This window comes from Euleptes europaea, chromosome 14 (genome assembly GCF_029931775.1).
Source record: "Euleptes europaea isolate rEulEur1 chromosome 14, rEulEur1.hap1, whole genome shotgun sequence".
NCBI classification, from domain to species: Eukaryota; Metazoa; Chordata; class Lepidosauria; order Squamata; family Sphaerodactylidae; genus Euleptes; species Euleptes europaea.
In genome coordinates this window covers 54,791,450-54,862,941 of record NC_079325.1, presented here as the reverse complement: position 1 = coordinate 54,862,941, position 71,492 = coordinate 54,791,450, and the positions used below count along the sequence as shown (strand labels likewise).

Here is a 71,492-nt window from a genome sequence, read left to right as displayed (position 1 = left end):
ATAAAGACACTAGGAGCCCCACTTAACCCGAAGGGCATAACCAGGTACTCGAACATTCCAAAACAACTGGAGAAGGCAGTTTTCCATTCGTCACATTCTCTTATTCGAACACGGGAATAAGCTTTGACCAAATCCAATTTGGTGAAAATGTGACCTTCTTTTAGTTGGTTGAGCAGGTCTGGAATCAAAGGGAGGGGGTAGGCATTAGTTGGTGTGACTGCACTGAGTCTGCGAAAATCAATACACAAGCGTAGGTCACCGGTCTTTTTACGCACAAAAAAATGAGGGAGTGGAGCATGGGGCAGAAGAGGGCCGAATGAACTCAAGGGCTAAATTCTTATCCAAGAATTCCCGCAGCACCAACTTCTCCTTAGGACTCATGGGATAAATCTTTACCTTTCGTAACTTGCCCTCCCCCACCAGTTCAATAGCACAGTCCGTCTTACGGTGAGGCGGCAGCACATCACACTCCTTCTCATTGAACACATCTGCAAACGCAGGGTACACCTCAGGTAGGATGGGTGTGAGGTACTGTCTTGCATTTCTTTCGGTTTTGCCCGTACAAGCGGCTAAGGTCTGGCCCGAAGGCTCTTGACATGAGTCAGGCCTCTGCCAGGATGTTCTCACTCCCAGTGATTCCCTCCCCCCCCCCCGTGTCCTTGACTGCTAACAAGCAACTGCTAACGAGCAAGCCCAAGTCTATGTTTTGATGTCTGCTTCGCCTTCCTGCTTTAGACGCTGTTATCAATTCCTTTCCCAAAGCACTGGGCTGGGCACCTGCACTGTAGACATGTTTATAACTATGCAATATTCTCTAAGTAATCACTTGCAGCTTTGCCTCTGCGAGGGCCTAGCTGAACCTGTTGCTTCTTCAATAAAGTTTACCTGCTTCTGACCTGATCGTCTGAGTGAGTGGCTTTTTGGGAATAGCCCAGGGTGGCTGGAGAGCCTCATAACAGGGGAAACAGACTTCTGAGGCCCCGCAGCCATGGCCGCACACTCTAAGCTAAGATTTACTGCAGAGGTAAATTGGGTTGCCACTAGAGACAGGGCTTTCTCTTTGGCGTCCCCCTCCACATAACACACATACTCTTATTTGCTGTGTGCCAGGTCTGTTTTGATTTTGCGTAGGCATATGCATATTAACTTTGGGCTTGCTTAACTTTTTGTTAATGTTGCTCCTAAGTAGCTTTGCCTTGGTTCCCCCCCCCCCCCGCTTTTAAAACAATTAACTCTGGTGGTAGTTTATGTCTTATTGTCTGTTATCATGGACTAGTTACTATGGTTTTAAAGATGATTGGCACCTCAGAGACCATTTGTCTCAGAGGTATCTTGTGGGAGATAAATATGTGTGTAGATATTTATACTTAGTGAATCACCCACTTCTCAGGAAAAAACACATGATGCCTTTTGAAGTAGGCCTTATTTACACAGTGCTGTCAATTTTGCATCAGTTTCTAATTCAGCTTCTCCACAAAATAATCCTTGGAACTGTAATTTGGTGAAGAGTCTGAGGGGTATTTTTCACAGAGATTTGCTGCTGTTTTGACGCTGATTTGCGTCAGAGTCAAATTTTGGTTATTCACTGCAGATCCATATTTTCCCCCACTGAGCAAAATAAGCTGCGTTAAAAGAGGCAATCCAAACCACTTTTGAGACGATCTTTCCTGTGGACTCGTGTTTTGTTGCTCGGATGCCCATGAAAAAATGTTTGCTTCGCTCCCCGGGACGTCTCCTTTCTCCTCCCCCAAGAACGGTGATTGGCTGGGGGAGTTTCGCCCTCGGACAAGAATACCGCCCCTTTTGCTGCCTGCCTGCCTGCCTAGAATCCTGGCACTTCTCTCCCTCCGTCCCCGCACGCCTTCCCCGCCCCTCGCCCGGGATGGGCCTTGGAGCTGGGCCCACACCTCCAAGCCCAGGGGGATGTCGGACAGACAGCTCCAGGGGGAGACCGGCGGAGCCACGCATTGTACTCCTCACGCGCTGGGGGTGGTGGTGGCAGCTCAGTCTAGGGCAGTTGGACCCATGGGGGGATGTTCAAGGGAAGGGGCTGTTGGCCCCTCTGCCCCAGAGGGGAGGGGGGATTTTTGAGAATTCGGATGGGAAAAATGTGCATCCTGAGAGCGGAAAACCCAAGGCAAAACTCCCTCCCGTCACTCTTCTGAAGAGGGGTGGCCAGCCTGCTCTTATCTCCCTCCTCTCTCTCGATGCAATGTGGCCGGATCATGGCCGGCATGCAATCCAGGGGCCTTCTTTCCTCTCCCCCCCCCCCCGCCATGCACACTGGCTGGATCGGGGCTGGCGCACAAGCTAGGAGCCCTCCTGTCTCTCACGATGCAATGTGGCCAGATCATGGCCGGTGCGCAATCCAGGGGCCTTCTTTCCTCTCCCCCACGCCATGCCCCTCTACCCCAGCGGGGAGGGGGGATTTTTGAGAATTCGGATGGGAAAAATGTGCATCCTGAGAGCGGAAAACCCAAGGCAAAACTCCCTCCCATCACTCTTCTGAAGAGGGGTAGCCAGCCTGCTCTTATCTCCCTCCTTTCTCTTGATGCACTGTGGCCGGATCATGGCCGGCACGCAATCCAGGGGCCTTCTTTCCTCTCCCCCCCCCCGCCATGCACACTGGCTGGATCGGGGTTGGTGCGCAAGCTGGGAGCTCTCCTGTCTCTCACGATGCAATGTGGCCGTATCATGGCCGGCGCGCAATCCAGGGGCCTTCTTTCCTCTCCCCCCCCCCGCCATGCACACTGGCTGGATCGGGGCTGGTGCGCAAGCTGGGAGCTCTCCTGTCTCTCACGATGCAATGTGGCTGGATCATGGCTGGCGCACAATCCAGGGGCCTTCTTTCCTCTCCCCCCCCCCGCCATGCACACTGGCTGGATCCGGGCTGGTGCGCAAGCTAGAAGCCCTCCTGTCTCTCACAATGCAGTGTGGCCGGATCATGGCGGCGCGCAATCCAGGGGCCTTCTTTCCTCTCCCACCCCCCCGCCATGCACACTGGCTGGATCGGGGCTGGTGCGCAAGCTGGGAGCTCTCCTGTCTCTCATGATGCAATGTAGCCGGATCATGGCCGGCACACAATCCAGGGGCCTTCTTTCCTCTCCCCCCCCCGCCATGCACACTGGCTGGATCGGGGCTGGTGCGCAAGCTAGAAGCCCTCCTGTCTCTCACAATGCAGTGTGGCCGGATCATGGCCGGCGTGCAATCCAGGGGGCTTCTTTCCTCTCCCCCCACGCCATGCACACTGGCTGGATCGGGGCTGGTGCGCAAGCTGGGAGCCCTCCTGTCTCTCACGATGCAATGTGGCCAGATCATGGCCGGCGCGCAATCCAGGGGCCTTCTTTCATCTCCCCCCCCCCCCCGCCATGCACACTGGCTGGATCGGGGCTGGTGCGCAAGCTAGGAGCCCTCCTGTCTCTCATGATGCAATGTGGCCGGATCATGGCCGGCGCGCAATCCAGGGGCCTTCTTTCCTCCCCCCCCCCCGCCATTCCTACTTTCAGCTAAACACTTCTCTGGGCACATGGATTCCCTGCCCCCCCCCCAATCCTGTCTATCATTAAAGGGCAATGGGGTCCACACCTATAGAAAATAGAGGGAAGCTTTGAGGAAAGCGCTGCCTTGCCTCCCCCCCCCCCAATTTGGAATCTGACTCCTCCAAAAGCAGAACAGAGCGAGGGTGGAAGAAAAATGGAGGAGACCAGAGGGACTGGTGGTTGTTTTTTTGCGCTGGGGCTGGTGAACCGCACGAGGTAATCTGCTGGGCGGAGCTGGGGGCAGGCATAAACAATGAGCCTGTTGGAAGGGGAGGCCTCCTGCAAAAGGGACAGACCAAACCGTTGTCAAATACAGCGTGCTTTGTTCCCATGAAAAACCAAAACTACAGATAATTGATGGGGATAAATCGCCGCCATGAAAAAAAACATTTAAATCGGGGTTTTTTTTAGTCCGTGGCAAAACAGAAGTAAAATCTACCGTGAAAAATGCCCCTGAGAATTCTGTTACAGGCCTTTTATGCATGGGCTGTTTCCATTGCGAATGCATCCTACAGGGTCACTATAAGTCAGCTGTGATTTGACAGCATTTTCTACTACCACCTGCATTTTTACTTCTGTGCCCCTCTCAAACACTAGTTCGATATATATATTTGCAAGTAAACAGACTATTAGAACACCAATAGCTTTAGGAGAGGGGTGGTAAGTTGGTGATAGAGTATCTGTTTTGTATGGAGAAAGTCCTTGGTGGTGTAGTGTGGTGCAGTGGTTTGGAGCGGTGGAGTCTTATCTGGAGAACCGGGTTTGATTCCCCCCTCCTCCACATGACCGGTGGAGGCTAATCTGGTGAACTGGATTGGTTTCCCTACTCCTACACACAAAGCCAGCTGGGTGACCTTGGGCAAGTCATTCTCTCACAGCCTCATCTACCTCACAGGGTGTCTGTTGTGGGGAAGGGAAGGTGATTGTAAGCCAGTTTGATTCTTCCTTAAGTGGTAGAAAAAGTCGGCATATAAAAACCAACTCTTCCTCCTCCTCCTCCTCTTCCCTAGCCAGAGATGGAAGAGAGGTGGTTTACCATTGCCTGCCTCTTCATATTTATTTATTAGCCACCTTTCTCCCTTGAGGAACTCAAGGCAGCTTGGTGGAAAGTTCTGTTAAGTCACAGTTGACTTACGGTGACCCCGTAGGGTTTCCAAAGCAAGAGATGTTCAGAGGTGATTTGCCATTGCCTGCCTCTGCATGGGCTGAGAGAGTTCTCAGAGAACTGTGACTGGCCCAAGGTCACTTAGCAGGCTGCATGTGAAGGAGGCAGATTACAATATAAATTATAAAAACAATTTAAAAAGTCCATAAAATAAAGTTTAAATTGCATAGCTCCTCTGAACTCAGTAGCCTCCCATCTAAGCACTAACCAGGGCCAACCCTGCTTAGCTTCTGAGGTTTGATGAGATCAGGCTAGCCTGGGCCACCCAGGTTAGTCTGATCTCACAAAACAAACATGCTAACCCCAAATCCGCTTTTATTCCAGCACTCTGAATTTCTAAGCCAGTTTTATCCAGTCAATTCCAAAAGCAGCTCTTTTTGCTTGGTACCATAACAGGCAAAATTAGTTTCTGCCATACCTGGGAAGCTGGGAATGATTAAATGTACATTTTAGATATCTGAGTTGCATCCAGCAGTCAGTTTCCCATGAGGAGGCCACTCTTCCCAACCATCAACATGTGAGAGAAGGCTGTTGTCAAGCCTGAGGTCCTCTCCAGGAACCCCAGAGCTTGTTGTAACGAAAACCAAACATAGGTCAGTCTACTCAATAGAACACCACAGCTTTAAAAGGAAAGCTGAAAAAGGTTTTATTTAAAAGAAAATTCAAAATGCAAATTAAAATACAAGTTACAGATATGGCACACTGGCAATAAAATAAGAAAATAATCTGTCTGGTAAGAACGCTCACTAGCTGACAGCAGATGTTCTTACGTGCTGCTCTGAGCTGGTTCTGGTCACAGCTTTGCGGCTGGGCATAAATCTTGCGTAGCAAACTTGCAGAATAACGGAGTTCCAAGCAAAATAAAGCATAGAGGTAGCAAGGCGTTGTAGAGGATCAAAGCAAAGAAGAATAGATAACCACCATAGTGCCTAACTGCAATTATGGATCGTTAGGCTGGGGTCAGATGATTCCTCTGGGCCAATCAGGGCACTAGCCCGGGAGAACCTTCTAGTTGGATCTAACCAGTCCTAACCAGTATTTTTCACACACCGGAGAAGGATCTCATCCCCCCTCCCAATTTCTCACAGATGCACTATATTCCCCAATTAAACTAAACTTAAGTGTCCTTGAGTAACTATCTCATTGGCCTAACAAGCTGCAGGTGCAGGCCGTTAAGTCTCTGAAGACCGACTCTGGAAAATAACTGTAGCTAACACTTAGCATCTTGAGATGGAAAATAAAATGAACCTTTCTGGCTTGACAGCTATAATGAGAATAAAACCAGAAAAAGTCATCGTTGAGTCCTTGGAATAGAACAAAACAAATCACAGATTTGGTGGAGAGTGGATATCCAGCAGGTGGCAGCATCACCCACTACCATTTTAAAAGAAAAAGATCCTTGTGCATAGATCACTTGCATTTCTCTCTTGCCTTGAAAATCCTAGGGGTGGTCATAAGTTGGCTGTGACTTGACAGCATTTTCCACCATCACATTGCTGGGCTCTCCCTCCTTCCCCAAGTGGTAAAAAATTCCAGGGGCAGTGAAGCTGGGGCTGGCTTCCTTTTGGTAAAAAAGCTGCAGAGAATAACATAATCCCTTAAATATTTGCTTTATTTACAAACATACTAGTAGTGCACGGACAAGGAAGCACCTGTGGGGCAGCAGCTACCCCACATCAGATCCCGGAAAGATAGATCCTGCACCTTCAAAGGTGTTTCATAGGGTTGCCAACTGCCTGGAGGGGAAAAAATGCTGTCCCTTTAAGAGCAGCTTAGTAGGGTGTTATTCACCGGGGATGTTATTTACCTCCTTGCCATGAAAAGCTTCTGCCCATTTCCAGCCTCTGTTAAAGAGGCAAGACACTTTTGGCTACCCCATTTGTAGGGTTGCCAGCCAGGTCCCTCTTCGCCACTGGGGGAAGGTTTTTGGGGTGGAGCCTGAGAAGGGCGGGGTTTGGGGAGGGACTTCAATGCCATAGAGTCCAATTGGCAAAGCGGCCATTTTCTCCAGGAGAACTGATCTTTGTCAGCTGGAGAACAGTTGTAATAGCAGGAGATCTCCAGCTAGTACCTGGAGGTTGGCAACCCTACCCATTTGTTAGAGTGGATTGTTCTACTTCAGACAGATTCTTGGCCTTAGACCAAGTCACACCAGTGGTCAGCATTGACCAACTGATGCTCAGGTAGAGAAAGATCTTTCCTGACAGCTGCTTCCTGAAAACTTGTAACTGGAGATGCCAGGGACTGAAAACTGGGACATTCTGAATGCAAAATAGGTGTATGACTGCTGAGCCACAGCCCGTCCCCAAATTTTATAATGGACTTTATTGTTTGGTTTGGTTTTGCGACTCACTCTGGGAGCTTCTGTTGAAAAGAGTGTTGGGAAATTACAGCAGTACTTTGATATACTTGAGGAACCCCTTCAACGGAGGGCATTTATGCTCTCCAGGCTGATTGCCCTCCCTTCGGCGGTACTAAATGGCAGGTTTAAAAATATTTCTTTTGAGAAAATATTATGTGTATGTGGCTTGAATCAACACGATACGCTAGAGCATATCATCATAAATTGTCACCTGCACAACGGTCCTCGTAAAAAAACAATTCTACCCTTGAGTGATAAAATGAAATCTAGCCAAGAATTCTCTGTGTGCTGGTTTTTGTTGAATGATACTATCCCTGAAGTCACTTTAAATGTGGTGGAATTTTTGATGGAAGTTGTCAATATTAGGACTAAAGTCTAATTCATATTTCGATCAAAAATATATGGACAGTGAATTTTGTGTACTGCTTACGTCATGCTTCTGAGTATATGCCAATAAAGGTCAATTGATTGATTGTTGAAAAGAGTGTCACAAATTTTCTAAATAAATACAAACATATCTGCATTTTTGCAAAAGACAAACTGTGCTGACACCTACATCTGAAAATGGCTTACTTTAAGATTCCCCCTAGCTTGGGGTCGCCATAAGACAGCTGTGACTTGAGGTTACATACATTCAGCCTTGTAATTCCTTATCTAGATGTTGCCAGGCCCACACCACAGGAGAGCTTTGAAAGTGTGCACAGGACCTCAGCCTACTTGGAAGTAGGACATATTGAACTCCATGGGACATACTTCTGAGGAAGCACATTTAGCCTTAGGCCATTTTTTTTTTAAAAAGGAGAGGGATCAGGAGCCGTTGGTTTGTTTGCTAAAGTAGGATAGGGTTTCCAGTGTACCAAGAAAAACAGCCGGGGTTTGCTCTTGTGCTTTCAGCAGCAACTTTTCTTTCCTCCCTGTAGAAATTAGCAAATTTGCTTTCACAGCCTGAACACAAGGGTTATCACCTGCTCAGGTCTCCAGATCAAGCAGCTGTTAAAGGCACAGTAGCAGGAGGTGGGGAAAAAGTTTGCAGCACTAGAGCAGGGTTGTGGGCTTGGGCGCCCCCACCTGTGAACGGCCAAGGGCAAGAGCTGCAGAGGGGAGGTGCACATCAAGGCCTCTCCCTCTGCTTCTGATTGGCTGGTAAAGATGGTTATGTGACCACTTTCCAGCCTTATAAAGAGCTCATTGAACGTTGCTTGATTCTTTTGTCCAAGCAGATTGGAAAGAATGCTGTTTAGCCCTGTGTGAGACTGATGCTTGCACACTGAATTTGTGTTTGTATCGAGAATTTCTTGTGTTTGCCCTGAAGCTGCTTTTCTTGGCACCTACTTTGGGTTTTGTATTGGTAAGTTTGGCCTAAGGTGTGCAGCACCTTTGTAAGATCTGGCGAGATTTGGGGGCTGCTCATTCATTTGTGTAGAAAACGTCTTCTGTTGTCGTCCCCCCCCCCCATAGTTAGAGGGGGAGTGATTTTTGTTTTAAAGATTCAATTTAATACTGGAGCTTAATGCAGGACTTTTATAAGGCTTAATGTTTAGAAATTGGTAGGCCAGAAAGAATTTATGGGACTAACTAGCATCTGTTGCCGTCTTCTGCCAGAGGGTGAAGACTTTTTTTGTTTGGTTTGGTGATCCCTCCTTCCTGCCCGATGTTTTAATGTTTTTTATGGTTTTTCTATGTATTTTAGCTCTTGTTTTAATTGTTTCAATGATGGGGGGGGGAGTTTTTTTGGTTGGTATTAATGATTTTCTAAATGTGATTGTATCGTGTGTTTTAATTTGTTAGCTGCCTAGGGTTGCCAACCTCCAGGTAGTGGAGATCTCCTGCTATTACAACTGATCTCCAGGCGACAGAGTTCAGCTCCCCTGGGGAAAACGGCCACCTTGGAAGGTGGACTCGATGGCATTATTCCTCGTTGAAGACCCTCCCCTCCCCAAACCCTGTGCTTCTCAGGCTCCACCTCCAAAGTATCCAGGTGTTTTCCAGCCTGGAGCTGGCAATCCTATAGCTGCCTTATAAGGGCAGAAAGGTGAGGTATAAATATTTGTAAAAGTGATAGCAAGGTTTGGGGTACCTTTTGTGAAGTGGTCATTGCTTTGCATTTTGGACTTCTAGTTAGCGGAATTCTGAAAGGACAGTTAGCAAGACTGTGTATTGGTCCCTTGAGCCCACCCTTCTGCTCTGGCCTGGGCTGATAGCCTGGCTGGTGGGTGCAGTAGTTTTACCATGAATATGGTTGCCTTCTTGGCTAGAATAAATGCTTTACCACTTGCCACCATGGTGTAGTAGTTAAGAGTGGCGGACTCTAATCTGGTAAATTGGGTCGGTTTCCCCACTCCAACACATGAAGCCTGCTGGGTGACCTTGGGCTAGTCACAGTTCTCTCCGAACTCTCTCAGCCCCATCTACCTCACAAGGTGCCTGTTATAGGGAAAGGAAGGGAAGGTGCTTCTAAGCCGGTTTTAGACTCCTTAAAAAGGTAGAGAAAGTCAGCATATACAAACCAGCTCCTCTTCCTCTTCCTCCTTCTCTTCTTTCTCTTCTTCCTCCTTCTCCTCCTCCAGAATTGTCAGGTCACTGCAAGGGTGTTAGCCACCCCTAGAGACTTTGCCCTTGTGGCAGAGTTGTAATTGAAACTTTATGTTGTATTTAGCTTAGGGCTGTTGAATTAAAAAAAATTCGGTATAGTTCGGATTCGGCTGAATTCGGCCCGTTTAGATTCGGGATATACCGAAGCCCGAACTCCCCCACTTCGGGTCCATGCAATTCGGCAGGAATTCAAAGTTCGGGAAAAAATTTCGGCCGAATAAAGCCATTAAAAACACAACCACGCCTTTCTGCGGCTCTGGGGGGGTATTTTTGGGGGTAGAGGTCCCAAACTTTCAGCGGAGCTTCAAAGGACCCTTTTTGCCAGACCCCCCAAGTTTTGTAAAGATTGGGTCAGGGGGGGCTGAGATATGGGCCCCGAAAGGGGTCCCCCCACCCTTAATGTGCATCTCTGAGCAGAGCTTGCTGCCTATGCACAAAGCTCCCAGCCCCGACAAACAGCTGATGAGAGCAAGGGCGGGGCAGGTGCTAAGAAGTTTGCAAAGCAACACAACTGCAAAGCAACACTGCAAAGAAACACCTTTGCAAACATGCAAAGGGCGGGGCAGGTGCTAAGAAGTTTGCAAAGCAACACAACTGCAAAGCAACACTGCAAAGCAACACAACTGCAAAGCAACACCTTTGCAAACATGCAAAGGGCGGGGCAGGTGCTAAGAAGTTTGCAAAGCAACACAACTGCAAAGCAGCACAACCCTGCAAAGCAACACCTTTGCAACCGTGCAAAGCATGGAAAGGGACAGAGGCTGCTAGCTATGCATAAGGAGCAGGAGGGGGTGGAATTTCCCCTTTTGCATCGGACTGGGACCAGGCAAATGCGTTCTTTAAGTCACCCTTTGAAAACCAGTTTTGAGTAAGTATCAAAATAGACCTAACCGATATTATGAATGAGGGAAAACCTGAGGACACACTGAAGCCCCCCCTCAAACCAGGGAGAGAGAGACTCGAGAGGGCACACCCCCCCAGGCAGAACGGGCGAAAGCCCCCTTTGGCTTCCCCCACCCACCCACAGAAACTGCTCCCTCCCCACACACACACAGACTCTGCTTTCCCCCCACACACACACACACAGGAGAAAAAGTATAGATTAAAGCCCCCAAAGGGGTCTTACTGTGGCTGTCTTCTGTTCCATCAGGAGGGGTGGGAGGAGGATTGGGTAATCCAAGACAATTCCATTTAAGCACAGGACGTTTTGCTCTGGAGAAGCATACAGGATCCCATTCATCCCAATAGGGAAAAGGGGAAAGCCCATATCTCGGGGGCCCCTGACCCAATGTTTACAAAACTTGGGGGGTCTCTTAAGAAGGCTTGTCTGAAGCTCCACTGAAAGTTTGGGGTCTGTACCCCCAAAAATGCGCCCCCTGCAGCCACAGAAAGAGAAAAGGGGGGAGCCGATATTTCTGCCCCCACTGAACCCATCTTTACAAAACTTGGGGGGCCTCTTAAGAAGGCTCATCTGAAGATATCCTGAAGGTTTGGGGGCTGCACCTCCAAAAAAGCGCCCCCTGCAGCCACGGAAATGGAAAAGGGGGGAGGAAAAAAGGAGGGAGCCCATATCTCGGGACCCCCTGACCCAAAGTCTACAAAACTTGGGGGTCTCTTAAGAAGGCTCATCTAAAGCTCCGCTGAAAGTTTGGGGTCTGTACCCCCAAAAATGCGCCCCCTGCAGCCACAGAAAGAGAAAAGGGGGGAGCCCATATCTCGGGACCCCCTGACCCAATGTTTAGAGAACTTGGGGGGGTCTCTTAAGAAGGCTTGTCTGAAGCTCCACTGAAAGTTTGGGGTCTTTATCCCCCAAAATGCGCCCCCTGCAGCCACGGAAAGGAGCGAATGTGCACAAGCACCCCCCCACACACACACGAGGATTTCGCTCGCTCTCTCGCTCTCCCCGGCCGGGCCGCGCATCAGCTGATTCCTCCAGTACTCAATCCTGACTGATTGGCCAGAAGAAGACCCAGCTTGGCCACCGATTGGCCGGGGGAGGAGACTGCTGCTTACTGACGGTTATGCTGCTTACTGACGGCCCCGAATTTGCCGGATTTATTCATGAACTCCCGAACTCGCTGAATTCGGCTCCCCCGGTTTCCCGCCATTTTTGAGTTTGGTTCGTCCCGAACTAAAAACCACCGAATCAGGGGAAATTCGGCTGTTTTTCAGTTCGGGCCGAACCGAATCGACAGCCCTAATTTAGCTGTTATTTGTATTCATCTGTAAGAGCTACATATATATTGCCGTTATTGAGCAGTTTCCCTGGCTGTTCACATGATTTTCATCTGTTATGTATCTTCGCTGCCAATGACAGGCATATTACTTTGTCCATGATAACATTTATATTTTGTGCCCTCAGAATTAGACAGGCATATGTTAAAAATTTCCCTGGGGTTAAGTGTTAGTGGGGCTGTTGTTTATTAGTTTCGGCAAGGTGCTTTGGGGTACTCAGGTGCTCTGGTTTTGGAACAGAATGTGGTTGCCAACCTCCAGGTAGGGGCCTGGAGGACTCTCAGAATTATAACTGATCTCCAGGGGACAGAGCTCAGTTCCCTTGGAGAAAATGGCTGCTTTGGGGGATGGAGGAGATGGCTATTCATGGTTACTAGGAAAACTGGATGCTGGTCATGATGCAGACCTATTCTTTCCAGGATCCAAGGAGCAGGCCTATGACTGCTGCAGTTGTCTTGTTTGTGGGCTTCCTAGAGGCACCTGGTTGGCCACCGTGTGAACAGACTGCTGGACTTGATAGATCTTGGTCTGATCCAGCAGGGCCTTTCTTATGTTCTTATGTATGGCATTATACCTTGCTAAAGTGCCTCTCTTCCCCAAGCCTGGCTTCACCCCCAAATCTCCAGGGATTTCCCAACCCAGAGCTGATATTCTCAACCATTGGACCAGTCACTGGTCTGCCAGGGAGGGAATGGAAAGGAGTTGACCGGGTACTTGTTGGCTAACTGGCCGGTATGGGTGGGGGTCCACTGAATTCTGTATCTCAATAAACAAACTATGGGCAACCCCAAAGCACTGGGAGGTTACATTGTCCTTCTCTGTGGCTCAAAAAGAGAAAGCTCTTAACATTCTGAACTCGGAAGCCCCGGTTTCAAAAGTGACCTGGCTTCCCTTCAGGGGTGGAGAGCTTGAAGAGGTCTGCTGGAAAAATGTGTGCTTTTCTGAAGACGACTGAAGCAGAGGGTTGCCAACTCCACATTGGGAAATTCCTGGAGATTTGGGGTTAGAGCCTGGGGAGGAGTCTCAGTATGTTCTTATGCTGTATAGTCCACCCTCCAAAGCAGCCGTTTTCTCCAGGGGAACTGATCTGTATCATCTGGAGAGGAGTAGTAATTCCAGGCAATCTCTAGGCCCCACCTAGAGGTTGGTAACCCTATGTGATAACATCTGGATGTAAACATGCTGTCAGATTGGTTAGTTTGAAATAAATGTTTCTGCGCAGAGGCTTTTAATGTGATATTTTTAGCTGCGCTTTGCAAATTGGAAGAGTGAAAATGGCTTAAAATAATGAATGAAATGGACCCTCCCCCTAGAATGCCAGCCAGGTTGGAATCCAAGGAATGCAAAGGCCACACCTGTGTGTCCTCAGATGGGAGCCCACGTTTCTCTGGGAACTGAGCCAGAGACATCTCTGTGCTTTGGAATATCCCCTCAGGAAATCATTGGGGAAGCAAATGAGCGTTGCATTCCAAGACATGCTGAGGAATGACATCCCCCCCCCCAATTGCTGCCATTGTTGGCTTCCAGAAAACTTTCCTCTAAAGGTGCTAAGTGATCTTCACCTCCACGTCTCTTGCCCAGCGGCGATGAGCTACAGTGAAGCCATTTTCCTCCTGTGGAGTTGCTGTAGGAACAAAATAAGCCTCGTTGGGTCAGGCTCAAGATCCATCTGGTTCAGCATCCTGGCTGCAGCTCTGACCAGTCAAATGCCTCAGCAAGATCACAAGCAGCAGGGCCTGATAGTGCCATCCCCTGCTCTGTTTACCTTTGGTAATTGATATTAATTGGTATACTGCTTCTGATACTGGAGGCTCCATTTGTTTGTTGTAGTTAATAGGTGCTGATGGGCTTCTCCATGGTCTGATCCTCTATTAAAGTCATGGCCCAGGCTAGCCTGATCTCATCAGATCTCAGAAGCTAAGCAGGGTCAGCCCTGGTTAGTATTTGGATGGGAGACCACCAAGGAATAGCAGGGTTGCTGTGCAGAGGAAGGCATTGGCAAACCACCTCTGTTAGTCTCTTGCCATGAAAACCCCCAAAAGGGGTCGCCATAAATCGGCTGCGACTTGACGGCACTTTACACACACACACAAGCTAGTGGTGCCCTGAGTATTTGGATGGGAGACCACGGAGGAAGTCTGGGGTCAATGTGCAGAGGAAGGCAATGGCAAACGACCTCTGAACGCCTCTTGTCTGGAAAACCCTACAGGGTCGCCATAAGTCAGCTGTGACATGATGGCAAAAAAAAAAAAAAGCTAGTGGCACTAATAACAGGCACTTGGTTCAGTTTTTGCTTGCTTCATGGGAGGGTTAAAGCTGGAGTTGGCAACACTGTTGGCTATTTATGCATGGTCAGTTTTGATGCTTGCTCAAAGCTCTTTTTTTAAATGTGACCTTTAAAATACCTATTCACGGTCCTGCCGTGGTGGTTCTGGAGCAATAGCAGCCATATAGCTCTGGGCTTGCCTTCAAGCCTATCTGTGGTGCCAGATGTTTCTGTTTACATGCCAAAAGTTCCTGTTGTCTGACGTCTTGGAAACTCCTATTGGGATTTGGGAGAAGGAAGGGGATGGCTAGCTTTCTGATGTACATTCCACATGTTGCAAAGCAATTGGCTGTCTTCAGTCTGGCACGTATATATTATTCCTCTGGGCCGCGGGCGTGCATTTTTGTTCGTAAAGCAAGAACGCATGCTAGGCATCTTCTGCATGCGGCTTATGAGATTTTCTGGCTCTGGAGGGGATCAGACAGATTGATGTATATGTTAAGTGATCTTGACTCTGCACTCCAACAGAGGTTAATGCCCTTGTGTGTTAGATTCTTGTGCTCTGAAACTGGCACAATAGAGCCAATCCCAAAAATTCCGGTAAAACCTTAGGCTTGAATCCTCCACCTTCTTTCCGCTTCATCCATTTCAGAGTCAGTCTTCTTCTGAGGCGCATTTTTTCCCCTTGTACTTTATACTTTTTGGATCCTTGGAAGATGTTGGTCTTGCTTGAGTGGAAGGGCTTAGGACACACTTACCTCTGTCTAGCTTGCTCCAGATCACACAAACACCTGAAGTTGCAAGTCTGCAGAGCTAGACTCTGGTGAAATGCAGTAAGAAGGAATACCAAACCATCCTCTTTTTGCAGGGATTAAATTAGCTGGTGCTAGGTTTATGTTCTTGGCTTTATGGAACACCCTGCAACTGGATGAAGCCATTGTCTTAGACATTAAAGGGGGTAGACTAATCATGGTTGTTAGCTAGGATAGCTAAATGGAGCCTCCGTATTCAAGGCAGTATACCTCTGAATAGTGATTGCAGAGGGTGGGGAAACACAGCAAGACTCTGGCCCCTTTGCCCCTGCCTGTTGACTTTCTGAGGATGTGGCCATTTTAGGGATCAGTGCGCTAGACTAAGTGGAAAGTTGGTCTGATCCAGAAGGGATCTTCATGTGTCCTAAGGAATTTGGTTCCCTAGGAGACACCCCCTGTGGCATTAAATGAGCACCTGTGAGTAAAAATGGCAACTGCTTATAACTGTGCCTCCCGGGCACAATTCAGGGCTACTTATTGGGTCCTGTGCTCACGCTGCTCACCAGGCCCCTCTGCCCAAGGTAGCTGGTCAGAGCTAGTTGAAGGTATTTTGTCAGCTCCCAAGCAAGGCTTACCTCTCACCTTTCAGGTGCTGCCCAGGTTCTGGCCCAGACCGGAAGGCGAAGGCGTTCATCTCCCGTACCAACAGCAGCTCTGCAGAGCTGCTTCTTCATCCTCCTCCACTCCCCTTGGGTAGCTTGACCCAAGAACCAGATGTGCAACCAGATGTGGGCAAACTGCTCTGCAATTCATGTAATTTTAGCGTTGGTGGCTCTGCAAGTCTTGAGCTGCTGCTGCTGAGCCCAGGGAAGGAGGGAGCGGAGGGGAACTTTTTGCCTACGGGGTGGTGACTCTCCTTTTGGTGCCTTTGCTGTTATTCCCCCATGTGGTTGTTGTGGCTGACTTCTGGAAAGCAGTGGTGTTCCTTGATCAATGGCTCCAGGACTCCGGTGCCCTTCAGGTGAACCTTGAAAAGATGCTTATCTATGTGGGGAAAGGTGTTTTCTTCTCAGAAAACAAGAACATTTCTAGATGAGCCGGCCGATTAAAAGACACGCTGCTGCCTTTTGAGATTTCAATGCTGAACTTCTGGGGTGATTTGATCTTTATTTGAAACTCTGGCAGGTAACATGGTGTTGATTTTTCTCCTTCTCTAAATATTATAGTACAAATACCAGTAAAGTAGATTCAAGGCAGACAACAGGAAGGGTTTCACCCGATGGATAATTAACTTGTGAAACTGACAGAGTTCAGTGGCAGTCAGTTCCACAGAGTGGCGTAGTTGTTTTCCAGGTATGGACTAGCTTGTATGGTTTCCCCACTGCTATTGCAGCTGCTGATACAATAGCAGAAGCCCTGGCCCTTGGGATTCCACATGGCAGGTTTCTTTGACTTTTCCCTGCACAGTCCCTTGGCAGTGACCACCCCCCCTCCCATGCCACTGAGGGCTTTTTCAGAGTTTTTTTTAAACTGGCAGTTGAATACTGTTATAACTGTCTCCGAGTCTCTGAATTCCCTGCTTTGGTTTTTTTTAATGTAAGTCTCTAGCCATTTTCATTGTAGGGATATAAGGGGAAAGGCATATCTACAGGAAAAGAAGAAGAGTTGGTTTTTATATGCCGACTTTCTCTACCACTTAAGGGAGAATCAAACTGGCTTACAATCACCTTCGCTTCTCCTCCCCACAATAGACACCCTGTGAGGTAGGTGGAAAAGGGGCTAGAGATTTTTTTGTTGCTTTAAATCAGTGGTTCCCAACCTTTTTTTGACCAGGGACCACTAGGACTTTTTTGTTCGGTGCAGGGACCCCAAGGTTCAAAATAAAAATTCCGGAGAATTTGAAAATAAACTTTAATCATAACTGTTAGTTAAACATTAAACTTAGAATAATATTTGAATATATATATTTTATAATAGAGAACTTTTAATTGAAAATATTAATTTATTATGGGTTTATAACTTTGTTTCGCGGACCTTAATTTAGTTCTCGCGGACCCCTGGGGGTCCACGGACCCCTGGTTGGGAACCAGTGCTTTAAATGAAAGCCAGGAATTCAGAAGACTTGATTATTACAATGTTACAATAACACCATATGGTCGAAAGTGCTGTCAAGGCACAGCCAACTTATGGTGACTCTGTAGTTCGCAAGGCAAGAGACTTTGAGTGGTGGTTGGCCATTGCCTGCCTCTACCTAGCAACCCTGGACTTTTTTGGTGGTCTCCCATCCAAATACTAACCAGGGCTTAGCTTCTGAGATCTGGGACATCGAGGTCAGGGCTATAACACTATACTGATATTCAACAGCTAATGAAAAGAACAAGTGCAAGGGGGAAAATGGCTAATGCAGGGCACTGGACTAGGGGAAATTATGTCAACATGGGTGGGACCAGGGAGACTTTGATATATTTGATATATTTACTGGACTTGCACAAGTGTGCTATGGGACCACTCTTGAAGACTTGAATATCTGTATGTAGTGTATATAATCGTTTGGGATTTGTCTTGTTCAGCACCAGTTTTTGTGTTTTGTATATACTTTTTGCATGCTCTTAGTTAGTTAGGTATATCCGATATTCTTGTTACTTCTATGCCAATATACTTTGTGTTTGATAAAAAATAGTCGTGTGCGGTTATTGATTATCTCTCAGTACAGCACCGGGTGATTGTTGTTTTGGTATCTCATGCAATAGCAAAATTCTGCTTCTTAGCCATTAAGAGGAGAAACACGCTCACAAGTAAGGAGGTGGACTAATGGTCTTAGTTACACAGTACTAATTTATATTGTAGCTGAGGTTCGCATAATTCACTTTTGACAGCTTTATAGTTATCCTTAGCTTATTTATTAGGGTTACAACTTTCAGGTACTAGCTGGAGATCTCCTGCTATTACAACTGATCTCCAAGTGATCTCACTTGGAGAAAGTGGCAACTTTGGCAATTGGACTCTATGGCATTGAAGTCCCTCCCCTCCCTAAACCCCGCCCTCCTCAGGCTCCACCCCAAAAACCTCCTGCCGGTGGTGAAGAGGAAACTGGCAACCCTACTTATTTATGCAATCAGTGTTTTTAGCGTTTGATTTTATACAGTTTTTCTCTTTTTGTAGCAGTTGATCGTAATTTGTATATATGCTGGTCTTTGACTGTAACAATCAAGATTGGAGGGGAAAGGTATAGAAGGAGAGGAATCGCCAGCTGGGGAGGAGACGGAGACCTGTTCCAGCTGAAGGCTCTGCTAGACGGGGGAGAGAGAGAAGGCAGAACCAGAAGGTGGCACGCTGCGGCGAGGAGCCGCTGGAGGGTGGCTCGAAGCTCCCACTCCATCTCCGAGGCTGGCGGAGGGAAGAGACAAGGGACCCCAGGCTAAGAGCGAGAAGCACATCGACTGCCTCTATTTATTTATTTTATCCTGTTGCTAGGCTTGCATCGCTTGATGTAAACCACACGGTGATGCCTTAACGCTTGGTATACTTTATGGGTACATTGTTAGGCCAGGGTTTGTACACTCAGGTAGTCATTTTTCCATGTGCATGCCCATGTTTGTTGGAGATACACTGTGTGTGTGTGTGTGTGTGTGTGTGTGTTGGTGATGAATTGATGGTAAAATGAACATTGAATGGCAGGAATGACAGCAGAATTACTTCACTGTGATTGAAGATTTCAGGTAGGGTAGTGTAAGCCTTACAAAATACAGTATGCAGATATCTGTTTGTGCATCAAATCCTCTATGGTCTTGATATGAAGTGATACACACACACACACACTTGAAAGTCTCCTGACAAGAGGCTTAAACACAGGGTTGCTGTCCTTCAGCTGGGGACTACCGTTTTTCCTGGTGCCTGACACCTTTCCTGGCACCTGCAAGTGTTTTTGGAAAGGGCATGGGGCCAGGTGGTGCTTTTGCCCAGCGAGGTTTCTTATCAGCCATTGGAGGTTGGATTGACTGCAAATTTTAAGAAACGTTGCTTGGGCAGCAACTGACACCGCAGCACAAGGGTCTTTGCTGTGTGACTGAAGAGGAGCTGTGGTGGCCGCCATTTTGTGGCTGGGCCCACTTATGATATACGAGAGTTCCTGAGGTGCCCATGGCCTGAAAAGGGCCGGGAACCGCTGCTCTGTGACATCACACCCTCTCTGAGCTCTCTCCTCCTATTTTGCCTTCCCCAGGCGTCATAGAATCATAGAGTTGGAAGGGACCACCAGGGCCATCAAGTCCAACCCCCTGCACAATGCAGGAAATTCACAACTACCTCCCCCCCCCACATCCCCAGTGACCAGAAGATGGCCAAGATGCCCTCCCTCTCATCTGCCTAAGGTCACAGAATCAGCATTGCTGACAGATGGCCATCTAACCTCTTCTTAAAAACCTCCAGGGAAGGAGAGCCCACCACCTCCCGAGGAAGCCTGTTCCACTGAGGAACCGCTCTGTTAGAAAATTCTTCCTAATGTCTAGACCAGTGATTCCCAACCTTTTTTTGACCAGGGACCACTAGGACTTTTTTGTTCGGTGCAGGGACCCCAAGGTTCAAAATAAAAATTCCGAGGATTTGAAAATAAACTTTAATCATAACTGTTAGTTAAACATTAAACTTAGAATAATATTTGAATATATATTTTTATAATAGAGAACTTTTAATTGAAAATATTAATTTATTATGGGTTTATAACTTTGTTTCATGGACCTTAATTTAGTTCTCGCGGACCCCTGGGGGTCCACGGACCCCCGGTTGGGAACCAGTGGTCTAGACGGAAACTCTTCTGATTTAATTTCAACCCTTTGGTTCTGGTCCGACCTTCTTGAGCAACAGAAAACAACTCGGCACCCTCCTCTATATGACACCCCTTCAAGTACTTGAACATGGTTATCATATCCCCTCTCAGTCGTCTCCTCTTCAGGCTAAACATACCCAGCTCCTTCAACCTTTCCTCATAGGACTTGGTCTCCAGACCCCTCACCATCTTTGTTGCCCTTCTCTGGACCCGTTCCAGCTTGTCTACATCTTTCTTAAAATTGTGGTGCCCAAAACTGAACACAGTACTCTAGTTGAGGTCTAACCAGAGCAGAGTAAAGCGATACCATCACTTCGCGTGATCTGGACACTATACTTCTGTTGATGCAGCCCAAGACTGCGTTTGCCTTTTTAGTTACAGCATCACACTGCTGACTCATGTTCAGTGTTTAGTCTACTAAGACCCCAAGATCCTTTTCACACACACTACTGCTCAAACAAGTCTCCCCCATCCTATAATTATGCATTTGATTTTTCCTACCTAAATGCAAAACTTTACATTTGTCTTTGTTGAAGTGCATTTTATTAGTTCTAGCCCATTTCTCCAGCCTGTCAAGATCATCCTGCATCTTGGCTCTGTCTTCTACCGTATTTGCTACCCCTCCCAATTTAGTATCATCTGCAAATTTAATAAGCATCCCCTCTGTTCCTTCATCCAAATCATTTATAAAGATGTTGAACAACACAGGGCCCAGCACAGATCCCTGAGGAACTCCACTAGTCACTTCTCTCCAAGTGGGCGAGGAACCATTAACTAGCACTCTTTGGGTACGATCTGTCAACCAGTTGCAGATCCATCTAACAATAGTAGGATCTAACCCACATTTTCCCAATTTGTCAACCAGAATACTATGTGGAACCTTATCAAAAGCCTTACTGAAATCTAGATAAACTATGTCTACAGCATTCCTCGATCCAGCAAGGTAGTAACTTTCTCAAAAAAGGAGATAAGATTAGTCTGGCATGACTTATTCTTGAGGAACCCATGCTGGCTCTTAGCGATCAGATCCATCCTTTCTAAATGCTCAAGGACAGACTGTTTGATGATTTGTTCGAACACTTTTCCTGGTATAGCAGTTAAGCTGATGGGTCTACTTGGATCCTCCTTTTTCCCCTTCTTGAAGATGGGGACAACATTTGCCCGCCTCCAATCTTCTGGCACCTTACCTGTTTGCCAAGACTTTTCAAAAAGTCATCCCCAACTCCCCAGGAATTTCCCAAGCAGCAGTTGGTAACCCTAATGGAAGAGACAAATTGTGGTTGTAATTATAACTTCCTTTGCAAGGCAGAATAAAAATTAAATTTAAAATGATTTAAGAAAATAGCAACAACTTCAGGGCATATCTTGGCTTGCGAGGCAAAAATATACTTCCTTGGTACAGCTAAATACAGAAAGTGGCCATGCCTTCCCTGCCTTAGTGGAACAGCTGGAGAGACTTTTCCGTATTTTGCTCTTAGCAGTGACCTCTGTAAAGCCACAAGGGCAGCCACTTGACAGGAGCCAGATTTTGGATGCTTTTAGGAGGCGCGTAAGGAGATGTACATGCAAGCCTGCCACACAAGCCCTAATTGAAATGGATGTAACTGCAATAAGAAAGATCACAGTAAAGCAGGGTAGATAAAAATCATGATTAATTTTTTTTAAATCAGATTTTAAAAATTTAAATCAGTTTTATTTAAATCAGATATTAAAAAATAACATGCTTTTTGAGGAAAAAGCTATCTTAGTTTTCTATTTAACATACATTATAGTCCAAAGGTTATTCATCATGAAATAAGGATTAGTTTTTAATTATGTAGCATGAAGCTGTATATTGATGCCATGTTTGTATTTTCTGGTAAATGAATTCCGTTAATCCATTCACAATGTCATGCTCTTCCAGAGGTTTCTGTAATATCTAGAAGATATTATCACAAATGCTTCGTTTTGTAGTTCTCAAAGCTGTGAATTTGTGTCTGCAGAGATAACATGCCTCTTCTTCACGGCCAAAATGTTATAGAATAAACATACAGAGTTGAGAAAAATATCTTAATCACATTGCTGCTTTACAAATCTATGTACACAGAATCAATCCCTTACCTCTTAAGGCAGGGGTGGGGAACCTTTTTTCCGCCAAGGGCCATTTGAATATTTATAACATCATTCGCGGGCCATACAAAATTATCAACTTAAAAATTAGCCAACCAAGCCCCAAGCAGGCAGCTGACCCAGATGACTCCCCCCTCCAAGAGGGCAGGCAGGCATCCAACCGGTGGTGCACTTGCCCACCTGGTGGCACAGGATGGCTGGCATAGCCGTCCAGCCGCACACCGGAGTTGCTCCTGCACTGCATGGTTGGGGCCGGGTTGTACAGCCGGCTCCTGCTACTTCCGCCTGCAGGGATGAAATGAGGACACACTGGCTAAGAACTCCCCCCCGCCCCACACGCATTCTGGCCCTGCCCCCTTTAACCCCTCCATTGTCCCCACTTCCGCCCCCAGCCCTCTTGTAGTACAGAGGGAATATGTTTCTCCACGGCCCGGGTGGGAAAGGGTTAACACAGTTAATTGGGCGGTCCTAGCAGCTCCATAGCTAACGACTCTTCTGCAAGGGGGGGAAAGGTTCCCTTTCTCAGCAAAACAAACTCACATCCGTTTTGAATAGAGGGTATTCCTGTCCGCAGGAGGGGGCGGATCGCCAATCTTAAATCCTTCTGAGCTAGAGATCTGCCAGGACCCATGAAGGGCCAGACCAGATGATTTTGTGAGCCTTAAATGGCCCCCGGGCCTGACGTTCCCCACCTCTGTCTTAAGGACTAAGTTTCAAGAAGTTCATTGAATAGACGATTGTTTGGAGTGGAACAGATCTGCACAAGGAGCTAAGTGTGAGAAGGGAGGGGCAAGCAGTGAAAATGAAAGTGAAACCTTTGCACAGAATACTCCACCAGTCCTGGGATCTTTGAGTGTATAGCCTGAGGTTTATCATGCTATTCTCTCCCTGGAGGAGAAAACCTACAATGGCAGCCGGCTGTAAAAGAGACCCAGTTTGGGAATGTTTTAATGAAGTTCCTCTGCCTATGGGTAAGGCAGACATGTGTGCAAAATGCAAAAACTGCAACAAAGAAATGCAGTTTGGTGGCCCAAATGAAACAACATAATGAGAAGTGCTGTTTATGTAGAAAACTGTGATTTAAATATAGTCTTACTAGTGATTTAAATCATGATTTAAATCAAATCCAACCTGCAGTAAGGTCAGAGACCCTTACAAAGGAAAACATCACAGTGCCTTGTGGCCTATTGTAATGAGCCCAGGGTTCAAATGTTGTTCCCCTCCCCTGGTAACCCTACCCTTACATTCCTAATTTGTCTGTTATCAACATCCGTACTCCATAGGAGTTTTGAAAACGTGAAAGTATGAACTTTTTTGAGAAATTTTTATCACTTAGATTACATTACCTTTTTCTTATTTTAACACCCCCCCCACTAACAGCATTGTTTTCCCACACAAATAAGTGACATTCTATAATCATCCCATTTGCACCCAAACCAAGTTAATTTCCTCCTGTGCCAGCTCCATTGCAACATGTGCTCCCATTTTATGAATGGAAAATGTTGCATCACAAATGTGAGCCTGTTTATGTTTTTAATTCATTGGAGTGGGTGAAACTGTTCCCGAAGGGCTGGTTTTCCCGCTAGTCCCACCCAGCTGTGAGGAGGGATAGCACCTTAGCCAAGAGCTCATTCAAGGACAGAGCGGCCTCCTGGCAACGAGCTCTGGAAAATTCTTTTGTCAAGAAAAATCCCAGCATTTGCCACTTCAGGCAAACCCAGAGCAAGAGACCCATTTTCAGTACTTATTGCAGAAATCTTGCAATCAGCTACCCAAATAAAAGGGCATCCTTCCAGGTCCAACTGGTGGCAAAAATATTCTAGTCTTGGGTTTTCTTTGTGCCTGCTATCCAAGACCCTTCCCCTAGAACTGCTGGGAACAGATCCTGGATCCTTTGAATGAAATGCATGCATGGAAGTGTTGCCAACTCTGGGTTGGAAATTTCTGGAAATTGGGGGGTGGAGCCTGGGGGGGTTGGAGAGGGGAGGGACCTTAGAGGGATATAAACTGATAAAGCCCATTCTTCAAATCAGCCATTTCCTCTAAGGGAACATCTCTGTTGCCTGGTGATCAGTTTTAATTCCAGGAGATCTCCAGGCCCCATCAGGGGGTTGGTTAGGGTTGCCAGGTCCCTCTTTGCTATCGGCGGGAGGATTGTGGGGCGGAGCCTGAGGAGGGCGTGGTTCGTGGAGGGGAGGGGCTTTGATGCCATAGAGTCCAATTGCCAAAGCAGCCATTTTCTCCAGGTGAACTGATCTCTATTGGCTGGAGATCAGTTGTAACAGCAGGAGATCTCCAGCTAATACCTGGAGATTGGCAACCCTAGGGTTTGTAAAACTAGTGTCTGTTGATCTAAAGCAGGGGTGTCAAACTCAATTGTCACGAGGGCCAAATATGACATAAATGTCATTTGCTCGGGCCAGGCCTTGCCAGCCCAGATTGAGAGTGTGGGGGTGGGGGTGGCTGGCTCGCGGGCTGGATCTGGCCCTTGGCTCTTAAGTTTGACACCCCTGATCTAAAGTTTGTGTATGGAAAGCAGAATTCTTTTATAGCAGTTGTTTCTTAGCTTTCTTGCCTCTGGGCAGCCTTTTCCTCCTCCAGCTTGTTTGGTTAAAGCACACTTGCGCATCTGGATTGGGAAATACCAACTCCGGATTGGAAAATACCTGGAGATTTTGGGGGTGGAGCCTGAGGAGGGCAGGGTTTGGGTAGGGGAGGGATGTTAATGGAGTATAATTCCATAGTATCCACCCACTTTCTCTAGGGGAACTGATCCGTTGCCTGGAGATCAGTTCTAATCCCAGGAGATCTCCATCCACTACCTGGAGATTGGCAACCGTAGTGGTGCAACCTGCGACTCATTCTGATCTTTTCTGTGGCTGTGCACTGCAAGTTCAAGCAGCCTCCCCGGGAAGCTCGTTCACCATATCAATTTCCAAATTGAGTACTCCCTGATAGTACCCCCCAAGCTAGTAGAAAAGCAGTTTTGCAAAATACTGCTTTGTGTCGGCTCTCCTTATTCTGCGTCAGTAGGCAAATACCGGTACTGCTTTGCAATAGCTGAAACATGAGCATGCAGTGGCTCTGCTGGCCAGACCAGGGGTCCATCTAACCCACCATACCTTTTCTCTGTGGTCAGCAGGCCACAGAGACTCTACCCATTGCTGTTCATAACCGGGGTTCACAGGTACACTGCTTCTGGAAATGGAGGTTCCATTTGGCCATCAGGCCTAATAGCCATTGATAGACTGCTCCGACATGAATTTGTCCCTTTATAAAAGCCATTGAAGACAGAGTCAATAACTGCATCCTTTCGTGCTGAATTCCTGTGTTATTTATGATTGCATGTGAAGTGCATTGTTTTGTCTGGCCACTTCAAATCTCCATGCAGACTATCTTGAGCCTGTATTTTTTTTGCTCTGGTAGGCTCTGGGTTTAGGGTTGCCAGCCTCCAGGTGGTGCCTGGAGATCTCCCAGAATTACAACTGATCCCAAAACTAAAGAGAACAGTTCCCCTGGAGAAAAACAGCAGGGTTTGGAGGGTGGACTTTATGGCATCGTGGTCCCTCCCCTCCCGAAACCCTGCCCTCCCCACCCTCCACTTCCAATTTTCCAGGAATTTCCAAGACAGAAGCTGGCAACCTTATAAACTGGGTTCCTGGCTCCTAAGCGATCACTGCATCTCGAAAGTCAGCGCTTGTGGATGATTAACATTGACCCACCCCCTTGTTTTCTTGCCAGATTCTTACTATCCACCAGAACTCACAAACCACCAGCTGCCTCAGCTCTCGTAAGGAAATTCCTTCTCTCCCAGCAATGATGGAGAACGAAGTCTTTGCATCTTTTATTTTCTTCAGCACTTTACTGATCCTGAAAATGTACGCCCTGGCCATCATTACCGGGCAAGTCAGGCTCCGGAAGAAGGTAGGTGCCTGGTGCTTTTCTTTTAATTACATACCACAGTTGGAGTTTCCCCCTCTTGGCCCATTCATGGGGAGAAGGTGTAAAATCCCTTTAAAAATACTAGCTTGGCTTTTAAAAAATTGGGTGTTGCACCAGTTTGGAAACTAAATACACATTCTGTCAGTTCCCAAGGCTGGGTCTCCTGCCTGCCACTTATTTTCGTTGTGTTTTAAGCTGAATTTGTGCACCTGCAGCTGGGCAGGTGAAAACTCCTGCTGGAAAGATGGTCCAGAGCCTCACCTGAGAAGCTGTTCTTTCCTCATCTCTTTGTTGGATGCAAGAAGTTGATTTTTATTTAAATGCTCCCATGCTCTAGCAAAGAAGTGACGTGTAATCTTTCTGAAGATGGAATGTCAAATGGACTTGTAGGAATGCCTCTGGAAACAGCTCTGGAGTGGAAGAATATGGGAATATTCAGCACAAAGCAGAAGTAATCTTCCAAATAATCTGGGTTGATGTGGCTGATGTTAAAGCACATGAAATAGTGTTTGCACACACACACACACACACACACACACACACACACGGGTACCTTGTGTTCTCTTCCCTTCTTCTGTCTCCTGGTTTGGGAGGGAGGGAAGCAAGCATCTGTCCGGTTGTTTATTCTGTTCTGTCAAGAGCTTCATACCTTAATGGAGCAATTACTAACAGCAGTTCTTTCTCCCTAACTGAGCTGCGTTGAGCTCCTTGAACTCAAGACCCGGACGAGTGGCGAAATTCTTTGTAAAAGTTCACATGAGGTTGGCTCAATCAGGTCGCAGTCCTATGCACACTAGTTTGGGAGGGAGTCCCACTGAAATCGGAGGGACTTGCTTCCAAGTAAACATGGCTGGGATTGAACATGGGTGTGTGGGATGACTCTCTAGTGTCTCCTGACAAACTAACTCTTGTGACTTCAGGGTTTGCTTTTAGTATTCTTGCCATAAGTTGGTTGTGATTAAGCTGTGATCTTTTTTTTCTTAAGGAAGTGGTTGACTGTGAATGTGTTCTACCGAAATCAGAAGGGTTTGCTAAGTAGAAGAGGCATGTGACTTAAAAAATATGAGCTTTCGTGCACATAAAAGCAAATCCCTGCAGGCTGAAGCTTGTCTGCCAAAGGAAAAAAACACATCATTTTGTCCTCTGGAAAAGCACCAGTTTCCTTTTTTTAAAAAAATTGCTGAACATGCTGGTTTTGGCCATTGTGTTTAGTGAACAATCAAAACACAGCTCAGAGGGCATCCCTTTTATTGGACTAACCTGATGGCGTGTAGGTATGCAGGGTTTTTTTTAGTTACACAAGACTCTTCACTCAGGTAAAAAAGTAGCCGGACTTGTTGCAAGAAAGACTGAGTTTATGCTGGTGTTTCCTGAATATCTGATATAGCAAAGATACACTTACGTTAAAACCGGTGGCCCTCTTCGCTCAGTGCTGCTGGAAGGGTTTACTCGTAGTATGGGAAAACCATTAAACTCCGTTTCTGCATGAGGCCGGGTTCTGAGCAGGCCTCCTTATTGGAAAGAGGCAAGACCAGAGCCGTAATCCATGCAGTTCTAAAGGGCAACAAGATTTTTGCGCAGTGGCGGATTGGCCACGACAGCCACCGGGAAAATCCCAGTGGGTTGATAGCCTGGGGATGCTGCCACTGCTGAGTTGGGTCGCCAACCTCCTGGTGGGGCCCTGGAGATCTGGAATTACAGCTGATCTCCAGATGAAAGAGATCAGTCCCTCTGGAGAAAATGGCTGTTTTGGAGGGTGGACTCTATGGAATTATACCCCAATGAGGTCTTTGCCCTCCCCAAACCCCGCCCTCCCAAGGCTCCACCCCCTAAATCTCCAGGTATTTCCCAACCTGGAGATGGCAACCCTACTGCTGAGATAGGGTTGCCAACCTCCAGGTACTGTCTAGAGAAAATATGCACAAGTACTACAGGGATAATTATGGAAGTATGGTACTAAGCTCAAACAAAAAGATACAATAATACTCAAGCATAAACTATGCAAACATATATTGTGAAAGAAGTGTAACATCTACAAACAGGTGAAAACAACTATAAATATATATACAAGTGAGATCAAAGTAGAAAGTCTTTTTTCTTTTTTCAAGGTAAGTGAATGTCTTCAGGTTGTTTTCAACACGAGGAAAGCTGGATGAGGATGGAACAGTAACGCGGTCCGGATGCTCTTCAAGCGTTTTCACTTTGTAGATGCAATAGTAGCTTTACTACTGCTCTCCAGCCGATAGATATCAGTTCACCTGGAGAAAATGGCCACTTTGGCAATGGTACTTTATGGCATTGAAGTCCCTCCCCTCCCCAAACCCCGCCCTCCTCAGGCTCTGCCCTAAAACTTCCCACCGGTGGCGAAGAGGGACCTGGCAACCCTAGGCGGAAAGTAGGATATACTGTATATGATTTAGTTTTTAAAAATCCAAGCATAATCCCAAAGAGGAAAAAGTGTACCTGTTCTGAAGGTGGTAGAAGCACTCCCAAACGATCCCCACAATTCACCCAAAGGGATATCAGTATACACCATTTTAAACAATAGTATAATCATAAAGGGCCTTGTTGGTTGTGGCACTGAAATTATGGAGTTCTGTCTCTCTTTATCATTGTCTTCTGCCAGGATGCAGACTTCTCTGTTTTGTCTGGCGTTCTCTCACTGACCTGCCTTCTGTTTTATGTGTTTTGTTTAATTGATGTGTGTAATTTTTTATAACACATTTTAAAAGCTTGTTTTAATGGCTTTGTTCTCTTCCTTGGGGACTGTAAGTTGGATGGCAAAGGTGGGATAAAACTGTTTTAAATAATGACAGGAAATCTATTTTTTTTTTTAAATGAGAACTAAATTGTCGCAGAGCCAAACTCTGTGCTGACCTGCAATCCAGGCATGCATAAGCACTGACAATTATGTAAAACCAGAATCTGAGAGGAAAAAACCCTTTCCTGCTCCAATCAAATCAGGAATTTGGTTTTTGTGTGCATCAGAGCAATTGATGCAATGGAATTCCCAGCAGGGTAACTTCCTGTACTTGGGGTTGTACGCTTCTTGGGGTCATGGTAAAACGGCTACTAATTATAAAGTATGCCTTTTGGAATGTTTTAAAGTGGATGACTTGCATAAATCTTTCACAAACTGGGATTTTTCAGGAGGATCTGACGTCTTGCATAGCGTTAGATGGTAATGAGTTTCAAAATCAGACAACCGTGGAAAATGGCCAGGAGCGGTCACACCGTGGGTTGCGATAGAGTGGAATGTCTGGGGCTATGCGCACACCCAAGGACTGCCTCCAGTGCATAGTTATGCTTTCTTTCATGTTTACAGTAGACATCTTTTTCTTCTGCCTCTGGGATTTCTTTATCAAATGCAGCCCCAAGGAATTACCGGTGTTGTACTCCACAATGTAGCAATCCTGGAAGCAGCATTTGACCTCCAAAAGTCACTAAAAATGAAACCCTAGCAGGCAGTTTTATCTTAAGGCTGCAATGCCCTCCCATGCACTGGCGGTTTCCACATGGATGTTTGGCGCTGTCGTGGTCCCGAATAGCAGAGCTGGTTTTGAGAACACACACATAATGTTCTCCTCTATTTCTAGGGTTGCCAGGTCCCTCTTTGCCACCGGTGGGAGGTTTTTGGGGCGGAGCCTGAGGAGGTCGGGGTTTGGAGAGGGGGAGACTTCAATGGCATAGAGTCCAATTGCCAAAGCGGCCATTTTCTTCAGGTGCACTGATCTCTATCGGCTGGAGATCAGATGTACTAGCAGGAGATCTCCAGCTAGTACCTGGAGGTTGGCAACCCTACCCTGGCCACGAGCGGGAGATGGGGGGAAGGGTTGCCAGATCCAGGTTGGGAAAGTACTGGGGGGTGGAGTCTGGGGAGGACAGGGACCTCAACGGGGTACAATGCCAAACTAAGAAAAAAGCAATTCCACCTAAACATTAGGAAGAACTTTCTGACGGTAAGGGCGGTTCGACGGTGCGGGTGGAGTCCCCATCTTTGGAGGTCTTTAAGCAGAGGTTGGATGGCCATCTGTTGGGAGCTCTTTGATTGTGGGATCCTGCATGGCAGGGGGTTGGACTGGAGGGCCCTTGTGGCCTCTTCCAACCTTTTGTGATTTTGGGTGTTGTTATCTCCCTGAATTACTATCTTTCTAGGTGAGGGGAGTTTATGTAAGGGTGCATTCAAACGTGCTGATTCTCCCTGCTGCAGTCTGCTGTAGTACTATTCTAGGACGGCAGGTCCTTATGACACATTTTGATTTGCTGGGACTAGTTTGCATGTGCTCAATTTAAGCGTTTCTGCATCGCCGGCCACTTCCTGGCAGGTGCTCAAGCGTGCAGAGGCAGCAATTAAGTTGCTTACAGTGGAGCTCACATTTTTTATGAGCTTTGAGTTGCTTCCATATGGGGCTGACTTTCACGTTTGAATAGAGAAACGAAATGCAAACCCTCTACCTGCGGTCTGCAGCAGAGCTTGCTTTTCTTTACAACTGCACGCAATACAGACACCATGGGGCTGGCTGCCAAAGGAGAGTTTGGCATGCCAGAGTCTCCTAGGGTTGCCAGGTCCCCACTGGCAGGGGATGGGGGGGGGGCTTAGGGTTGCCAGATCCAAGTTGAGAAACGTCTGGAGATCTGGGGACGGAGCCTGGAGAGGACCAAGGCCTTAGTGGGGTGCAAGTGCCACAGAGTCCACCCTCCAAAGCATCCATTTTCTCCTGGGAACTCTTCTCTGTAGTCTGGAGATGAGGTGTAATTCCGGGGGATCCCCAGGCCCCACCTGGAGGCGGGCAACCCTAGAGCGCCCCCTGGGAGTTCTGCCCTTCTGCTTTGGCTTACATGCCACTTCTGTTTTCCTTCTGTGGCTTAAGATGGTCACAGATCAGTAATACTTGAAATGGGATTACTCACTTCTACGTTGGCTCACATCTTCTATGCACAGCCTTCCTATGTAGGGGTGTGCATGCAGCATACAGATAATGCTTGTCTATGCAGTCAATGCACAAAACCCAATCAGCCCCTGGAAACGGGAGCAGAGCTAGTGGCCAGAATCATGCTTCTCCATCTCTGATCTGGTACAGTGTGTGAAGTCCTGGTTCACTATGGGGCCAGAGCGGGGCTTTGCCTGTTGAAATTGCCCTCCCCACACTGCTGTTAAAAGAAGAAGAAGAGGGGTGAATGCCTGTTTTTCATGAAGAAGATCCCAGGTTCCATCTTCAGCAATGACAAGATTGTCTGTTAGCAGAGCTGGGGGAAAGTCTTTGGAGAACCATTGTGTGTCAGACAGAAAACAGATAGATGATTTCTAATACTTCATATGAATAGAAGGACAGTGAGAGTATAAAAGAGATTTGCCAGGGACTGCCACTGTTTCTAGCCCGCCCCGTCACAGACTGATGCCCTAATTTTATCCCCATCTTTGCCTTTTGGGAACCTCTAGGAGTTGTATTCTTCATCAGAAAAAAAATTAACCTGTTTCCGGTGCACATTTACGAAAATGCATGCACCGTCACGCTAAGGCATTTTGTGGTACACAGCCTACCATTTTTAGCTGCTGGTATGCTTTGAACTGGGAAGAATATCCCAGGACAATCTATTTTACCCCTAGCAGTGTTTGACTCTTTGACTATCAAGTAGCTTACATGAGGGACTGTTGCAGAGTAAATGTAACAAGCCAGAGGGAGGAGAGTATTTAGCAATAGGAAAGGGTGCTTTGAGCAGTGATCCTGGTATTATAAGCATGTCCCTGTACATATATGAAGTGCAGGGATCATCTGACACCTGGTATGGAACTCCTTTAATTCTCATACAAATATTCCCTCAAATTTGGCTCCCTTGCTAGAATTGGGCAGGTGAGGTTCTATAGCGGCAAAGGTGACCAATCACACAGTGAGAGGGATGCAGCAAAGTTGAGAGAAGTGAGACTTCTCGGCCGCGGAAACACTGGTAGGTCAGTATAGGGTTGCCAACCCCCAGGTGGGGCCTGGAGATCTCCTGGAATTACAACTAATCTCCAGACTACAGAGCTCAGTTCCCCCGGAGAAAATGGCTGCTTTGGAAGGTGGACTCCATGGCATTATACCCTGTTGAGGTCCCTCCTCAAACTCCATCCCCCACAGGTTCCGCCCTCAAAATCTCCAGAAATTCCCCAACCACGAGGTGGCAACCCTAGGTTGGAGTCAATGGTCTCTGTGGAAGAGGAGCACCTGCTGAAGTCCAGGAGATGATCCTTTGCTCTATTGAAAGGTTTGGTCCATCTGCTCCCACTAGCAATGACAGGTTGTCCCAGTGGCTCCTGTAATATCCTTTTCATTCCAGGAGGGGTACCCAGAGAGAACAGAGCAACTTGTTGGCTACTCCTTTTAGCTTTACCTATAGTACTTAAGCCCTGACCTGGATGGCCCAGGCTAACCTGATCTTGTCAGATCTCAGAAGCTAAGCAGGGTCAGCCCTGGTTAGTATTTGGATGGGAGACCACCAAGGAAGTCCAGGGTTGCTGTGCAGAGGAAGGCACCGGCAAACCACCTCTGTTAGTCTCTTGCCTTGAATACCCCAAAAGGGGGTCGCCATAAGTCGGCTGCAACTTGACAGCACTTTACACACACATAGTACTTAAAGGAGCATGCTTACTATCCTTCCCCCAGGAGTGTGTGTGCTTAGGAGGGAGACAATGAAAGGCATCTTGTACACACGCACCCACAGACCTGGAACCAGTCGTAATGGCAAAAGAGGCATAGTTGCCAAAGGAATGAGTCCAGCTTGGACCAAGACTCTGGTTGAAGGCATTCTGTAGCCTTAGTTTCTGGCTGATCATTTCTTTCCGAATGGCGTGGCTGCCATTTTGGCTGTTGCCGGGATTTTCTTCTGCCATTTCTTTGGGGAAAGTGCCCAGAGAGGCTGAGGTGCATTCTTTTCCCCACTTGTTGGAAGGGGAGTACCTCCTGCATCCTCTAGGCCTCTCCCTAGGGACCATGTATTCCAGTTGCCCAAATCTAGAAGGCCTATTTTGCATATCATGCAAATAAAGCACTTTAATTGTAGCCTTGCCGGCCAGCCGCTCTGTGTTTTGGTTCTGGCAACTACCCCCAAGAAGTTGGGGAAAGATGAAAGGGATCTTTTTTGGGGTTGTGGTTGTTTGTTAACTTGACCGTTTCCTCATGCCAAGATTTGTCCAGGCTTCCTTTGAAGAACGTGTGAGTTCCCTCATCGGCTTGGACAACAGAAGGCGAGAGCAAGCTTGTTTCTTGCTAAACAACTGGAAGGAATAAGAGTTGTTTTTCTGGAACCAGAAGGATGGGAAATGTGGGTTGCTTCCACACAGAGGCTTGGTTCCTGTTTCCATCCCCCCGCCAAGGTGGCATTTGGGGGGTTTCCACATAACGGCATCATTACACAATTGTCCACCTTCTGGAACTCCCCCCAGCTCGACTGCATAGTTTCCCAAACCTGCTTTGAGACAATATCTCATGAAAGGTCTTTCTGAAAGCAGGGTTGGTTGTAGTGTGGACAGTAGGGTTGCCAGATCCAGGCCTGGGGAGGACAGGGACCGCAGAAAGGTACAATGCCACAGAGCCCCACCCTCCAAAGCATCCGTTTTCTCCAGGGGAACTGATGTCTGTAGATGAGCTTTACGTCCGGGGGATCCCCAGGTCCCACCTGGAGGCAGGCATCCCTCGTGGGCAGGAAGGTACAAATTTCCAAGACAATTTCTTTGTTTCCTTCTGCCACTGGGTTTTAAAAGCAGGAGTAGGCATATGGCTATAGCATCTTGACACCAACAGCTCATAATGAGCCTTTAGGCAGTCGGGGACGGCGTGGCCGAAGCACCACCACAACACCTCCAAAGCGGTGCCTCGGCCTCCAAAAGCCTTAAAAAAGAATTTTAAAATTTAAAAGGCAAAAATGGGGCATTTTCCCCCCATTGAGGCTGGAAAAAATGGCGCTGCAACACTGTTGCTGGAGGGGGTGTTCCTGGCCTGAAAGGGGTCAGGAAGCTGCCTACTGGCAGCTCCACCCCCCAGAATGCCCTGGGAACGCCCCCCGGGACGATGGCACAGGGACTTGCAGCGTCGGGAGGCTTCACCGCCCTCCCAGGGCTGCGCTGCTGCACTACCATAGGGAGGCCAGCGTGAGCGCCCCAATGCCAGTGTGGCTGCCTCTCTCGCCGGCGCAAGCAGCTTGGACGCCAGCATGGCCACTAGCACGCCTCCTGAGCTCTTTCGGCCCCAGAGCTCAGGAATGGTCTGCCCAGCAACATATAATGGTACAAAAATAGACACTTCTGTGTATATTACAAAATTCACCAAAAAACCAAAATTCACATAGAAAACCTATATTCCAAGCAATTTCAATATAATTCAAAGATTACCATCATAATGCAAAAGTCATATCAAAGCACGGGTCATAAATTACAAAGTCACAAGTATTGTTCACACTTCCGGGTCGGACGGCCCCCCCGCCGCAAGCGCGGAGCCGCGCTCTTGCTGCCTCGCTGCCGCGGGGCGATTAATCGACCCCTTAAAGATCCGGCAAGCGGCACCTCTCGGTGTAAGAGGGGATGCAGACTCGGGTGCCGGTGGCAGAACCTCTCCTGCCACTGGGAATACCCCTGGGAAGCAATCTGGAGAAAAGTGTTCCGAACAAATGCTGCTATATTTTGTTAGCTTGAAATTTTTTCTTCTAACAGCAGCTTCCCATTTCTTGCAGAGATCAGGTCTTGCAAGAGGAAATTTGTGGAAGGAGATGGGCTTCTCTTTGTCATGTCGATTCTGGCAACGGTAGGCAGAGCAGGACTGCACCATCCTCTCGCCACTGCTGTAATTTTTTAGGAGCCTGAAAACCCTCTTATAAGGCCATGCAGCTCCCAGTACCACAATGAAGACTTCTCATCTCTTTTCTGTTGTTATAAAAAAACCAAAAATAAAAATGAAGAATGACATAAACTGGATGTGGCCCTCTCCCTACTTCCATATGGCGGAATACCCCTGCGTTTGCAGGAGCAAATAAAACGGGGAATTGCCTCCATGGGCAAGGGTTTTAAAAGGAGAGCTGGAAACATGGAGCAGCTACTGAACTCAGCTATTCCTCTTTTTCCTCCAGGCGTTTGCCAACCCTGAGGATGCCCTCCGGCACGGAGGGGTGCTGTACCACCGAGAAGATCCGGATGTGGAGCGTTGCCTCAGGTCAGCCTGAAATCTGGTTTGAAGGGGCCGAGGTCTCTTTTGTATATTTGAGCCAACTGGTCAGACTGGGCTCCCGCCTATGTTGAACCTACCCAGGATGGGACGTCCGCACAATTGGCTTCACAAGTACTCCTGCTAGGCTCACCAACCTCCAGGTGGGTCAGGAGATCTCCTGGAATTACGACTGATGTCCATTACAGGAATCAACCCCCCTGGAGAAAATGGCAGCTTTGGAGGGGGGGGACGCTCGGGTATGATACACTGTTGAAATCTTTCCCCAAATCTGGCCTTCCCCAGGCTCCACCCCCAAAATCTCCAGGGATTTCCTAACCCAGAGTTGGCAACCCTACACACATTCCTGTTTGCCTTCTGCAGCATGGGGTTGTTGGTCAAAAATGTAAAAGCAAGGGGAACAGATATTTTTCGTTTGCAAAAACACAGCAAGCCTGCCTGCTGCAGCAGCCACAGAGATTGCCCAAACTGAGACTGTCAGTTTCTCAGTAGAAAAGAGCAAGAATCCAGCAGCACCTTGAAGACTTAACAAAATTTCTGGCAGGGTATGAGCTTTCGTGAGCCACAGATCATTTCGTCAAATACCTGAAGGTATCTGAAGAAGTGAGCTGTGACTCACGAAAGCTCCTACCCTGCCAGAAACGTTGATAGTCTTCAAGGTGATGCTGGACTCTTGCTGTTTTCTCCTGCTACTGACAGACTAACATGGCTACCTATTGTGATCTGTCAGTTTCTCAGAAATGGAAATCCTTTTTTCCTTAAGAACCCATTTCTTCCTGGTCTGAGTTTTGTGGTTAATTTGGTAATTTTAATCCATGTATGCCTGATCAGCTGAAGTCCGGAGGCTCTAGATTCCCATAAACTATGGTTGTTGTGGTTAGTGCATGCCTTTCCCGACCATCAGAGGTCACCTCGCTCTCCCTGCGTGTTTCCATGCATTTTGCCCGTGTTTTCCAGATGCTGTCTTAGCCAGAATCTATAAAACACGGGCAAAATGTGCGGGGAGCACAAGGAGACCTCTGACAGTCGGGAAAGGCAAGCGTAATCAAAAGGAAGCCCCGAAGCAGCTGGTAGGAGTGACTGTGGGGAAACAGAATTAATGGCCCCAGAAAGTCTACATTTGAGTCTGATGGGGCCATAAGGGTGGGCGGCGGTGGCGGGGTGGTGGTGGTAATTGGTATTTCCTTGGAAATCCACTTTCAGTGGATGAAAGTGTTCAAAGGAGAGGAAACATTTAAGCTGTCTCCCTCCTGAGTTGCAGGGAGGCCCCAACCATCATTTATTAGCATTTCAAAAATGCTGGAAGGATCCAGTTTCAGATTTCCCTGCTTCTCCTTTGTTTTGACCCTTAAGAGAAGGAAAGGTTGCATAACCAGTATGGGAAGGGGTGGGAAGACAACCCGTCTATAAAAGTTCCAACTTTGAAATAAAACAAATGGCGAGTTTAAATTGCCAGAGCCTTAGAGCACAGCCTCCGGCTCTGTTTCTTGGACACTTCTCTCCCCCCACCTTCCCTAGGCTTTTCCCCAGCACAGAATCCTGGGCCTTTTATGCGTGGCTGTTTCCCACGCGATCACCCCTCTGGCGACTTTGGGTCTTTGTAATGATTATGCATGCCATCCCCGACCATCAGAGGTCACCTTGCTCTCCCCCTGCGTTTCCCCTCAATGGTCCTTTATGCGTGGGAGTTTGACCTGAGGTTTGTTGCTCCCTGGACCCACACTTTCCTGCACCAGCAGTCTCCAAGCTCAAATGCTGCTTTGTAATTGGCTTAATTCGCAATGCTCACTGTGAGAGAAAATTCCCCCCAACCCCAAGTGCCCCATAAAAAAGCATTTTGAAACAAAAAACGGAGCAATCTGAAAGGATGGGGGGGAGAGAAATCCAAGCCTCGGTTTTGAAAAGCCTTTCTTCTGCTCGGAAAGAGCTCCCAGGAAGCAGGAAGCATTTGAATCCCCGTCTCTTTACATGCTGCTTTGTGATTGGCTGTGAGAGAAACTTGGCTTCTGTTTCCCCTGCTTTGCCTTCTACATGGAGATTTCAGCCAGGCTGAGCTCAGGGGAGAGGGAAGAGTTGGGTTAACAGAGGAATGGGAAGACCCGGACAGCTGGCAGCGAGATCATCTCTAGTGGACAGAAAACTCATGCAGAACTCCAAGGAACAACCGAGTCAGACAGGGGGTGAACGTGAGTCCAAGTAACCGTGCATAACTGACCAATGTGGACAGGACCTTGCCTTTTGCTATCCCCATCCCCCCACACCATTTCTCCTCTGTATCCCCGGGTGCCTGCCATTCTCCTCCTCCTCCCCCTCCTCCCCCCTTCAGTCACACAGTGAGGATCCTTGTGCTGTGATGGCAGCTGCTGTCGAAGCAGTGTTTGTTTGTTTTAAATCTGCACAATCAGATGCCTTGCTGGGTAAAAGCCCCACCTGGCCCTGCCCACTTTCTAAAAAGACTTGGCAGACTCCAGGAATGTGTTGGCAGGCACCACATTGGGGACCCTTAGCATAGAGAAATACCCAATTTGGATCCTCCATGGGCAATGCCTTTGCATTTGCAGCACCTGTGAGTGCACAGTGGGAAATAGTCCCCCATGGAAGCAGTCTCAGCTTAGCCTACCTCACAGGGTTGTTGTGAGGATAAAATGGAGGAGGAGAGACTGCGCAGGTGAAGCAGGACTTAGATCAGAAAGTGTCTCCTGGTAGGAAGGTAGATGCAAAGCCCTGCCAGTGGTGGGGACCAATGAAGGAGCACCGCGGGTTGAAGTTCCTGGGGCATCCGGACTGCGAGGGCTATTGATGCGCTCAGACAATGCTCCCAATCTTTGGATGTTCCCTTATCTCCAGGTTGCCACTGAGAAAGCAGGTGCCGGTGTTCAGCACACTGATGACTCCGGCAGCTGCTGTAGTGCCATCTTATTGCGCCCAGAAGTGTTTTGCAATGCTGTCTCAGGTCTTTTACACGTGGGTTATTTCCGTTGCCATCAAGCTTTGTTTTCGTTATGCATGTATTTTCTGACCTTTAGAAGTTGCCTTGCTCTCCCCTTGTGTTTCCCCCGCGTTTTGTGGATGCTATTTTACCTCGAGTTTAATGTCTGCCTCAATCCCAAATCAAAAGCTGGTCCTGTGCATACTTGTCAATTTGGGGTTTTCTCCCCACGCCCAATCTTGCTTCTCCCTCCCACTTGTCTTTTCCCCTCATCCAACCCCTCCCCTTGAAGCTGGAATACTTTGAGCGTGGTGTAGTGGTTAAGGGCTGTGGTTTGGAGCGGTGGACTGTAATCTGGAGAACCCCACTCCTGCACATGAAGCCGGCTGGGTGACCTTGGGCTAGTCACAGCTCTTAGAGCTCTCTCAGCTCTACCTATCTCACAGGGTGTCTGTTGTGGGGAGGGGAAGGGAAGGTGATTGTCAGCTGGTTTGAGTCTCCCTTAAGTGGTAGAGAAAGTCAGCATATAAAAAACCAACTCTTCTTCCTCTTCTTCCTCTTGTCAGTTTCACAGCAAGTGTGATCAGTTTCAGACCTCAGCCTGACCCAACGGTGTTTGTTTGTTTTTTTGCAACTAGCGAGAATGCTGAAATAATCATAAATGAACTATGCGGCTGCTTATTTGATCAATTTCACAGCACATGCGGTCAGTTTCAGACCTCAGCCTGATCGAACAGGTTTTGTTGTTTGCAACTGGTGAGCATGCTAGCAAGAAGTTCTGAAGCTCTGCATTTTCCCTGGTGATGCGTAAATTTAACCCCACGTACTCCGGGAATTTCTTTGGGGGGAAAAGCCCCTGTGCATACTGATTTGAGAATTCGAGCTCAAATACTGTGCATCGAGAGAGCAGCATAACCAGTGGAAACTACCCATGCATAAAAGACCTCCGCTGGTGGTGTCAGGGGCGGCACTGCAGCGGCGGCTGCTTTGCTCGGGTCTGCTGGGGATCCTTGAATGCTCCCCTTCCCACTGCGCCGGCGCTTCTAAAAGGAAAAGTTGTTTACTCCCAGCTGCTCCTTCTTCATTCAATGTTCTTTAACCTTGGGTCAGAATGGAGCAAAAAAATGTGTGTCATGCTACAGAAATTTCAGTGAATGCGACTTTGGCACACAGAGATTGATTATTTATTGTTTGGGAGAGAAAGCTGGTTCTGGAATGTACACAAAGGATTAATGGGTCCTCTGGCTTCTATGCTCAGCAGTGTTCCATGCAAAATGTTCCTGAGGGCTGTACAGGGTTGTGATTTTCTGGGATCATGTGTATAACTGATCCCCAAGTCTCTCTCTTTCCTCCCCCTTCTGGTACTTCAGCAGTGTCTCTGCTCTGTGCTCCAGCTATCTCTGGTTGTTTATGTGTGGGAGTTTTACCAGAGGTTTGTTGCTCGTTGGACCCACACTTTCCTGTTGGGAATCTATGCACCAACAGTCTCCAAGCTTGAATCAAGAAGCATTTGAGACCCTGCCCCTTGAAATGCTGCTTTGTAATTGGCTGTAGTGAGAGAAAATTCCCCCCGCAAAAAACCCAATTGCCGTATAAAAAAGCATTTTAAGAACAAAAACAAAAAAATTGAGCTATCTGAAAGGAACGGGGGGGGGGGGGGGAGAAACCCAACCCTAATTTTTAAAAGCCTTTCTTCTGCTCAGAAAGAACTTTGAGGAAGCAGGAAGCATTTTAATCCCCCCCTTGACACTCTGATTTGTAATTGGCTGTAGTACTTTCTGTGAGAGAAATGTCTCTCCCCAAGCTTTGCCTTACGCACAGGGATTTCACCCATGCTGAGCTCAGGGGAGAGGGAAGAACTGGGTTAATAGAGGGACGGGAAGTCCTGGGATTTGTGAGGGCTGGCAGCGAGGTCATCTCTAATGGAGGGAAAACTCATGCATAACTCCAAGGAACAACCAAGACAGACAGGGGATGAACGAGAGTGAAAGTACCCATGCATAAATGACCTCTGTTTATCAGGGGCAAACTCTTCTAGTCCCAGCCTTTGGTAAATCACTGCTGCTAAATCACTGTTGCTATGGGATCTCACTTCTGCACATTAACATTTTGGTAGCATGAGTGCCCTAGTGGTGACTCGTTTGTTTGTTTGTTTGCTTAATGTATTATCTCACCTTTCTTCCCAAGGAGGGACCCAAAGTGACTTGCAAAGTGACTCCATTTTATCCTCACAACAACCCTGTGAGGTAGGCTAGAGTGAGACCGTGCAACTGGCCCAAGGTCACCTAGTGAGCTTCCATGACAGAGCGGGGATTGGAACCTGAGTCTCTCAGATCCTAGTCTTGCACTCTAACCACTACACCACACTGGCTTTCTCTTTCAGAGTTCAGCTTCTTCTCTAGCAGTATCTAGTAGATGGTTTAGAGATGCGTTTGGGTGTGGAGTGTTTAAGTGCATAGCTTGTTCTTATTTTGGCAGCTGTTTAAAATATATTGCAACAACGTTATGCTTTCTTGGTATATTTTTTAAACCAGTGAACAGTTGACATCTTGGCTTTAAAGTCTGGAGCGCACAGGCTGTTCCAGAGGAAATGAATGTAACAGACTGATGTGTACTAGAGGGAGGAGGGTGTCTTGGACAGGGATCTTGTAGGAGGATAAGGCCAGAGTGGCCAGGATTTTCCGTGGAATGCTGGACATTGCGCAGTTTTTTCCTTCGGGCTGTGAAAGCTTGTTGGGGGGTTTAAAGCCTTAATAATAAATGGTTGTAATAAATAATAAACTGCCCCTTTCCTAATGGCTGTTGGTGCATATAACTGTGCCCGAGTAAGCAAGGTGTGTGTGTGTTAAGTGCCGTCAAGTCGCTTCCGACTCATGGCGACCCTATGAATGAAAGTCCTCCAAAATGTCCTATCTTTGACAGCCTTGCTCAGATCTTGCAAATTGAAGGCTGTGGCTTCCTTTATTGAGTCAATCCATCTCTTGTTGGGTCTTCCTCTTTTCCTGCTGCCCTCAACTTTTCCTATCAGCAAGGTGAGAACCGGTAAATTTAAGGGGCATGTCTTTTCTTTTTTAAGTTGTGGCCACCAGTGAGCCAAAATTTACGAACGTGGGCATGTGTGAACAGACCTGCTGGGACCTGGAGGGCTCTGAGTACCGGTTCACGCTGTAGGGTTGGCAGGTCCGCCCTGTCCACTGGCAGGGGTGTGTGGGGGCAGAGTTGCCAGTTCCAGGTCGGGAAACACCTGGAGATCTGAGGGTGGAGCCTGGGGAGGCCAGGGAGATCAGTGGGGTACGGTGCCATAGAGTCCACCCTCCAAAGCAGCCATGTTCTCCATGGGAATTGATTTTTGTCATCTGGTGATGAGCTGTAACTCTGGGGGATCCTTGGGTCCCAGCTGGAGGCTGGCATCCCTATAGGGCTGCCACCTCAAGGCCTCCTTAAATTACTCCACAGTGATGTCGGTTGCTGAGCTGCCATGCAATGGATCAGACCCAGTGACCCACCAGTGGAAGCCAGCCATCACCACAGATCTTTCTCTGGCAGGCGTTTCCGACCCTGAGTTGGAAACCCAATAGGGAGTCACCAGCCATGTCGGTTTAGTGGGTGGGTGGGTGGGTGCAGCATTGTGGGGGAAAGGGGGAAGAAGTTTCCCCTGTGCTGATGCAAGAGGCAGAAAGGGTGGGTTTTACCCCCTTCTTCCTGTGCAGAGCAGCCCTCCTACTGATATGGCTGTTACTCCACATGGGGCCCCCAAAGGGTTGCCAATCTCTAGGTGGGATCTCCGACTAGGGTTGCCACCCTCTCGGTCAGGCCTGGAGTTAGGGTTGCCAGCTCTGGGTTGGGAAATACCTGGAGATTTGGGGGGTGGACCCTGAGGAGGGCGGGGTTTAGGGAGGGACTTCAATGGGGTATAGTGCCATAGAGTCCACCTTCCAAAGGGGCCATTTACTCCAGGGGAACTGATCTCTGTCACCTTGAGAACAGTTGTAATAGCAAAAGATCTCCAGCCAACACCTGGAGTTTGGAACCCTACCTGGAGATCTCCCAGCATTACAATTGTTCTCAATTACAGAGATCAGTTCCTCTGGAGCAAATGGCTGCTTTGCAGGATGGACTCTATGGTTGCATACCTGCTGAGGTCCTGCCCTTCCCCAAGCCCTGGATTCCCTAGGCTCCTCCCCCAAATCTCCAGGAATTTCCCAAACCACTGTCAGCAACTCTAGTTCACAAACCTGGGAATAGACGTCTTCTTCTTCTACTACTACTACCTACTGGAGATCAGTTATAATAGCAGGGGATCTCCAGATAGTAGCTAGAGGTTGGCAACCCTGCGGGAGGAGAAGGGGGAATGTGGCAGCTCCCCCCTCCCCATTTTCTTCATCCCAGCCATGGGAAAAGGAGGGGGAAGAGACTCCTCTCCAAGTTGGCAGGAGTTTAAGCCTTGTGGCACGAATCACAGCCTGCTTTTGGGTCCCAGCCCACAGTGGGAGAGCCCCAACAAATAGCTTGAATCAACAAAACTAACTTTTTTTTTTAATGTACTGAATTATAACTTAAATGTTGGGTAAGGTTTCTCGAAATGCTGGGTGAGTCAATGAACGGTTCTTGGCTTTTCTCCTGGAACGCTAGGGTCGGCCGACAGCTATTAAAAGAGAATCGAGGCAAAGGCGACAGCAACGATTAAACAAAAGTCCACTTCTAAAAGCAGTTGTGCTCAGTAGGCAGAGGGCCAAATTCTTCTTGTTTGGAGTTGCCAGCAGTTATGCCAGGGGGCTGGTATGAGAAGCTGCCCTCTGCTGCTAGGTTAGCTCTGATGGTGGCAGAGCTCTCTGGGGCAAGCTGCCCTCCCTCCTGCTTTCACAAGCAGAGGGCACTCAAGTGAAATCAAGGGAGCTGGGCACCTTCACCTGTGGCATGATGGAATCTTGGCTGGTGCCCAGGCATATGCCAACCCTAGCTGTGTACTGGCTTGTCTCAACACAGTTAGGGGGCAAGTGTTGCCATGTCCCATGGAGCTGCTAAACTGCAGGTGGGGCCTGGAGATCTCCATGAATCACATCCGATCTCCCGAACGCAGAGATCAGTTCCCCTGGAGAAAATGGCTGCTTTGAAGGGTGGACTCTATGAAGAAGAAGTAGTAGAAAAAGGAGTTGGTTTTTATATGCCGACTTTCTCTACCACTTAAGGCAGAATCAAACTGGTTTACAATCACCTTCCCTTCCCCTCCCATAACAGACACCCTGTGAGGTAGTTGGGGCTGAGAGAGCTCTAAGAGAGCTGTGACTAGCCCAAGGTCACCCAGCTGGCTTCATGTGGAGGAGTGGGGAAATAAATCCAGTTCACCAGATTGGCGTCCACCGCTCATGTGGAGGAGTGGGGAATCAAACCTGGCTCTCCAAATTAGATTACACCGCTCCAAACTACCACTTTTAACCACTACACCACGCTGGCTCCCACTAAGCTCCTGTCCCTCTCTAAACCCTCCCCTCCCCTGGGCCACCCCCAAATCTCCAGGAATTTCACAACCCAGACCCTGCCACCAGACGAAGAACGGACAAGAATCCCTTTCCTTTCAGGCTTTAACTAGGGTGTTGGGCAGGCACTTGGTTTAATGTCTGTCATGAGCGTCTGTCACTAAGGAGTGTGACACCATGCCTGTACCTCCTAGAGCAGCGGTCCCCAACATGATGCCCATGGGCATGACGGCACTTAATGACGTCTTTTCTGGGGTCCGTCAAGTGTTTCGAGAATGTGGGCAGGGCCAGGTGGGGCTTCTGATTGGCTGTGCAGATATTTTAAAAGTTGCTTTGGCAGCAGCTGCCACCACAGCACAAGGATCATTTTTGCATGGGTGAAGGAAAGCTGGGTGTATGCAAACAAACATTTTTAAACAATACGTTCAGTTTAAAAGGCGTCCTGTTAAAACAGAGCTTCTTCCTGAAACGTTGAAGACTTACTATTACAGCTATGCATGACCTCCCTCCCTGATATTTTGTGGTTGCGCCCACCACCAAAAGAAACGGCATGCATAATCGCAGCAAAGACCTGAAGTCGTCGGAGGGCTGATGGCAAGGGAAACAGCCATGCATAAAAGACCATTGTGTCTGTAAAACAGATCAGGGCAATTTGGGAACCCATGTTCCCAATTTGGGAACCCATGTTCCCAATTTGGGAACCCATGTTCCCAAATGCTCTGTGGCTCGATTCAGTTCAGGACCTTGGTGCAGGGAGAGGAGAACCCCAAACTGTCTCGTGGCAGACATAACATGGAATTTGACTCTCTTAATCTGATTGTATTGTGTAGGAGAGTAAGGGAAAACTCCTCGTTGCTCCTGAGGTGACCAAGGAAGGGTTTGCAGTAATTTTTATTTCCTCTACCCGAATGGCTCACAAAGACCCAAGATTCTTCCTGCATCTACGGAAATGAGCTGTAGGGTTGCCAACCTCTGGGTCAGGCCTGGAGTCCTCCCAGAATGACACCTGTTCTCCAGACTACAAAGGTCAGTTCCCCTGGGGGGAAAAATGGCATCTTTGACAAGTGGACCCGATGGCAAAATACCTTGCTGAGCTCCCTCCATCCCCCAAACTGTTTTCAACCCCTAAATTTCCAACCTGGATTTGACAACCCTAACAAGATGGAGTAAATTGTGTTAAAACTCTTTAAGGTGGACTCCTGTGGTTTGCTGCTGCAGACTTAACACTCCTCAATCCATCTGGCGTTTCCCCTGGAGACCTGGGTCCCTTTCACACATGCCGAATAATGTGCTTTAGAGTCACTTTCAATGCACTTTGAAGCTGGATTGTACTGTGTGGAATCAACCAGTGCCAATATCCACTTATTAAAGTGCATTGAAAGTGGATTGAAAGTGCATTATTCAGGATGTGTGAAAGTGCCCCTGCTGTGGCTTGCATTAGATCTCAGACCCGGAAGTGTTCTGAAGTGTGAACGAGGGGGACCTAAGTGGGACCAGCCTAAGTGGGACCAGCCCCTCTGCAGCCATTTCCCCTCCTCAGGCCTGCCTGTGTGAAGGGCAGGAAGTGGCTGGTCTTGAGGTGTTGAGGATTGCCGGCTGTCTTGTTTATGTCAAGGCCCATTAACATACCTGGGATGTGGCCAAGAGATGTGTGTACATGGAGAAGGGTGGGGAGAGACTGGGAAGTGTCGCAACCAAGTCATTAATGTGGTTGTGTTTATGTCCATGCGCAGGCTACCCTCCCCCAGCTAATGGGGATGTGGTGATTACAGCCTCCTTTTCCCCCCATGCCACTCCTCCCCTCCCCTCATTCCCCTGATTGACATGCTGCTGTTGCTAATAGCCAGTAGTATGTTTGCCAACCTCCAGGCAGGGCCTGGAGATCTCCCAGAATTGCAACTGATCTCCAGATGAGAGAGACCAGTTCCCCTGAAGAAAACAGAAGAAGAGTTGGTTTTTATATGCCAACTTTCTCTACCACTTAAGAGAGGATCAAACCTGCTTACAATCACCTTCCCTTCCCCACAACAGACACTCTTTGAGGTAGGTGGGGCTGAGAGAGCTCTAAGAGAGCTGTGACTAGCCAAAGGTCTCCCAGCTGGCTTCATGTGTAGGAGTGAGGAAACCAACCCGGTTCACTAGATTAGCGTCCGCCACTCATGTGGAGGAGTGGGGAATCAAACCCGGTTCTCCAGATCAGAGTCCACTGCTCCAAACCACTGCTCTTAACCAATACAACACGCTGGCTCTCTTTCGAGGGTTACTCTATAGCATTATAGCTACTTTCGAGGGTGACTGTATGGCATTATACCCCGCTGAGATGCCTTCCCTCCCCAAACCCTGCCCTCCTCAGGGTCCAGTCCCAAAATCTCCAGGAATTTCCCAACCTGGAGTTGGCAACCCTAGGGGACGTACTGTACATAACTTTGAGAGAGGTCATTTCTCTAGCCAATTCTCCCTCTAAATGTGTTCTTGCAAACGTGGTCACTGTGGCTTTCCCTGATGTCTTCCCTGTGTTGCTTCTTCACAGCAGGCATAGGGTTGCCACCTCTGGGTTGGGAAATTCCTAGAGGTTTGGGGGCAGAGCTTGGGGAGGGACCTCACTGGGGTATAATGCTATGCAGTCCATCCTCCAAAGCAGGCTTTTTCTCCAGGGGCCCTGGTCGGAGTAGCCTGGAAATCGCCTGTGATTCCAGATCTCCAGGCCCTACCTGAAGGTTGGCAATGCTAGGTATGAAAAGCCGCCCCTGCTGTGGAAGCAGCAGCGAGCCAGTTGGGGGCCTGTCGGGTGGCCCCTGCATGTTCCTTCCTTGCTTGCTGCTATCCCCACCCGGCCATTGGCACGGAGGTGCAGGTGGCAGACCACGGATGCCACCAGGCCTTCCACAGCCTGCCTTCCCTCTTCCACAGCTGAGCAGAGGTGCTCGAAGAAGCGAAGAACTCCCACTTCTTTCTACATGAACGCTGAAATTCTTGGGCGGTCCAACTCTGTGGCTTCTCTGTGCTGCTAAGGAACTGCAGTATGTTCACAGCCCTGTTTAGAGATGCGTAGCAGCTGACACCCTGCCCTGGATGGCCCAGGCCAGCCCGAACATGTCAGATCTCAGAAGCTATGCAGGGTCAGCCCTGGTTAGTACTTGTGAGTGACTGGGAGACCTCCGGACAGGCAATGGCAAACCACCTCTGTTTGTTTCTTGCCTTGAAAGCCCTACAAGGGAGCCATAGGTTGGCTGCAACTTGACAGCACTTTACGCACACTTCTACTGATAATCAGTGACAAACCCTTAAAAAAAAAAAAGCAAATTTGATTTCATCATTATGATTGAACCAAGATTCTTCTTGTTCAGCATCTTATGGATGATGCATTCTTGCTTTGCATTGGCAGAGGACAACCAACTCAGTGTGAGACCCAAGCAACACTATGGTTGCCAATCTCCAGGTGGGGCCTGGAGATCTCCCAGAATTACAACTGATCCCCAGATGGCAGAGATCAGTTCTCCTGGAGAAAATGGCTGCTTTAGAGTGTGGAGTCTATGGCATTATACCCTGCCCTCCCCAGGTCCACCCCCAAATCTCCAGGAATGTCCCAACCTGAAGTTGGCAACCCTAAGTACCACTAAGGCCTGAGGTTAGGCCTAGGGTTGCCAACCTCCAGGTACTAGCTGGAGATCTCCTGCTATTACAACTGATCTTCAGCCAATAGAGATCAGTTCACCTGGAGAAAATGGCCTTTTGGGCTATTGGACTCTATGCCATCGAAGTCTTTTCCCAAACCCCGCCCTCCTCAGGCTCCGCCCCAAAAACCTCCCACTGGTGACGAAGAGGGACCTGGCAACCCTAGTTAGGCCTGATAGCCCTTCACTGAGACATGCACCACTGGGATCCTGGAACCTAGATATGTCAACTGATCACAACTGTATCAAGATTGGCTCTAGTTAGGCCAATTCTGTGGCCTGGCATGTTGATTGACAGCCCAGAAAGAGGAAGTGGCAGCTTGTCAAGAATGACCAAAAATGGGCAAGGCTCTCCTTTGTGAACTGCTGGGTATCCTGGTCTGCTGTGGCAAAGGGCAGATCGGGGTGGAGAGAAGCACCTCACATCTTGCTGAGAAGGGGTGAGGCTCGATTTCTACCTCTGTCTTCTGAAAAAATTGCTATGGAAGGGTGTGCGTGGTGAGGCTGGTTTTAACAGCATTATGTATATTTTCCAGCTGCCTTTGAAAGAATACCTAGTTTTCTTCATGTGTGTGGATTTGTGCTGAGATTTGTATCACTTTGGTCGTTTATGCATGGGTACTTTCACTCACGTTCACCCCCATCTGTCTCAGTTGTTCCTTGGAGTTATGCATGGGTTTCCCGCCCATTAGAGATGACCTCGCTGCCATCCTTCACAGATCCCAGAGCTTCCCATTCCTCTCTTAACCCGATTCTTCCCTCTCCCCTGAGCAAAGTCCGAGTGAAATCGCTGTGCATAAGGCAAAGCTCGGTTTCTCTCACAGCCAATTGCAAAGCAGTGTGTAAAGAGGCGGGATTCAGATGCTTCCTGCTTCCTCTGAGCTTTTTGTGAGCAGAAGAAAGGCTTTTTAAAAACGAGGCTTGGATTTCTCCCCCCATCTTTCTAGATTGCTCCGTTTTTTGTTTTATGTTCTTAAAAATGCTTTTTTTATGCAGCAATTGGGTTTGGGGGGGGGAAGGGAACTTTTCCCTCACTACCGCCAATTACAAAGCAGCATTTAAAGGGGGGGGGCTTGATTTGAGCTTGGAGACTGCTGGTGCATAGAATCCCAGAAGAGAAATGTGGTCCAGCGAGCAATGAACCTCAGGTAAAACTCCCCTGCATAAATTACCTTCATGGTGCTTTCTTGCCAACTGCACCTATTTAAGAACATAAGAAGGGCCCTGCTGGGTCAGACCCAGAAGGCCCATCAAGTCCAGCAGTCTGTTCACACAGTGGCCAACCAGGTGCCTCTAGGAAACCCACAAAGAAGACGACTGCAGCAGCACTATCCTGCCTGTGTTCCACCACACCCAATATAATAGGCATGCTCCTCTGATACTAGAGAGAATAGGTATGCAGCATAGTATCCATTCTAACTAATAGCCATGAATACCCCTTTCCTCCATGAACACGTCCACTCCCCTCTTAAAGCCCTCCAAGCTGGCAGCCATCACCACATTCTAGGGCAGGGAGTTCCACAATTTCTCTTGCAGAATTCTGCATTACTCTTTTTTTTTAAATTGAATTTTGCAGGGCGCTGGCATTAGGTGGAGGGTAGGCATTGCTTTCAGCTGCCAAAGCCTTTTGGATGTTTAACTGGCAATTATTAGATTACTAAATCATTATAACAAATCTTCCTACTAGGTCCTCCGAATTCCCAACTTTCATTTTAAAAATATGGTGCCCGACCCTTTACATTACAAAGTTATAAGAAGAAAAGGATATCTTCACGGTTTTGGGAAGAACATGGAGAAGCCAGGGAAAAGCCAGGAGGTTCATGGATGCACCCAAAGTTGTGTGCGTTTGTGGGGAGGGGGGAATGAACACTTCCCAATCTGAACCAGATAGGCAGCATGGAAACGACCTCTGTCAAATCCAAAATCAATTGTTTGAAGGAAAAAATCCAAACTACATCTGCCCATCAAAATCTGAATTTATGTTCCCCTGCTTGAAATGTTTGTTTTCTGTTACATATTCTGAATGCTGTCTGGATGTGAGAGTCTGATGGCCAGAGCTGCCAGCCCTCAGGTGCGGCCTGGAGATCTCCTAGAATTACAACTGATCTCAAGACTAGGGATCGAGGAAGCCATTTTCTCCAGGGAAACTGATCGCTGTAGTCTGGAGATCAATTGTAATAGCTGAAGTCCTCCTGGTGCAACCTGGAGGTTGGCAACCCTAATTGTGGACTGGAAATGAATCACCTTTTCTCAACATGCCTTTCCTCTGCTCCAACTTGCAGAATGTTTTGGGTTTTTAAAAAAACACATGGAGGAAAGAGCTGCAGAACTTTGCTCCATGGATAGTTTTGAGTCTTGGGTATGAGGGGTCAGTCATCGAATTCTGCCCCTCCCCTGCATTAGAAGAAGAAGAGTTGTTTTTTATATGCTGATTTTCTCTACCTTTTAAGGAGAATCAAACCAGCTTACAATCCTTGTGAGGTAGGTAGGGCTGAGAGAGTTCAGAAAGAACTGTGACTAGCTCAAGGTCACTCAGCAAGCTTCATGTGGAGGAGTGGGAAAACCAACCTGGTTCTCCAGAGTCGAGTCCGCCGCTCATGTGGAGGAGTGGGGAATCAAACACGGTTCTTCAGATTAGAGTCCTCCGCTCTTAAACACTACACCACTCTAGCTCTCTACATTACATTTAGCGTCATAGCAGCAGAAGAGGGCCCCTAGTAAGGATGCTACTAATGGGTATCTGTTGCATTTGCGGATATGAAAGTTTTACCTCTGCATGCTAATTTTCTTGGGAAAACCTCTCTTTTCCCCAGCATAGTACCCCAGATCAGCATTCATTCTGTCTGTGTTTGACATTTAAAGCTAAATGGAATGTTTGGGCATCTGTGACTACTATAGGGTTGCCAACTCTGGGCTGGGAAATTCCTGGAGATTTGGGGGCTGTGCCTGGGGAGGGAAGAGTTTGGAGAGGGGAAGGAGCTCAGCAGGGACGTGGTGTCCACCCTCCGAAGCTGCCGTTTCCTCCGAGGGATCTGATCTCTGTAGTCTGGAGCTCAGTTGTAATTCTGGGAGAGCTCCTGGCCCCACCTGGAGGATGGCACCCTTCATGCCTGTATTCCCAACACTGCCAACAGACTGGCCTCTTAGGTGCCTGAGGGAGCAGATGATCATAACGATTGAGTCCCTCTCAAGTATCCCAGCTGGTCATATTTCACAAGTGACATTTTGCAGTGGCTTGGAATGCAAAATGGCAAAAGGCCATTTATGCAGGGCTGTTTCCCTCGTGATCACTCCGCCAATTGCTCCGGTGCTTCATTTTGATTGTGCATGCCTTTCCTGACTGTCAGAGGTCGCCTTGCTCTCCCCATGCATTTTCCATGCATTGTTGCTTGTGTTTTTTGGATGCTGTTTTAGCAAGAATCCAGAAAAAGTGGGCTGAATGCATGGAAACGCACAGGGAGGCGACCTCCGACAATTGGGAAAGGCAAGCATAATCAAAACAAAGCACCGAAGCAGTTGGTGGGGGTGACCGCCAGGAAACAGCCCTGCATATATGGCCAAATGCTAGAATCTTCATTTGGGGAGGGGCTGTGGCTCAGTGGCAGAGCATCTGCTTGGCATGCAGAAGGTCCCAGGTTCAATCCCCAGCATCTCCAGTTAAAGGGACTAGGCAGGTAGGTGATGTGAAAGACCCCTGGCTGAGACCCTGGAGAGCTGCTACTGGTCTGAGTAGACAATACTGACTTTGAGGGACCAAAGGGGGTCTGATTCAGTAGAAGGCAGCTTCATGTGTGTTCATGTGGGGGGGGAAGGGTTGTTCCCTCCAGTTGCTACAGCGCTGCTTCACATCTGACAGTCATGTTCTTCCTTGCAGGGCTCATCGCAATGACATGGAGAACATCTACCCCTTCTTGTTCCTTGGGGCTGTCTACTCCCTCCTGGACCCTAACCCAGCCGTGGCTCGGATCCACTTCCTGGTCTTTTTCGTTGGCCGGATGGTCCACACCGTGGCCTATCTCCTGAAGCTGAGAGCCCCGACGCGGTCGGTGGCCTATGGCGTGGCTCAGCTGCCCTGCTTTTCCATGGCTTTACAGATCATCTTTGCCCTCCTAAAACATTGGTGATTGCTCGGTGCCAGACAGAAGTCCGATGGGACAGAGGTTGGGATGAACCCGGACAGTAGCTTCTTGGTAGCGAAATGGGTGGCTTTTCTGGTGGGTGTTGCTCTGGCACTTGTCCCCTGGTCTTTCCGGGCTGGGGTGGAATCTTGATCACCTACAAATGTACCCAATTCTGGAATTTTCCTTCACATGAAAACACATGAACGCATGAAGCTGCCTTATTCTGAATTAGACTGTCAGGCATTGCCTGTCAGAGGATGTTGTGGTTTCTGTTGTGGTTTCTCCAGGTGCTGGTCAAGGCCAGCTCCAGCCATGCCAACTATGTGTTTTGACTCTGAACTCTGTGGGAAACTTACTGCCAGGGGAGGGGGGTTGCCATGTCATCCAGATTTGCTCTGATTTACCCTATGCTCTTTGTTATATGCCCTGCACCGTGCTTATAGTTCTCATTAGTGCCAACTTGACTCTTAGCTGCTGTAAACCTGTAGATCTTCCAATAAATCAACTCTCTTTTGGACTACTCGTCTACGGATGTTTGTTTATGGGATTATCACGGGACAAGTGCTTACATTTTGGCACTAATCAGCCGCTTCATCCTTTAACTGTGTCTACACCCCTGGCTGGGTCCTGGATGGATCGCCGGGATCTCTGGTCGGAGCAGTGGACGTGCTCCCCGAGCGTCTAGACCTTGGCTGGAGCCCTGGAGGGTTCGCCTGGACACTCGTCTCCTCGGCTTGGAGCACGAGACGAGCTCCCTGAGGATTCCGATTTACTGCATTACGTCTTGGAGGAGACGCTGCGAACTGACAAGGAGGCCACCCGGCTGGTTGGGCTGGTGACTGATCAGTGGCGTCGCCTGGCTGAGACGACCCCCTGGAAGACCCAGGACACTGATCTACGTGCCCGCAACGACCTTTTGGCACTGGATTCTCTACTGGAGGAGGTCTAGTTGGCGCACGAGGATCTCACCTTGCTAACTCGGTTGTTGTCCAAGCTGTCGCTCAACAAACCGCGACGGGAGTCAGCGGTCCTCATCCAAGGGCTCGGATCCTGCTTCGTGATGGTGGGAGCTGGAGAGGGAGACATTCCATTAACTTTCCCGGACCCCACCGTGTGCCCCCGGGAAGCACAGAACATTGCCGCCCGGACAGTCCTGGCCCTCATGGACTTACCACCGACCACAACAACGGTCGCGGATGTGGAGAAAGTTTTAGAACCGGAGTTTGGTCTTTCCTCCGTGGATCTGGCTCAACAGGTCCAACAGCTGTTGGGTAAACATAAGGAGGTCCTAGTACTTTTGGAGCAAACGGCCGAACCGATTGTGAAGGCCTCCGTGGTCGCCAAACTCAAGGCAAACCGAGCACTCGCTGACCAGAAACGAGCGGAGGAACAACTGTTAACCGATGCAGCCGCCGCTCGGGCACGTATGACAGCAGGGACCGATGTGCGTTCGAAGGTGAGCAGGGGATTAGAATGGTCTTTACCCTCGTTTTCCCCAGACTGTGGCCTGCCTCGAGATGTGGCGCGCAGGCAAAGACTCGCCTTCGCTTCCGACGTGCTGGAGTACACGGATGAGGAAGATTTGTATGCTGAAGAGAGTGAATGGAATACTAACTTCCGAGCCAGCCAAACCCGACGTACTGGGGGATCCGAGGAGGAGATCCATGCTCTACGGTTTCAAAATCGGGATTTGACGGATTGTATGGCCCGTATGCAGGACCAAATGGACTTACTGATGCGTGAATATGACCATCTACACCAAACTCAGGTGCCTCCGGCACGTCCACCGCAAGCGCCCCCGGTGCAACCGCCGCAGTTGCCTCCGGCATAACCGGCCCAGCTGCCCCTGGCGCCGCCGGCCCAGCCACTCCCTGGGCAACCACTGGCACCACCTCCGGTGGCCCCGATCGTGCAGTGGAATCAGCCCCGTCTGCGGGTAACATATGATGGCTCCATGGATGCGTTGCCCTGTTTTCTACACCAAATAGACAGCTATATGAGGGAACAGGGACACAACTTTCCCACGGAAAATAGCAGAGTACAGTTCGTTTCCTCACTTTTGGTAGGAAAGGCCGCAGATTGGATGGTCCTCCAGTTCGACACCCGGGCCCAATCCATCCGCTCTCTCAACGAGTTTATGCGTGCGTTAAGTCGGCGGTTTGAAGACCCGTTCCAAGGGGAGAAGGCCAAGGCTGCCCCCCCCCATTCGTGAGCAAGGCTGCGAACGGCACCGGTACAAAGTCGCTTTCAAACCCGTACTCCCATCAATCCCTGCCTTGGCTTCAGACACTACTGGCTCATCCCAACTACCTGCCGAGTATCAGGACTTTGCGGATGTCTTTAATGTGCAGGAGTGTGATGTGCTACCCCCCCACCGCAGAACGGACTGTGCTATTGATGTGGTGGGGGATGGGAAACTGCCTAAGAGCAAAATCTATCCCATGAGCACTTCTTAAAGGACAGTGCTACGTGAATTTTTAGACAAAAATCTGGCTCGAGGTTTCATCTGACCCTCTACCGCCCCTTATTCAGCCCCCGCTTTCTTTGTGCGCAAGAAGACAGGTGACTTGCGGTTGTGCATTGACTTTCGGAAACTCAATGCGGTCACCCAAACCAATGCCTACCCCATTCCTCTGATCTCAGATCTTCTGGGGCAGCTGAAGGAGGGACACATTTTCACCAAGTTAGACCTGGTCGAAGCTGTTATAGAATTAGGATTCGAGATGGGGATGAGCCCCTAACAGCCTTTTCCAGTTGCTTTGGTATGTTTGGATTTTTGGTGATGCCTTTTGGATTGAAAGGGGCTCCGGGCATCTTCATGCAACTCATTAACGAAATACTATATGACTTGTTGTTCAAAGGAGTGGTGGTTTACTTAGATGACATCCTTATTTACTCTGAAACCATGGATGAACATGTTGCCCTGTTAGGGAAGTGTTGCAGCGTCTTAGAGACAATCAGCTCTATGCTAAGGTTTCCAAGTGCGAGTTCCACCAAAAACAATTGACTTTTCTGGGCTATATAATTTCACACCACGGGCTCACAATGGACCCGGAGAAGTCAATTGGGAACCACCCTTAACCCGTAAACAGGTTCAAAGATTTCTCGGGTTCGCGAATTTCTATAGCGGATTCCTCCCCAACTTTGCTCTTGTGCTGCCTATCACAGACCTCCTTAAGACTAAAGGAAAGGGAAGTGCAGCCATTTGCCTTCGGCTAAAGTGGATTGGACCCCCCAGTGCCAAACTGCTTTTGACAGTCTCAAACGACTGTTCACCTCCGAACCGGTTTTGAAACACCCTAATTCTGACCATATGTTTGTGGTCCAAGTAGACGCCTCAGACGTAGCAATGGGGGGTGCGCTGCTACAGCGAGGGGGGACGGTCAACTACATCCGTGCGCTTACTTCTCTAAGAAGTTCACGCAGTCTCAGCTCAACTGGCCAATCTGGGAAAAGGAGGCCGCCACGGTCAAGCATGCCCTCACGGTGTGGAGACAGTTTTTAGAGGGTTCTAAGGTCCCTTTTGAAGTGTGGCGCGATCACAAGAACCTGGAGGCCTTAACAGGGGCTCACAAATTGTTCGCGAAACAGGTACGATGGGTGGACTTCTTTGCCCAATTCCACTTTGTGTTGAAACATGTGCCAGGGAAGCAAAACTTGTTGGCCGATGCTTTGTCCAGACTGCCCCAATACCCTACCAAGATCGAGCGTCCCACAGAGTCTCTATTTACTCCTGCTCAGAGGGGTGTACTGCCCACTCTGGCAGTACAAACCTGATTGCAGACCCAACTCCCAACGCAGCCTTCAAAAGGGGGGGCAGCCCTAAGCCCGACCACGTCGGTCGATCCGTCCACTCCGTTCCCCTCGCCATCACCGGCTCTGACTCCACCACCCATGCAGTATTCCAGTGCGAGTCCTGGGACGCGGCAGCCTGTCTGCCCAAGCGAACCGACCACTCTGCCCCCCTCAACCGCGCTGGCCCCTACTCCTGCACAGAAGCCTGCCGGCACAATGCCCACAACGCCGGATGTAGAAGAGTTAACAGACTCTTTCAGGGAATCTCTCCGTTCCGGTTGCCAAGCCGAACTCTCTGCGCAAACCCTCCCGGCTTCTCTGATTGAACGCGGGGGTTGTTGGTATAGAGACTCAAAGTTATATGTGCCTAAGATACTGCGGAGGGAGGTTCTACATTTGGTTCATGGGGCTAAGACCGCAGGTCATTTTGGATTTCTCAAGACGTTGCATCTACTGAGGAGGCAATTTTGGTGGGCGGGCATGCGATCAGATGTGGATTCGTTCATCCGCAGTTGCCCAGTATGCGCTGCTGCCAAGAGACTCCAGGGCAAGCCACCCAGACTGTTACAACCTTTGAAAGTCCCCACTAGACCCTGGGAAGTGATCGCTATGGATTTTATGACTGACCTGCCCCTCAGTGAAGGAAAAACTGTACTTTGGGTAATTACGGACCTGTTCTCCAAACAGGTACATCTTGTGCCTTGCGCAGGTATCCCTTCCGCCCCAAAATTGGCCCGTCTCTTCATGTCACACATCTTCCAATTGCACAATTTTCCGCACAAGGTGGTCAGCGACTGCGAGAGTATGTTTGTGGCTAAGTTCTGGAAAGCGTTCCTAAAATTGGTTAGGGTGGAACAAGGACTGTCAAGCACCTTCCATCCCCAAACAGACGGCCAAACTGAACGAGTAAATGCTGTTCTAGAATGCTACTTACGCTGTTATGTTAATTACCACCAAGACGATTGGGTAGGGCTGTTGCCCTTTGCTGAATATGCTTACAATAATGCTGTGCACCAGTCCACTGGGTTTAGCCCTTTTCAAGCTGTATATGGCCAAGACTTCGACCCCATCGTCCATATTGATGTGTCTTGGGAGGAGGGGGGTGAAGGTGTGGCTGACTGGGTGCACACGATTCAGACGACCTGGCCGTGGCTGATGAAAAATCTGGAACGAGCCAAACGTAAATACAAGGCTCAAACTGACAAACGCCGTTCACCGGGTAAGGAATACGGGGTGGATGATACTGTTTATCTGTCCATCAAGAATCTACGGTCAACCCGCTCATGCGGCAAACTCAGCGCCAAATACCTCGGCCCGTTCCCCATATCCCAGATCATCAACCCAGTGACTGTGGAACTCTCACTCCCAAAGTCGCTAAGGCGAATCCATCCCGTGTTTCATATCAGTCTGTTGAAGCCGCATATTCCCTCCCCGGAGTGGCATCCTGAACCACCGCCTGATGCACCGGTGATGGTGGGGGGGGGAGCATGTTGAGGTCGCAAAAATCCTGGACTCGCGTATCCATCATGGTTCTCTGCAATACCTAGTTCGTTGGAAACACTTCAGTCCCGCCCAGGATGAATGGGTGCGCTCGCACGATGTCTCCGCCCCTCGCCTAGTCTGTGAGTTCCATGCTGCCTACCCTCACAAACCAGCACCTGAGAACTGAGAGGGGGGGCGTTGGGGGGGCAGAATGTCATGCATTGCCTGTCAGAGGATGTTGTGGTTTCTGTTGTGGTTTCTCCAGGTGCTGGTCAAGGCCAGCTCCAGCCATGCCAACTATGTGTTTTGACTCTGAACTCTGTGGGAAACTTACTGCCAGGGGAGGGGGGTTGCCATGGCATCCAGATTTGCTCTGATTTACCCTATGCTCTTTGTTATATGCCCTGCACCGTGCTTATAGTTCTCATTAGTGCCAACTTGACTCTTAGCTGCTGTAAACCTGTAGATCTTCCAATAAATCAACTCTCTTTTGGACTACTTGTCTATGGATGTTTGTTTATGCGATTATCACGGGATTATCACAGACCCCTGGTCCATCAAAGTCAGTATTGTTTACTCATATCGGCAGCAGCTCTCCAGGGTCTCAGGCAGAGGTCTTTCACATCACCTGCTTGCCTAGTCCCTTTAACTGAAGATGCCAGGGATTGAACCTGGGGCCTTTTGCATGCCAAGCAAATGCTCTACCACCGAGCCACAGCCCCTTCCCATGGAGCTTCTCCTCTGGTGCCGCAGCACCAGCCACGGCAAGGAGTGGAGCAGTGCCATCGCTGGTATTGGCAGTGATGACCCTGTTGGGTTCTGCATGGCCAACCCCTGCTTCTCTGTTCCCCCTACTGTGTGGGTGACTGCCTTGTGTGGGTGTGGAGAGTACAATTCTAAGTTCATCTTCATGGCTTCTGTGTGGGCACACATGGGAATTGCAATTGCACAGGCCTGCGGCAGGCCTGCGCAAGCGCAGTTCCCATGTGTGCCTGCACAGAAGACCACTCGATGAACAACAGTTACAGGAAACAAAATCACACAAGGTCGGAAGAGACCACAAGGGCCATCTAGTCCAATCCCCTGCACAATGCAGGAAATTCACAACTACCTCCCCCCACACCCCCAGTGACCCCCTACTCCATGCCCAGAAGACGGCCAAGATGCCCTCCATCTCATGATCTGCCTAAGGTCATAGAATCAGCATTGTTGACAGATGGCCCTCTAGCCTCTGCTTCAAAACCTCCAGGGAAGGAGCGCTTACCACCTCCTGAGGAAGCCTGTTCCACTGAGGAACTGCTCTAACTGTTAGAAAATTCTTCCTAATGTCTAGACGGAAACTCTTTTGGTTTAATTTTAACCCGTTGGTTCTGGTCCGACCTTCTCGGACAACAGAAAACAACTCAGCACCATCCTCTATATGACACCCTTCAAGTACTTGAAGATGGTTATCATATCCCCTCTCAGTCTTCTCTTCTTCAGGCTAAACATACCCAGCAACCTATCCTCATAGGACTTGGTCTCCAGACCCCTCACCATCTTTTTTGCCCTCCTCTGGATACGTTCCAGCTTGTCTACATCCTTCTTAGATTGTGGTGCCCAAAACTGAACACAATACTCTAGGTGCGGTCTAACCAGAGCAGAGTAAAGCGATACCATCACTTCACGCTATCTGGACACTATATCCACACTGCCGTGTGGTCTGAGTAGAATCCAGAGCCTGGTTGGGTTGGCGGAGCCTCAGCCTTTTAAATCTCTCCAGTCTCACTGAAGAGGCCTGCTTACATTTTGGATAGAAACAACAGTGCCCCTCGGTGGTAAAAGATGCTCACAATTTCCATGCAGTCTTCCCTTTATATTTATAAAATGTGTTTCTTTTTTTTCTTCCTTCCTGCCTCTCCAAGGAGACCTTGAAGTTGGGCTTTTTCAGATTCTCTTGGTGTATTGAAAGATTTATGGCCGGCTTGTAGTCCCTTACTTCCAAGAATTATTATTGCCTGGTAGCATCTTAGTGCATTAACAGCTGCATGAGACAGAAATTCAACATAAAGCTTTTTTTTTGCGGGGTGTGTGATGGGATACGTACAACTTCACTGGGTTAATTTCTTCTTTGCAGACAGCTCTCAAAATTGCATGCTGCTTAGTGTGTGTGAGTGGGGGGGAAGGGAGCAGGTAGCAACCCAGTTGGTGTAATAGTGTGTGGACTATGCTCTTTTTCCTCATGGGTCCCCCCCCCCCGTCAGTTCTGCTTCATATTATCCCCTGATGTATTTTTCTGCCTATTATCTTTCTCTTCATTTTAAAAAAATTTCCCCCTGGGTTTTCTCTGGCTCTTTTGAGATCATTTTTACCCCAGTGTTTTTCTGGAAGCTGATTTTGAGTCAGCTTTTTCCTAGTGCATAATGTTTCTATTGGTTTTCTTTGACCAACTCACCTGCTGCCCACTTTCAATGATGTTACTGTCATCATCATTAAATGACTCCTTCTCCCTCAAAGACAGGTGATTTCATTTTTATAAAATGGATCGTAAAATATCAGTGTGTCACTGTAGTGTTGTAATGATAGTTTAAGCAGGTTCTCTGAATTCCCAGCTTTCATTTAAAAAAACACACAAGGCTCTAGCCTCTTCCGTCACGGAGATATAAGGAAAAATGCACATCGTCACCAGAGTAGGGTTACTTACTTGTAAAAAAATTAAAGGTTGGGAATTCAGAGAACTTGCTTAAACTATTATTACAAGACTACATTGATATATAAATTCTTTAGGGCCATTTTTTAAAAAGGGATGCAGTGATGACACCGATGACAATAGCAAGCTCCCTTGAAAATCCTTATTATTTAAGCCATGTGTGGAAGAAGATAAACTGACTCCACAACTGTAAAAATGCACAGGGAGGGCAGGCATGCAGAAGAACCCTGCTCAAACTAATTCCAATGCTTGTGGACTGGCTCCCAAGAAAATCAGGAATAACTCGAGCAGGCAGAAAAGGTCTAGGCTATGGAAGATCCAGGTTCTAATCCCTGCTCTGTCATGGAAGCTTGCTGGGTGACCTTGGGCCAGTCGTGCACTCTCAGCCTAGCCTACATGACAAGGTTGCTGTGAGGATAAAATGGAGAAGAGAACAACGTAAGCTATTTTGTTTCACCATTGGGGAGAAAAACAGGGTATAAATAAAGTTAATATCCCCCTTGACCTGTCCTATAACTGATTCTTTGTAGGAGCTGCTTTTCTTAATTCGTCCAAACTTCAAATTCATTTGCAGGGACTTGTCTCTTGCTTGTGATTTATTTAACGGATTTGGCCGTCTTAATTTAGTGGGAATGTGGGTTGTATTCTGAAGGTGAGAGTCATTAAGCAGCGTTCCGTACTTTGGAACGATCCCCACACCAAGAGATTGGTTGGGGAGAGAAGGGTCTGAAATTATGGGCTTTTCCGCATTCTCATTTCCTGTTTTCAAAGTTTTGGTTTCTTGGGGGTGGGTGGGTTTCTGTTCCACAGGTGTTTTGCTTCCTCTAGTGGTCGATTTCATATCACACAGGTCGAACTCCAGCATATCTCCCTACAGATTTAAACTGCAGGTTTTTATGCCCGACGTAAACCTGCGTTATGTCGAATCAACCAACAGAGGGAGCAAAACACGCGCCGAGCTAAACCCCGTCCCCAAAGAAACAGGAACTTAGAAGCGAGGAAAATGAGAATGCAGAAAAGCCCTATGTCTTGAAACTTAGATTTGGGAAGGGGGAGAAGATGAACTCGATAGTACTAGGAGCTGACTGAGGGGGAAGTACCTTGGTGTTCCATTCTTATATTTGGGGAGACCGAGCAGGATTAGCAGTTGTGCTGTCCGCTGCAGGAATCTGTTTGCTCCCACTCTGTTCTGCTTGTGCATTTGTAAATAAACAGAGATCACTACAGCAGAAGGCTCTGGTGTTGTCTTTTCGGTCCAAAGGAAATGAAATCCAGTAATGGCATCCTTCAAAATCCCCACCACTTGGAGGGAGGGGAGTTTTATATAGTGTAGTAATAGTCACTCAGTGGCACGGAAGCCACGTGGAGCTCTCTGGCATGCCATCGTGTGGCTCTTCTGATTACTGTTTCCCAATGTGGCCCCGGCCTCGTGTTCCAGAGAAGTAGGCAAGTCCCTTGCCCCTGGGGCTTCTGGTTGGCACCCTGAAACAGCTGCCACCGAAAGAATGGGTAAGCTGCAGGCCTCATGCCAGGAATGGAAGTAAATGTGGCTGTTTTGGTTGATGGTAATTGCGAATGTGGCTGTCCCTGAGATACGTGGTGAGTACCACTGGTCTAAAGTATCATGAGGTAACCTCTCAACACTTGCATACATTCTTTTCTACAATGAGAACAAGGTAGGGGGAAACATACTGCTCTGGACATGGTTTTTAAGGCATATCCTAAATAATCACCCCCCTCTTTAGTTTTTAAGATTCTCCCTGATGAAGAGCTCCAGGGAACATGAATGCTTGCCCCCTGTTTTGTGTTGTTTTGGTTGGCCTTAATAAAAGGTGGCTTTTGTGTCTGGATTTGCTTGGGGCCGCTGTGCCTACCTGCAACCTTTGGGGAAGCCATGCCAATTAATCCTAGTACCAAATGAATCTACGTTTGTAAAGGGTGCAGGTCCTAGTATTTCCTCCTGTATTCCTCTGGTTTCTGCTTGCTTCTTGCATCAGAAGAAAGCTCCTTTAATAGAATCATAGAGTTGGAAGGGACCACCAGGGTCATCTAGTCCAACCCCCTGCGCAATACAGGAAATTCATAACTACCTCCCCCACACACACTCAGTGACCCCTACTCCATGCCCAGAAGATGGCCAAGATGCCCTCCCTCTCAGGATCTGCCTAAGGTCATAGAACATTGCTGACATGTGGCCATCTAAATTCTGCTTAAAAACCTCCTGGGAAGGAGCACTTACCACCTCCTGAGGAAGCCTGTTCCACTGAGGAACCACTCTAACTGTTCTTCAGAGGAAAGTGCCTGCACTAGCAAAATGGTTTTGTGGGATCTAGCCACATGTCTGAAATTTAACAATAAATTAACATTTTTGTTTTCTGTACATAAGGTTTCACAGAATCAGTAGAGTCCGTGGTTTCTGAAGATCAAGGCATCAGTGTGTTAGATTGGTGTGTGTGTGTGTGTGTAACCTTCCATAGGCAATTTCAGAAGAGATGTATAATTTCCAATGTCATAGTCTGTCCCATCTTCAGATATTCCCCAGTTTTCCAAAATCAGCCTGAAAGCATCCTAAAAATATTGACGCAAGGGTGGATGCTACACTATCACCATCTAGTGGTACTCTAGGGTAGTCCAAGATTCAGTGGTTTGTTTCATAGATTATTGGAGTTCTCTGTTTTCTGTTCCTGCTTCTGTTTAAAGGAGACAGAAATCTTGGCCTTTACTCACTGCATGAGAAAAACAGCAGATGAACAACAGATAAATGTCTTTCTGGGCAAATTGAGAGTCTTGACAGAGTTTGAAAGCTTGATGACAACAAAATAAAGATAATCTTTTGGGCAAGATATACAAATTGTTACTCAAATATGACACAGAGTCTGAGCAGGTTAAATCCTGTATGGTGAAATGGATGCAGAACTTTGGAGATGAGATTACGATGCAACAGTGGGAGCAGTTATGGACTAAATCAATCAAATTCACAGCAAGCCAAGCCCTGAGAGAAAATTGGTATACGATGTTTTTCCGCTAGTATATTACACCAAAGGATATTCAGAAGATGAATAAGGAGGTGAGTGGACACTGCTGGAAATGTAAGGAGACAAATGGGACTTTCTACCATGCATGTTGGCACTTATGAAGATGGAAAAGCTTTGGAGTGAAGTTCATTCTGAAATCCAAATAATTTTAAAGGTGAAATTTGCAATGGATCCCAAAACCATTGTTAGGAATTTTACCATCCGCCATTATGAAGTCTTTGGAAGAGCTGGTTAGATATATGATTACAGCTGCAAGAGTGGTGATTAGATCAAAGTGGAAGTCTGAAGAATGTCCAAATATAGAAGACTGAAAAGACAAATTAGCAGAGTACGCAGTGATGGCCAAGTTAACAAACCAACTGAATAAAAAATCCAGCAAAGAGTTTAAAAAAAACTGGAAATTGTACTATTCATATGTTCAGTAAAGCATGTATAAATAGAAAGGAAATCATTTAGCTATAAGGTTGTATTGGAATTTGTATGATGGAAGTCCGTTATCATAAATAACTTTATATGCATTATATAGGAGATAGCATTTAACCCTGGTTAGAATTATTATGCAAGTGCAAAGTATAAATAGAAATTAAAATGCTTTATAGTGGTAAAGCTTTTTTTGATCTTTGAACATAAATAAGTTGGTTAGCAATGATAAATGGACTCACATGATTTATTATAGGCCAGCCTAATTATGCAAATGTAAAGCATATATATTATGAATTGAATGACAGTATAACGGGCAGTACATAATACCATAAAATTGGATCTGCATATTACAAGACTGATTATATGATGAAAACAAATGTTGTATGTTCACCCATCTAAAGCTTGTTTCGGTATATTGTAGTTTTAATGCTGATATTGTATTTGTTTTGGTGTTATGTATTGTATGTTCTGTTTGTATTTTACTGATTTGAAAATAAAATAGTTAGAAAGAGATTTATCTTTTCTTTTCTTTTTTTAATCTTGAAAAGATCGTTATGGGGATATTCATTTAGAAAATGTCCCACATTATATTTCCCCACACAATGCAGCACTCACGACAGCTTTATTTCTTTTTCACTTTGGTTGGCCCATGCCTTCATAGAAAATATTTTGCTTCCAGTTGTATATTTTCATGTAACCCAACCCTTAACTTAATCCTTCTGTAGCCTGTTCAGAATGATTGCCAAATTGGGAAGGGGAAGGGAAGAATATAACATTATTTTCTTCAGCTGCACAAAATGCCTGTTCCCTTTCAGTTGTGGAGGACTCACTGTGATGCAGAGGGATTTGCCGCTGCCGTATCCCTGCCTTAGCAGCCCCTCTGAGAGCTTAGCTGAGCTGGCCTGCCCCCCACCCCTCCAGCTGTTCCCTGAATTCTCTCATCTTATTAAATTGACTCAAGGCCTATTTGCCTATTGTGCTTTCCCCCCTGTGAGCTCATGGTGTCTCCTCCCTTTTATCCTCACAACAATCTTGTGAGGTTGGTTAAGGAGAAGGGGAGAGAGTATGTGTGATTGGCCCAGAGTGACCCATAAGCTTCATGGTTGAGTCCGGATCAGAACATGGATCTCCCCAGTTTAACACTGTAACCACTGAAGAACACTGCCTAACATCTGGTGCAATAGCATCTGCCCTTACAGTGCACTAGATTCTTGTGCCTTGCTGTGCTGTGATGATCAGCACTTTTATAGCTGTTAAAAGCTGCCATGCCTTAAAAAAAAAGAGAGCCCCAGGAACCTGGCTGACTCTCCAAGATGGCCCTAATCTTGATTGGGTTGCCAGCTTTGTTTGGAGGCGGAAACCTTGCATGTTCAGCAGCTGCACACGAAGCAGAACGTCATTGCAGCTGCATGCCAGGAAAAAGCTTCTGCTGCTGCATTTGCTGCGACTGTTATGAACAGTCCTCGGCACGTGGCACTTCCTGCAGGCAGGCCAAGGACAAACTAGACATGACTTCTTAAACTAAACAACTTGCTTTCCCCACAATCGCACAGCATATGCGGGCAACTAATTTTTAAAGCAATGCAGGAGCAGATTTTGATCAGGACTACTGCTCCAAAACAGGAAAAATAATCCCCCCCTCCGGGACTATTTTGGCTCAGGTCAGCCCAGATGTTTCCCACAGGACCTTCAAGGATCACACAGTAAATAGGAATCAAACTGAGCATTAGGTGGTTGCCTGCTGGTCTCCAGGCAGGTGACGCCTCATGGAATGCACACCTGAGATCTGTATGTTGTACACATTTATCACAAATATCACAAGTAAAATATCACAAGTAAACGTGTGACCTGATGTGGATGGCCCAGGCTAGCCGAATCTTGTCAGCTCTCAGAAGCTAAGCAGGGTCAGCCCTGCTTAGTGCTTGGTCGTTTATGCATGGGAGTTTTACCTGGAGCTCGATGCTTGTTTGTCCCACACTTTTCTGGCGCAAATGCTAAAAATGCTATGCACCAGAACAATCACCATGCTCAAGTCTAGAAGCGTGAGTCCCCGCTCCTTGAAAGCATTGCTTAGTAATAGGCAATGTGCTTACTGTGAGAAAAACATCTAGTTCCCCTCCCCTCCATGGAACCCCAAGTGCCATGTTAAAAAGCATTTCACAAAAAAAGAGTTCTTTTAAAGGAACAGAATGGGGGGGACCCAAGCATCATTTTAAAACCCCATTTTTTGTGACAAATCTACTTAGAAAGAACTCTGGCTGGGAGACAAAAAACGAGGAAGCATTTGAATCCCTGCCCGTTGAAATGCTGCTTTGTAATTAGCTGTAGTGCTTACCATTAAAAAAGTCACCCTCCCCACAGCTCCCCTGTCCCACACTTTGGCTTATGCATGGAGAAGAGGACGATTTCACCCAGGCTGATCTCAGGAGAGATCAAAGAATCAGGATTTAACAGCAACTAGAAGACCTGGGATTTGTGAAGGCTGGTGGCAAGGTCAGCTCTGAGGGACGGAAAACTCATGCATAACTCCAAGGAACAACAGAGTCAGTCCAGGGAAGAACATGCATAAAGGACCCTTGTGTTACCCTAAGTAGGCAGTCTCCACTTTAGTTGGGGGGATTAGCTGGACATAGAGAGTGAGAGAGGGGTAACTGGGCTCGATAACTTATGTATACCAGGATAGTCCTGGGTGAAAACTCTCAAATAAGCAGGCAGTTGTATATTTACCAACAGAGTTTTATTAAAGAATAAAAATAGAAATATATTTTAAGCAATGAACTTACGCACACAAGGCATATAAGAGCTGACTAAGAGGAAAGGGAGGAAGTTGGAGAGGGTGTCAGGGATAGGCGATACTTACCAGTCTTGAAGGGATGTCCAGGGAAAGCAGCACTGAGGAGGAAAATGACCAGCGTTTCTAGGAGCAAAAGGAAAAGCCCCCACGCAAGTGGGGGTGCACGCACGGATCCAGAACACACCACACACTATGAATGGCCTCAGGAACAATAGTTATACCCTGAAATGGGTTCTGAGATGGTATGAGGTAAGCTGGCAGGAAAGCCAGAGCCAAAGAACTGATTGCTTTTCCAGGGCTCCAACAAAAGGATAGGAGAGGCTTGATGGGTCGTCGTAAGCTCTAGTCCTGCGGCCCCATTAAACAGACTTCAGCAGACAACCAATCCACAAAAGCAGCTTTATTGGGTAGAATCGACAGGTTTCAGAAGCCATATTCAAAAGGACACTAGTAAGGGTCAAAGGCAAGGTACACAGCATATATGGAAGAGCAAAAGGAGATAACCGGTTACCCAGGCAAACCCCCCCCCCCTCCAGGAGGCAGGAAGGATACTTGGCGATTCCCACAATATGGGGATCTATGAAGACTAAACACGGGGCATAGACTGGCCTTGGACAGAATAGCACAACAGCACCTGGAAGAAACACAATCGCACTACCGCATACCATCCTCATGGCCTGCTCCTGACAGTTGTCAGGACCCAAGAGAATGCCTGGGCTATTCTCCTGAATACTGATTGATTGCTGGGATGGGTGCCGATAGGATAAGTAACAGTCTGCTTGGAGTGCTTATTGAATCACCGTAGGGAGATTGGAGATTAGCTAGCTCATTGTTCAGCCAGGCACACCTTAGAGCCAGGGGAAAAGTTCAGTGGTCAACCGCCTTCCTGCCCAGCTTTGACACACAAGATGGATCCAAAAACTCTTTGAGAGGCATTCATTTTGGGGGGAGCAGTGTCTTGCTCTGATGCCAGTCTTTGGCCCCCGTGCCTTCGTGGCACCCCTTAGCAGGAGGAGGGGTCCAACTGCTTACATTTGGACGGGAGACCACCAAGGAATACCAGGGTCGCTACACAGAGACAGGCAATGGCAAACCACCTCTCTTCCGTCTCTTGCCTTGAAAACCCTATGGCACTTTCCACCACCAGTTTATCTTTCATCCTTTGCCGATGATCGCCTGAATGCCACATCTTAGATGTTCTGACGTAGTATGAAGGAGCAGGAAAATCCTGTGGGGTCCCTTCTGTGGTGGGTGTTTCTCAAATACATTTCATTACTGGATACCAAAAATCATTGGGCAGTATGCATGACCATATGAATACCACCTTAATGCTTTGTACATCCTGAAAGCTGTTTTGGTTCCCCCCCCCCTCGCTCTATCACCTTTCATGATCATCTCAGAATCCCAAGAGCAGCTTTTGTTGATGGAAAGGTTGGGCAGAGAGAGAGAGAGAGAAAGTGCTGGCACAACTTATTTGTTTAAAACCCTTAGGTCAATGCACAGAGTCTGCTGAGCTTACGAAACCACCGTCATAAGAGTCAAGCAAATCAGATCGAAGTGGGCAAATCAAGCACAGAACATAAATAATGATACTGTTTCATCCATCTAACAGATATGCTTCAATCAAAAGCATACAGAACCAAAAGAGATTAAACAGGATATGATTCTGTGGCTCACCCAGACATTGCCTGAAACAGATGGCCACCGTTAGTGTTGGTGCCAGAGTTGGCAATGACCTGTTTCACTGCATGAATCTGAGCAGCTCATAACGCTCAGCTGTATTCTGAGTTGAGCCTCATTTCCCATCGAAGTTCTACTCTGGCTCAGTAGGTTTCTGCACATGAGCAGTTAGTGTTCAGCAGAGGAGGCATCCAGAGGTAGCTGCTTTTGTAGGCACCTGCCCCGATGTTCCTAATGTTAACGCTTCATGGTTGCAAGATACCTTACCATCTCATTCAACCAACAGCCTTTAAAAAAAAATCTTTCTCGGTCAATTCTCTTGATGATTTCTTGTGGTGGTTCAGTGTGGCTGTGATCCAGCCTCTCTAGGTCAAACCACCTCTTCTGTTCCCAGCTGTGTTTTTAAAGTATTGAATTTAGAAGTGGCTGTCAATCAGGGGAAGGGTGCAAGACCATTACAAACACCAATCTTTGTGGCTCACTATTATAATATGAAGGTTTCCATGAGGCCCAGTTGCTTGGGTTTCGTCCAGTTTCTGGGCATGCCATCAATTTTGGGGGCCCTAGTTGACCCATTTTTCTCAGCTTGCATTTAAAAACGAAACCTAGAAACAGAGACGGGGAGCAAACTATGCAGGCTGTACCCTGTCCAATTGTTGAGACAGAAATGAGGCTGTTCCCTCCTTCCTTTGCTCTGCTGCACAGGGGAATTCTGATTGACAAGCTTGCTAAATCTCTGCTTGACAAGCTTTGCCAATGCCCGAGAAGAAATTCTGAGCCAATCCTGGCATGAGCAAAAGAATATGGTCAAAAGATACTTCCCCTGGTTTCCCCACCCCCTGGGTCTCTTGGCCAATGCATCCATTAATGTGCTTGGTTTGCAAAAAACCTTGCATAATGTACAAATTAGGGTTCCTAGAGTTGGGGGAAAGGAACACAGCAACCCAAAATAATATGTGTACACATGGTGGCATGCCACCACATAAAACATGTGGCCATGTAGGACTCTATCTCTGGGGGAGCAAACCCACAGAACTGCTATGCGTATGTCTGAGTACTGCGCCCCTGTGGCAGGGGTGGCCACTGCTGGTGGGAAAGGCCCTCCTGCCTGGCTCCACCCACAAAGCTGAAGTATTAACACATCCCTGGAAAACTATTCCAATGTGGTGGTGTGAGTTCGCGCACATGTGCACGCATACATGTAGGAAGCTAAAATATTATGGGAAAGGTAGAATGGAATAGCACATTTTTAATAGCTATTTTCCCTGAAATGATTACAACTAGGGGCGGGTAATCATGCCTGGATTTGACCCCAAACTGCTAGCATTTTTGTGAGCATCCCTGTAAGGCCGTCAAAAATGCAATGGGAATGTGAGAGTTTTTGATGGGATGTTAGGGTTGCCTACTCTGGATTTAAAAATTCCTGAAGATTTTGGGGGTGGATCCTGGGGAGGGCAGGGTTTGGGGAGGGGAGGGGCCTCAGTAAGGTATAATGCCCTAGAACCCACCCTCCAAAGCAGCATTTTTCTCCGGGGAACTGGTCTCTGTCATCTGAAGATGAGTTGTAATTCCAGGAGACCTCCAGGCTCCGCTTGAGGCTGGCAACCCAAAGACATGCATACGCACAATGACCCCATCTCCCTTCTCTGTCCATTTCTCCCTTCCCCAAGCCATACAGTTTAAATATAGGATAAACCTTGCTTGGAGTCAACCTCTCCCCCATTAATTGCCCTTCCCCATCTTCCACAGCAGGTTTTTCTGTGGAATTGACGGGCATTGAAGTTTTCATGGCCTCCCAAATAGGTAGGGTTGCCAGGTCCCTCTTCGCCACCAGCGGGAGGTTTTTGGGGTGGAGCCAGAGGAGGGCGGGGTTTGGGGAGGGGAGGGACTCAATGCTATAGAGTCCAATTGCCAAAGCGGCCATTTTCCCCAGGGGAACTGATCTCTATTGGATGGAGATCAGTTGTAACAGCAGGAGATCTCCAGCCACCACCTGGAGGTTGGCTAATCTCCTGTTCAAGAATAAATATCTCAACACGCAGCCACTTAAGTGGCTGCGTGTTGAGATATTTATTCTTGAACAGGAGATTAGCCAGCATTTATATACAACACGCACTTACTTAATAGTTTTCAACATGACCACCTAGAGGTTGGCAACCCTAAATAGGAAAGGCCAAGAAAACTACAGTTCCCATCAACCCCAGCAAAATCTATAGATACCAGTTGACTGCTTATGATCGGGTTGCCAGGCCCCTCTTCGCCACCGGTGGGAGGTTTTTAGGGCGGAGCCAGAGGAGGGCGGGCTTTGGGGAGGGGCTTCAATGCCATAGAGTCCAATGGCCAAAGCAGCCATTTTCTCCAGGGGAACTGATCTGTATCGGCTGAAGATCAGTTGTAATAGCTGGAGATCTTCAGCTAGTACCTGGAGGCTGGCAACCCTATTATGAGACGATGAACACCTTCAACTCTCCCACTGCAAATATGCTAAAAAAAAAACCCAACCCTGCTCCTTTAAAATAGTGAACGGCTCGGCAACCTGAGACTATGGGCTGCTTGACTCGGCAGGAAATGGGCCTTGTTCAATTTACGGCACTGGTTCCCAACCTTTTTTTGACCAGGGACCACTAGGACTTTTTTGTTCGGTGCAGGGACCCCAAGGTTCAAAATAAAAATTCCCAAGGTTCAAAATAAAAATTCCGGGAATTTGAAAATAAACTTTAATCATAACTGTTAGTTAAACATTAAACTTAGAATAATATTTGAATGTATATTTTTATAATAGAGAACTTTTAATTGAAAATATTAATTTATTATGGGTTTATAACTTTGTTTCGCGGACCTTAATTTCGTTCTCACGGACCCCTGGGGGTCCACGGACCCCCGGTTGGAAACCTGTGATTTACGGGAAGGTTGTTTGCGAGGAGGGAGGCCTTATCTCTAATTCAAGCCAGACAGGGGAACACCCGGCCAAGGCCTCCCCTAATCTCCCCATCAGTCCACGAAGGGTGTGGCAGACGCAGGCTCCGCCCAGCCCCCCCACTTTGTTGCAGAAGCTCCGCCTCCAAACAGATACAGGTCTCTCCCACACATTCCCCATAAGCACTCAGGCTATTTGGACAAAGGATGTACAAACTATTAGATATTTATTTGTAAGCATAGATATTTTTAAAAACAACAACAACAACAACAACAACAGCATCGGATGTGGGTGGCCGTCACTTGCCTCCACTTACAGCAACCATTTGGAAACCGAGGATATTTTTTTGCAGTGAGTTGCTTGTAATCCATTGTCAATAGTCTCCTCTGACGGTCGGTGGGGACTGTCACTTGCACGCATAAGGAAATCTCTAAAGGTTTCTCTCCTCAGCAGATAGAATAGGCTAGATTGCTCTTTTAGATAAGCCTCTCAAGTCTGGTCTATACCGCACATTTTCATGATTTTCCAGGCAAAGGATCTTGGGAACAGAAGTTTTGCAAGAATGCAGAGAATTCTGACTTACATTTTTCTCTCCCTTCAAGGAGCTCAGGGTAGGCTATGTGGTCCTCCCCTCTTCTATTATAATCTTCACAACAACCCAACGAGGTACGTTAGAGGGTGAGTGACTGGTCCAAGGTTACCCCATGAGATTTATGTCTGAGTAAAGATTTGACTCCAAGTCCCCCAGTACTTGAGCTCTGTTACTTCTTATATCTATTTATTTAATTAATTTGTGCCCCCTTTCTTCCCAATGGGGATCCAAAGTGGCTTGCATCGTTCTCCTCCCCTCCATTTTATCCTCACAACAATCCTGTGAGGGAAGTTAGGCAGAGAGAGTGTGACTGGTCCAAGCTCACCCAGCGAGCTTCCAAAGCATATAGGGATTCGAACCCAGGTCAGTACTCTTCACCACTGCAATACACAGGCTTTCTACATGAGATCTCTATAGTAGTGATTCTGGTTCAGGAAAATTTGGGATTTTCCAAACTTTGGAAAAAAGAGAGGCGGTTTTAAAAATTGGATTTCCACCCAAATATGAATTTAGGAGACATTCAGTACTGCCTAACAGGTGTCTGCAACATGCTTTTCAATTATTAAAAAAGAAACCTTGTATTTTTTACAGCTATAAATGGATTCTCTCCTAAGACCCTGGACCTAAACCTGGCTGTGAGAAGGACCTAGAGATCTCCAAGGTTCTCCCCCACACCCATCCACCTTGGACTTTTCCACATTCTCATTTTCCTCCCTTGTAAATTCCTGTTTGGGGGGTCGGGTCTGTTCTGCTCATGTTTTGCTCCCTCTAGTGGTCGATTTGCTATCACACCGGTTTATGTCCTGTATATCTTCCTGCAGATTTAAACTGCAGGTCTTTATGCCAGATAGAAACCGGTGTGATAGCAAATTGACCACTAGAGGGAGCAAAACATGAGCAGAA

The 71,492-nt window shown here is 47.7% G+C and overlaps 1 protein-coding gene across 1 annotated transcript; it reads left to right on the top strand.

Moving 5' to 3' along the window:
- Positions 1-25,660: 25,660 nt before the first annotated feature.
- PTGES (prostaglandin E synthase) lies at positions 25,661-51,185 on the top strand. The gene is made up of 3 exons (XM_056860802.1): positions 25,661-25,769; positions 34,887-34,969; positions 50,936-51,185. The coding sequence occupies exons 1-3, from the start codon at positions 25,662-25,664 to the stop codon at positions 51,183-51,185; spliced, it is 441 nt and encodes a 146-aa protein (XP_056716780.1). The 5' UTR covers position 25,661.
- Positions 51,186-71,492: the final 20,307 nt, after the last annotated feature.

What these genes read in the sequence shown, in the direction of transcription:
- PTGES (XM_056860802.1), top strand. Translation starts at nt 25,662, where the DNA reads ATGATGGAGAACGAAGTCTTTGCATCTTTTATTTTCTTCAGCACTTTA. An exon ending in AAGTCAGGCTCCGGAAGAAG is followed by an intron (nt 25,770 to 34,886) that starts GTAGGTGCCTGG and finishes TTTTTCCTCCAG; the next exon opens with GCGTTTGCCAACCCTGAGGA. An exon ending in GATGTGGAGCGTTGCCTCAG is followed by an intron (nt 34,970 to 50,935) that starts GTCAGCCTGAAA and finishes TCTTCCTTGCAG; the next exon opens with GGCTCATCGCAATGACATGG.